Source organism: Sceloporus occidentalis, unplaced genomic scaffold (assembly GCF_023333645.1).
Source record: "Sceloporus occidentalis isolate IW3139 unplaced genomic scaffold, rSceOcc1.0.p SCAF_3, whole genome shotgun sequence".
In the NCBI taxonomy this organism is placed as follows: domain Eukaryota; kingdom Metazoa; phylum Chordata; class Lepidosauria; order Squamata; family Phrynosomatidae; genus Sceloporus; species Sceloporus occidentalis.
Genome location: NW_028316983.1, coordinates 46,447,497 through 46,519,585, shown reverse-complemented (window position 1 = coordinate 46,519,585; position 72,089 = coordinate 46,447,497). Strand labels below are relative to the sequence as shown.

The 72,089-nt window shown below is 40.0% G+C and overlaps 1 protein-coding gene across 2 annotated transcripts; it reads right to left on the bottom strand.

Annotated features, from left to right (window-relative positions):
* Positions 1-38,980: 38,980 nt before the first annotated feature.
* Positions 38,981-68,809, bottom strand: TMEM9 (transmembrane protein 9). 2 transcript variants are annotated; one of them, XM_089514332.1, is made up of 6 exons: positions 68,618-68,809; positions 52,496-52,597; positions 49,546-49,637; positions 47,096-47,204; positions 46,355-46,486; positions 38,981-44,629 (listed from the first exon to the last, which is right to left on the bottom strand). In XM_089514332.1, the coding sequence occupies exons 2-6, from the start codon at positions 52,559-52,561 to the stop codon at positions 44,480-44,482; spliced, it is 549 nt and encodes a 182-aa protein (XP_089370458.1). In that variant the 5' UTR covers positions 52,562-52,597; positions 68,618-68,809; the 3' UTR covers positions 38,981-44,479. The 2 variants fall into 2 exon arrangements, with proteins under 2 accessions (XP_089370458.1, XP_089370459.1); XM_089514333.1 differs by lacking the exon at positions 68,618-68,809 and adding an exon at positions 61,932-62,029.
* Between the last annotated feature and the right edge of the window lie 3,280 nt (positions 68,810-72,089).

Below are 72,089 nucleotides of genomic sequence, written 5' to 3'. Positions count from 1 at the left end.
GCCTCATAGCAGTGGCCAAATGTTATCCCACTGATTGTAGATAATTTAGATTACATGTCACTTTGCTTTTTGAACCACAAAATAAATAAATAAATAAATAAATAAATAAATAAATAAATAAGTTTATTGAATAGCCTGAGGGCCATTTCAAAATACTCAAAACATAGTAATACAAGCAATGCCACACACACACACACACACACACACAAAATGTTATTATAGTGCACTAAGTGCAATAAACCACAATACAATATAGATACGTATGAATAGCTTGAACATGCACAGCTTATATACAGACTATACAAATCTAAAAATATTAGTATGTACTAAAAGATATACAAATACACAGGTAAGCATAAAATGTTTACACAATTGAACAGTTATGTGTAAGATAGTTACGATGGGAAGTAAAATAGAATTAAAATGGGAGATAGAAATAACATAAAACATCCGTCATCATATGTCAAATCTCTTCATCACCCTTACAGTTAACACTAATCATCCCCACATATCTAGATCTCAGTAGTGATGCTTTATGAAGGAACCGAGCTGTGGCAATAGATATTTTTGAATCTTGTCCACTCATAAAGTATGATATTCTGATGTGAGTATCCCAGAATATTGTTTGTTTAATATAGGGATCAAGGTATTGGTCCCAAAATAGAGACGGTAGGGACATGTCAGACAAATTTTTATTTTTTGTAGAATATGGGTTTTTTGCGCTTTAAATTAACTGTTTTAATCACCCTTGGGTTAGTTATCCAATGAACATTATATGTTTTCTAGCCTGGCTAGAAGAAGGAAATGCTCTCCATTATTTGTATTGTATTAAACAATTATGAAGTGAGTTATTAAATTTTTAGACCATTTGTTTCAACCATAAAACAGCTCAAGATGTATTTATTTCTGACCTTTCCTGGACATTGTGGCATTAGGTTTTATGTATTTAACAGAGGTTTTATGTATTTAAGATTAATGTATTGCAGGTCACCATAGCTGTTCTCTAAAACCTCCTAAACCTGACTATCCTAAAGGCATTTAATGTCACATTAGTTCATGATTGTCATTTATTAAAGGTGTGTCACATTGCTGACGTCTGGTAAGCATTACTAAAAGCTAATACTTACCGGTATCAGATTCTAAATATCTTTCCTCAGCATTCATTTTAGATATTTAAAATGTTTATTAAAATAAGAAAGGAAACTGTATATTTAATCTGTCATTTTCCACTAATTTTCAAGCAGTTAATACTAAACATAGCATTGTGTCTATACATGAAATTTTCACATCATAAATTTCCCATGGCAGCTATTGGGAAATGTCACCAAAAGTATTTATTTATCTGACTTTTTCCATATATAATTACCTGAGGTGTGCAAAAAATGCTTTTATAAGAGCAGTAGCCTGGACATAAATTACATCTGCTTTGCTGGAACATGCTTGAGCCTATGCCTCTAACCTATTAAAATGGCTTTCAACTGATCTTTCATTTCCATTGAAATAAGTGTGTGGTGCAATCCTATAAAGAAGCAAAAGCCATTGACTTCACATGGATGTACTTCCAGGTAAGTGAATGGAGGACTGCAGCCTCAGTTAACCCGTTGGCTTCTGTAGTTCATTTAATACAATTATTATTATTATTATTATTATTAACCTTTATTTATAACGCGCTGTAAATTTACACAGCACTGTACACACAGTCTTTTTAATATACTTTAAATATACTTATATTTGTAAAGTCATAGGTTTTTTCTCACTCCTAGCCAATTAATCACAAAGAAAATGTTAATCAACAATCTTCATCTTTAATTGAATGATATGTGAAAATCTGTGTCATTAATTAAAGAAACACTTGGAAATTAAGTACAAAGCAATTTTGCTCCAGCTGGGAGGGAAATAGGTAAAAGACAGATTTCAAAAAACTCTGCTTTGGTCTACTTAAGCATTATCTACAGTTGGTATTGACCACTCTAGCATGGGGTATGCAGCTTACTTCCCAGGGTTGGAAGTGAATCTAGGGGCAGTTCTACAGTGTTTCAGATACTGTAGTTTTTCCTTCCAGGTTCCACACTTCAACTGGAGATTGATGGTGTCTTTCTAATCTTATCCACAAATAGAAACTCAGGGACTATTGGAAGCAAATTATTGCTGTTGTGTACGTTGAAGTCATTTTTGACTTATGATGACCCTAAGGTGAACTGATGATAGGATTTCTGGGGTTGAGAGAGTGTGACTTGCCCAAGGTCACCCAGTGGGTTTCCGTGGCTGAGCAGAGATTTGACCCTCATCTCCCAGTGTCCTAGTCCAACACTTAAACCACTACACCCATGATGACTCTTGTTAGCCTCCTTAAACCTGGCACCAAATCCACTGATTCTGAATCAGAGTCCCACCATGGATCTCTGGGGATCTGTGAGCTGCTTCTGTCAGCTGAACTCACAAGTCTTTGTATCTAGATGTTGTGTCCAAATTCAAAAATTACTTGCTCCTTTCTGAATTCCCTGCTCTACGGGGCAGTGGTTGAAGCTTCCAGTCCTATGTATCTCATCTCTGCCATTTGGAGCAGTCATGATCTTTCTTTGATGAAATATCAACCTATTAGCAAACAACCCACTTCATAAAATATGGTCCCCAAAATATGCAAGAAATTGTTTGGGGAATCAAAGTGGTCTAATTTACAAATGAAGTTTGTATTTGATTTTATAAGTAAAGTAACTAAGATACATCACACAATGTAATATGAGTCTCAATAAAAAGGCAATTCTCAATAAACATACGGTATGCTTCATTTTTTTCATCCCTGAAATTTATAATGTTATTCTCTTTAGTAAAAATTAGTCTTGAAGTTAAATCTCCATGCTTGAAATGCATGGATCTACTGGATATTATCTCAGTCTTATAAAAATCTGGTTCTTGTTAAAATTTTGAATGATGTGATTAACTAGCTAAAATGTCAGAATATGTTAATGTCAGGTTAACCTTGGAGTCAGCCACATTCCACTTCCTCAAAAGGAGGAAGGCCAAGTATTTTGGACATAATTTTCACAGATACTCCCAGGCCATCCAAGCCAAGATATTGCTCTCTGTTTTTTCTATATTTTAAATGTGGCTTGTTATACATATTTTTCCCATTGGACTAAGTCCATCCTGCCTGCTCTTAGTTGTGTACAGAACTATTTGTGAAACTCCACAGCACCAAAGGACAATGGGCTACATTAACTGAAAGCAGCTCCTTCAGTACTCCTACAGCACAACATTTCTGTTATGTATTTTACATTGTAACTAACCAGAATTTCCCTCCTTTTCTTCTGATGTCTGGCCCTCTTGGGATAATTCTCTAGAGTCTAGAATAATGTATCTCAGGATATCTAATGTGGAACACTGCCAGAATTCCCCCCCAATGGGCTAGGCATCGTATTTATGACTGTTGACTTCTGATGTTTCTTTCATTCCTGGAAACTTTTCAGGGGAATTCTTCAAAGGCCAATGGCTGCAGGGACCACCATTTTGCATAGCACTGTTCTAGAATATGCTTGAGTATTTCAGGAAAAAAAAAATCAAAACCTACTGAGTTAGATTTTGACTTACTTAGAATAGGCCAGTCTTCCCAAGCCTTGGTTTTAGTGCCAACAAGGCATCTTAGCTCATGGCAGCCCTATGAATAATATATCCTGTTATTAACAGCCCTTCTCAGGTCTTGCAGGCCACAGCTACTTTAGTCAATCCATCTATACTACAGCCTTCCTCTTTTCCTACTGCCTTCATCTTTTCTCAGCTTTCTTCTAATGAATCATGTCTACTTTTATGATATGTGCAATGTATGATGGGACTTAGGTTAATCATTACTAACTTAAATTCCATTTATTTCAATGGGTTAATTCTAGGCATTACTACAGTTGGGTCCAACCCCAGTTAAATGCTTGTATTTGGATTTTACATCTTACAACTGATTGCCATGTCTTTAACTGTAATAGGCCAGTTGTTGAGCATTGAAAGGTTTGTAAAGTGGGAAGGCACATACCTACTTGATTATAAAATTATTTTTAAATGATACTGCTTCTAAACTGATTTGGAACCAAAGTATGTAGTTAATGTTTGAGAAACCCAGAGCAAAATTTTACGCATGTATGTAAATTACAAGTGAGTTGTTTTTCTTCTTGTAACTGAAGTTGATGGTCTGGATCGGAAGCAATCCCTCTATAAATGGAGAACAGATGCTCTCCCATGGTGGGTCAGTTTTCTAAGAGTGGGATTCAGGAGCTTAGATGGTAGATGTTAGAGACAGCTTGGCACAAGGAGCTGATGGTGATGATATGGCAGTTTTCTGCAACAGATACCCACTAGCAGGCTTAAGTAGAAAAACAATTTCTTTAAAGCTGAAAGCTTAACAGTTTACACCAACATTCCATTCTATAATTATTTCCCAGAAATGGATTTAAAAAAATTAAAGGTTCTTTCCCACTAAAATTCTTGGTCCCTGCCTGGAATTTTATTTGGACAGTATTTGCACAGCATGGTAGAAGCTTTCAAGACAACGTTTTAATCAGTTCATCTCAGAAGGTTCATCATTCTTTGAATAGTTTGTCTTTAACTTAATAATGGCAGACAGGAAGTCATCTCATATCCATGCTTTGAGTCATGCATTTTGCCATTTGTTTATGCAGTCATAAAAAGAAAATAATAGCATGGCTTTCTTTGTTAAAATAAGAATGAAGGATTAAAGTAAGAATCCTTAAACTAACCAGTAGTTTTTGTGTTCTGAATGTCTCTTGTCACACCTTTGTTAACTATGAACCCTGAAGTTTGGGGTTCACTCCAAATATATGTCAAAGTTTTGCAAGTGTTTTACAGTGAAAACCCACATTGTGTAGTGCCCCTCAAAATGAGTAATAGCAACTTTAAATCAGGATCTTAAATTCAACTTTGCCAATTTACACCAAACTTGCACTATTTAAAAACTTGTTTTACAAACAAGGTAGGCATTAGATTCAGGCAACATCAGTTGGGGTAGGCACTTTGAGAGCCAGCGTGGTGTAGTGGTTTGAGTGTTGGACTATGATGCTGCAGACTAGGGTTTGAATCCGGGCTCAGCCATGGAAACCCATTGGGTGACCTTAGGCAAGTCACGCTCTCTCACCCTCAGAGGATGGCCATGGCAAACCCCCTCTGAAGAAACTTACCCCCCCCCCAAAAAAAAACCCCACACCGTGATATCCCTTAGGTTGGCCATAAGTTGGAAATGACTTGAAGGCACACAGCAACAGAGGCTCTCTCTAGACCAGGGTTTCTCAACCAGGTTTCCCTAAGATCTTAGGGTTGCTTGGCAAGTTGCTAGGGATTCCAGAAGAGATCATGATTATTTAGAAAATGAACATTTTTGAGCTATAGATATAATTTTATGCAGGGGATACCTAAGACTTGTAAATGTAGGGGTTCCCTAAGACCAGGGTAAAAGGTTAAGAAAAGATGTTCTAGACTTTCCCAGCACAGATTCTTCTCATCCTTGGGACTACTACTAGATCACTTACCATGTCCAAGTAAGTAAGCCATGAGAGAAAGAGGACTATCCTGCAGGTACTTTGCCTTTTCCTAATGCAACATAGCATGGATTGTGCTGAGAGTAAGGGAACAGCAAACAGCAGGAAGAAGGAGAAAGAGAACACACTCAAGAAAGTGGAGAGCACTAGAACTGAGCTTCGTGCCAAAATATAGAACTCTTACTGTTGCTGCCATTTTGTCCCATTTAGCCTATTGTCCTAACTAATTTGAATTTACTACAGCACAAGGTATTTTATTTAGTGGTATGATATGGTAGCTCAGTGACTAAGATGCTGACGCTGTTGATTGCAAGATTGGCAGGTTGGCAGTTCAAGGCATAAGTGCTGCATGATGGGATGAGTCCCATCACTAGTCCAGTCCATTGGTCTGCCTGCAAGCTGCAGAGGAGGAGGAGGCTCCTGGGATTCTGGCTGGACTGGAGGCCTTGAAACATCTGCTTTTGCCTCCCCCACCCACCCATTCCATCAGTTTAGTTGCGAGCTAAGAAGGACGAGGAGGCATTGTACACCTGCTTCTGTCTTTCCCTCCACCCACCAATCTGTACCTTCATAGAAGTCCACTGCAAGACAGGCGGCCGTGGAAAGTGTGTTTGGCCTTCTATAAACTTTGAACTGCTATAACTGTCCCCTTTTTATTGTAATTATGACAAAATGTGTTTTATTATGTCTGATAAGTTATTTGGATTATGGTTCTTTGATATATTGTGTTTGGTATATTTTTTCTTCTTCCTTTTTCTTCTTTCAGGTACTATGTTATGTTGATATTTAACTTGTTAATATTGTTTTGATTTGAACCTGTGTTGAGGGACTGGGAAAGGGATTATTTATGAACTTCATTGATTTGTAATGCTTTTATATTTTCATTTGATTGCTATTGTATTTATATTGTTTATTGATTTTGTTTTGTTTAAGTATTGGTCAGGGGATTGGGAAGGGATTATTTGTATCTTACTGTATTTTCTGTATTGCATTTTCTTACTGCTGTTAGCTGCCCGGATTCCCTGTGATTGGGTGGGATACAAATAAATCTATATTATATTATATTATATTATATTATATTATATTATATTATATTATATTATATTATTAGTCCCAGCTTCCTCCAACCTGGCAGTGCAAGGCACTGTAGATAAATATGTACCACTTTGGTGGGGAAGTAAACAGTGGTCTGTGCAGTTATGCTAGCCACATGACCACAGAGTTGTCTTTGACAACGCTGACTCTTCAGATTAGTAACAGAGATGAGCACTGCCCCCTACAGGCTTTTCTGTATTGATCTTCTTGGATCATGTGCATGCATCACATTTCAGCTTTCCCAGAATGGTTTTGTGGTGCACTCTTAATACACAACTTGACAACCTTGTCAAAAAAAGAATACCTTTACCTTTACTGATGCTCTAGATTTCAACCAAACTGAATCCTATTTGCTTTTTCTAGTTAATAGCTTCCCTTCCTTACAATTAAATGGCCCAGATGATTCCCTCTGTAAATCGCATGTGTCTGTGGGAAATTTTTTAAGCATTCACATTTTTGGATTAAGTTATTGGCAATGAAAATGTGTGAGATTAGTTTTTAAAGAGATGATTTGCTAGATCAAACTAAAGTACTTTACAAGTGCTCCTGAGTCCAATTAATGCAATACTTGTTTATAACAGGCATATTATGATTCTATAGCATAGGGAATTCCTTCCCCTCAGTCCAACTATGCAATTTTGCATAGAAAAATATGAAAAATGAATGTGCCAGAAATGCTCATTAGAAACCATAAGTTTCTTTGTGTTGTACAGCCTTTCAACAATAGGCTGAATTGTACTCTGATTAGCATGTGTACCAGAATTGTAATCACCAATGATCACTAGTGTTTCCTTTCTCAGTGGAAAATCTGGGGAATTAGCTGAATTTATGGAATGTTGCATATTTTGGTTTACATACTGAACCTGAGCTAGTCTCAGTGGGGTGCTATCTGAAAACCTTTCATCTAATTGAGAGTGTAGTAGAGGAAAACACTGGGTGGTGCAACTTCTGAGTTTTTTCAGACTAGGAGCAGCAATGATATCATTTTCTCTGTTGCCAGAATAACAGACTGATTCTCCCTCCTCTGGGAAGTTTCATATTGTTGAATGTCTTTCCCAGATTAAAAGAAAGGAGAAAAGCAGGGGCTGGATTGTACTTCTTTCCTTTTTGATGGGGTTCCTACTTCATCCTTAGATGAAATAGAAAGGATCAGAAGCAAGTTCAATGGATTTAATTACAACCATATATGGGAGAATTGTAGTCATGCCCTGTAAACTAACTATCAGAAGTTTGTTTCTTTTGGGTGCCCATGATTTATAACAAATCTTTAACCAATACAAGGTTTTATGATCATAAATTAAATAATAGACAAGGTGTGTATGTACATATACTTTATCTTTTCCAAATGTACATTGACATGGTTTAAAATAATTTCCCCTTGAATTGTACAATATGTGTTTTGTATGTTTAAAATACTTAAATTGTTTCAAATTCTATATTGTATTACACTACTTAAACTGATTTTACCTGCCTTGACAATGCAAGATAAAGGATGGGATCTAAGTATTTTAAATAATTAATGAATGAATATATACAGTGCAATATATATGTGTCCGTGTGTTTGTATAGATTTTCCAGGGAACAAATGGAACATGGGAGGGCTGTCACTATTAAGATTGTAGTGATGATTTCCTCCACAATTTTCCAATATAGTCCTGTTGATTATTAGTAGTGAGTGGTTCCTTTTTTCAAAATAATTCAAAGGCTCATAGACTCCTGCAGCACTTGCACCTATAGCTACCCAGAGAATGCAAACATGATTGATGGGAAAGCTTTTTGAAAGCATTTTTGTTTGGGGGCTGATCTCAAACAAAATTATTCAGCCTGCTATTAAGTGGGAACTGCATGCTTGTTAAAGGTCAAGAAAGCTTCCTGCCTCTTTCCTTCATGAATGGAAACCACTCTCTTTTTCACTTTCACTTTCAATGTGTGCATTGTTTGGTCTATGATGGCCCGGGCAAAACAATCTTTTAATGAGATTTCGTGGACTCAAGATATTTTATCTGCCTAGTGTCATCTTATGGTGATCTTTTCAAGCAGCTCTTTCGTGATCATTCTACATAGATGTAGAACTCCACCCAGTGGCGTCACTAGGGTTGGCATCACCCAGTACAGTAGTTCATGGTGTCACCCCCCCCCCCCCCATTGGCTTCCTCCAATACCACACCACACCACACCAAAGCCGTAGTAATACTTTTGTACTAATGCTACTGATACATTGTAATTCCAATTATATGCCATTGTTTATGTGTAATAAACAACTAGCAAAGTTAACAGTATACCTTTAAATTACAGCATCATACACACAGCCTCAGTATATTTACATGTACATTGTTTCATGTGGTTAAAGTGGAAATTTACTAAAAAGATTTTTAAAGGAAAATTAAAAAAAGAATAAAATTATAATTTAATTAAAATACATTTAAAATTTTAAAATTAATTTTAAAATGTAATTTTAAAAACCTGTGGCCTCTCCCTCTTCATCCCACTGAGTCTCACCCCACTCATACAATCGCCTCAAGATTTTAAAGGCGTGCAGGTGAACATCAAAACCCATTTCTGCTAAAATGCAGATCTTTGGGGAGCAGTGGTGTCACACACACCCTTTAGGGTGTCATCTAGTGCGGTCTCAACCCTCGCACCCCTGACTTCATCTGGACTTATAACTATACCTATACCAATGATATCTGATTCAGTTATGTCACTGGATTTCAAAACTATTCCTTTTTTCTTTTAGCTTTTTCCTGTTATGCTGAATGGCCTAAAATGTTTGAAGTTCATATTTTGAAATGGTTGTTTGTAATTTACTATGTCTTTTAAAAAAAAAAACCTCATTCAAATACCAGTGTTTAGGTTTTTGAAAGTCTTTTTTTAACAATGTGTACAATTTCAAATGAGTTTGTTCCTTTGTTCCTGTTTGGTTTTTTTAGCTTTCTGGGCACTGTGGACATGCTTTAATAATTTTGAATACTATTCTTCCTCCCAAATCCCAAACAGATTTATGCATTTCACGCTTTTCTGTATTTATCTTCTTGGATCATGTGCATACCTCATATTTCAGCTTTCCCAGAATGGTTTTGTGGTGCACTTTTAATACTTTGTTTTGAAGGAACAATGTACATAGCTCCTGTTTTCTCCCTTGGATTTCATGTGTATAAATAAATAAACAAAAACATGAGGGCTGTACACTTACCCAAAATGGTGGGGGGACTTGGGATCCACACCAACAATGAGAGTGTCTCCTTGATATTTTGGGGAAATTATTAGCTCAACTGGAGGCTTGAAAGAAGTTGGGTAACTTTGGGGATCTTTCCAGCTATGTATACTAGTACTAATTACTAAGACTCCTGCTTTGAATGAATAAAAGAGTTCTATTCAGAAATGTGCAAACATGCACTCAAACACACAAAACCAAGGCAACCTTTATTTTAAATATTTAAATATTTAAATCTGATTTCTTAAGTATGCAGTGTAAGAAAGACTTGATAGTCTTTCTAAGGAATCAGTAATAGATTTTGGAATGACTGACAGTTTTAACGTTGGAGTAATAAAATATTGACAAGATTTGAGTTACCCCCTGAATGGTTGGATAAGAAAGGTGAATAAAGACACAGTCTAGGTTAAGAAGGGACATATAGTCTTTAACTGCTCTGTAATGGAACTCACGTAGTCCCTACAGCAAGAGGATATGAAGAAAGCTGGTGGGAATAAAGTAATCAGGAAACCCACTTAACTGTTATTTATTGTTATCTACAGATGCCTTTGGGCCAATGTGTCTTTTCCATGTGAAAACTTCCTAGTGTTTCAAGGGTCATCATAACTTCTCAAAACATGCCTGATCTTAGATATGAAAGCATGAACACCATATTCCAGTGAAAGAGGGTAGAGGGTATACTAACAGTACTTTACTTGGAAATAGCCTAATGGTTCTAGTGTATTCCAATACTGATAATTGCCTATCTTACATTGAAGTTATTCTAAGGCTTCTTGCTATCTTTACTTTCTTGCCTTACTCACCTACCTTATTGTCAATCACATCCCTCACCCAGAACCCTCCATCTGTTTTTGTTGTCCCTCCCCCAGTATTAGATTTAGGGCCCTGGAATCGGGGAGCAGGGGGTTCCGAAGTCCCCAAGATTAAACTGGGGGGGCTAAACTCCCCTGAAATGACATGACAAAATTGGACCATCAAGATTCTTATATAGTTAAATCTCTGCAGGAGTCATCAATGTGAACTGTTTATCAATGAAATGATAAAGCACCAAGAAATATTAATATGACTATTATATCATCAACCTTTTCCTTCCACCAGAATACTTTGCCATTGTGAACATGCCTCTTTTTCCCCATTTTAAACAAACAAACAAACAAACAAACACTTTATTTGCCTTTTTCTGTCTTCTTCATTTTGCTTCCAAACCACTGTACTGTCTTGATTTTTTTTCTTTTTTCAAAATTCCACTCTTGACCCTCTGGCTACTATTCTCTGCTTTCCACTGCAATTGTATTCATTCTTCTTAACATTTTTGCTGCCTTTGGCACATCTGATCATTCTCTTCTGCCTATTTCTTAGGTTTCTGTCTGTTATATCACATGTTCAAAGTTTCCATTTGAAGTCCCCCCCCCCCACCTCCTTTGCATTGGAATCTGAAGAGTTCTGTACTAAGAGTTCTGCTCCCCTTTGGCAATCTTTTCAAATGTCATAGCATTCAATATAGCATGCCATATACCTGCTGATGATTCCTACCTGTAGTATCTCCCAGAAGTATTGCTCTCCAGTGGAAGGGCACTTGGATTTCACATTATGTTCCAAGCTCAAGATATCCAGTACAGAGATACCATTCTTTCATTCTAAGGGCTTCCACGCCTAAATTCTGCATATCAATCACCATTCAACCTTTTGAATAGGTGTAGTTTAATTTAATCCCTGATCCTTTTTCTCCTTTGCTTCCTACACTTAAGTCATGCTGCCTCTTCTTTAACAACAATGAAAAATCTATATGCACTTCTCAATCCTATCTGGTAAAACTGGTATATATTCTAGTCATCTCCTACTTTGAAGATTACAGCCTTCTTTCTGAGTTTCCTCTTTCACAGTTCCATTATCTCACTTTTCTCCAAAACTCTCTACTATACATCCCTACAATCACTCTGATGTCCCTCCTTCTAGTTTTTTGCTGGCTTTCTTTCTCATTATATACCCTAGCAACTTACCCTCAAATAACTGAATGGAAAGATCAAAGGTTGACCGTAAGATCAAAGTACAATAGAGCCATGGTAAAGGAACAGTATTCTGAATCAAGAAAAAATGGAATTATTAATTTCTTAGGAATCTTGGATTAAGTATTGCCATTTTGATCCTATCATTGATTTACTATCAATCCGAAATGTAAGGAAATGGTTCAGTTTGCATTGTTTTTATGATGTGCTTGCTTGGTCATTTTTCATAATGACTTAATGACTGCTGTTTCATGATTGCCTAATATGTCTTCAGTATCCTCCTATAAATTACTGTATGTTGTTGTATGATGTTGCCATAAACAACAGGCTATACATTAGCATATTGCAGATGGTGTTAGATTGCTCACACTGACTGTTGACATCTGGACTGACACTGTTTCATTAAATAAACTGCTTTCATCAAGTCAGTATGTTTCCATTCTTGAACCCCAAACTAGGTAAGTTTCCTTTCATAACAAAACTCTACTGCTTTGATGAATGGTTGTAACCATTTCCCCTTACTTTCCTTAAGTACAGAACTCTTAATATATGGTGCCACATCTCTCCCTTCCTTCAGTACTCATAGGAGGCTACAGTCAGAGCTGCTGGGCTACAAAAGATAGAGTGCATTAATATAAACCGTAGCCCTTGGCCACATTAGCCAAATCAATGTTATCAAAAAGCCATATTTTGCTGTCAGAAATGTAGAATCATAGAATCATAGAATCATAGAGTTGGAAGAGACCACACGGGCCATCCAGTCCAACCCCCTGCCATGCAGGAAATCCAAATCAAGCATCCCCAGCAGATGGCAATCTAGCCTCTGCTTAAAGACCTCCAAGGAAGGAGACTCCACTACACTCCGAGGGAGTTTGTTCCACTGTCAAGCAGCGCTTACTGTCAGAGAGTTCCTCCTAATTTTGAGGTGGAATCTCTTTTCCTGTAGCTTGTATCCATTGTTCCGGGCCCTGTTTTCTGGAGCAGCAGAAAACAAGCTTGCTCCCTCCTCAATATGACATCCTTTCAAATATTTAAACAGGGCTATCATATCACCTCTTAACCTTCTCTTCTCCAGGCTAAACATCCCCAGCTCCTTGAGTCGTTCCTCATAGGGCAAGGTTTCCAGACCTTTCACCATTTTAGTCGCCCTCCTCTGGACACGCTCCAGTTTCTCAATGTCCTTTTTGAATTGTGGCACCCAGAACTGGACACAATATTCCAGGTGGGGCCTGACCAGAGCAGAATACAGTGGCACTATTACTTCTCTTGTAATGTAAAATGATTTTATAGTATCAATCAAGACTCTAAATGTATACTATATCTAAAATCAAAATGTTTATGATTAAAATGTCAAGAATTTGCAATCTTCACATACAAAGTCAACTTGTAGATCATATGCTTTACCTGCAAAAGGTTCTGGAGTCATTGTCTGAGAGATTTGGGACAGACAAAAGGAAGTATTTTAAAGCATTGGAAAAGTTCAGCATTGGAATTTACTACACAAGATGTTTTAAGAAGAATTAGACTAAATTTAGCAATAATTCATTCATTCATTCGTTCATTCATTCATTCATTTAATTTAAACAGCACTATCACTGGCTACTAATCACAATGGGTTTTATGCTCTTTCTAGTACTGGAGGCCATATGCTTCTGTATATCAGATGCTGAGCAGCATAACCAAAAGAATGCTGTTTCATTCATATCCTGCTGCCAGGCTTCCCACTGGCAACCGACTGGGCACCAACACAATGCTGGACTAGATGGGACTTTGATCCAATCCAGCATGTTTTCTTTTTTATGTTTATAACTTCTCCATGAAGGGCTGGCATCTGAAAGTCTAGAGACTGACAGCCAGCTAGGAACAACAAAACCAATCTATATGGTCTTATGGTCTGACTTGGTATAAGGCTTCCTGTCTTCCTATGTATCCTTACATGAACTGTACTGTTTTGAACTATGGAGCTCTATAGGACAGCAACATGGTAGAGCTCACATATCAAAAACTGATGATGATAGTTTAAAGTAGTATGAAGCAAAGTAGATGTGGCTTGTGGCAGACCACATTTAATCTGCTAGGATTATAGGCAGAATAACTGCTGGACGAAAAGTAATTCTATTACTGCTGACGGGACTGCAGAGTCAAAGATTCAGAAATAAATTGACCCCATAGAATGAGAAATAGGTGATGAAAGCTCTTACCATCTGGAATTCATTCATACATCATATTCTCATACAAAGTGAGGAGCGACATAATGGCAACTACATTAGGCAGTGTGGTTTGTAAAAGTACTGGCTAAACAGAGCTTTGAAAACATTTGATAATTCTGCCATTTAAAAAACCTGAAAGACATAAACTATTTAATTCAGTGTTCTCTACATACAAGAGTATCGCATAAAAGTACAGACCCAAGTTTTTTGTTATAACTATTATGATAAATTATGTACTGTATGTTGCAGATGCTTTCAGCAAGATATAATGGTGGTATCTCTATTCTTGCACAACTTTTCAGTACTGCAGGTAGGACAACTACCTATTGAAATATTCAGTTTGGCTTTTATTTGCTTTATTTTTATTCATGTTTTCAAAAGTGATTCAGATCAGAGTTGGGTGGATCAAAGACTAGCATCTTCTTAATCAGCTCAGGCTGACTTTTGTGGCAAGACAAATGTCCCACCTCTTTTGATACAAAAGTCTTCCAAGGGGAGATGTCTTCTCTATCCCAAATTTTCCCTGTCTTCTGCCATCCAACCAAATCACATTCCTCCTCATCTTTTCTCATCTTCATTCTGTTTTTTTAAATCCCTTGGTGGTGGAGGAGGAAATGGGGTTCTTCTCACATCCAATGTGCTCTCTTACAAAATTCTAATCCCTTTCTCCAATATTTCATAGCTTCACCTGATCCTCAGCTCTCTTTCCACAGAAAAAGTCATAAGCTACATCCCCATGATTCCTAACTCTCATGGGAAGGTCATAACTTCTACACTCCTCTCTCATCCATTCCCATATCTTTATAAGAGGCTTCTTTAATCTGTGTGAGTGGCGAATAACTATGTTAGAGGTGCAGGGCAATTTTTCCTTCATGACCCCACCACAGAGATTACCAGCACTTCCTGACACACTGTAAATTTGGAAGTTGGATATATAGCTCATCCTTCTGGAAGTGAGGGGAAGATAAACTGCTGCATGTACACATGGTTTCAGGCCTTTTGGTGTGGTTTGTGAACAAAAATCACTTAAAAATGTGTCAATTGTTTTTAAAAAATTAAGGTGGCTTAAGGGCCACAAAAGTGAGCTGGCTACATGTGGTCCACTGGCTATATTTCCCCCACTTGATCTTTTTGTAAAGCTGAAAATAGAAAAGCTTGTGGTTTGCATCCACATGTGCTCATAAAATACATCTTGCTTTCTCTCTGAAAAGTGTGACATACATTGTCCTTCGTCCCAAGTTGTTCTCACAGCCCCATGTGTCAGTTTAGTGGATGAGCCCAGGTCTCCCCATGCTGAGTGAAGAATTGAACCTGAGTCTCCATAAGACCTAGTTCAATAATGATTTTGGTGGCTCATCAGCTTAGGAGGACTACTGTATATACTTGACTATGATGTTTATCACACTATACTCTTAAAGTGCTACTATTCCACTTTGACTCCTCTAGCTGCCTCCTGTTGCATTCTGGGATTGGCAGTTTTAAGGAGGGGTATTTATACCCCTCCTTAAAACTGCCAATCCCAGAATGCAACAGGAGGCAGCTAGAGGAGTCAAAGTGGAATAGTAGCACTTTAAGAGTATAGTGTGATAAACATCATTAAGACAACCTTATGTATAAGTCGAGGGAAAGTTATGGGGCCAAAATTATAGATTTTGATATGACCCATGGATAAGTTAGGGGCATATAACAAAGGATGTAAAGAATGAAGCTAAAAAAAAACCAATGCTAAAGACCTAACAAAATTCTGGGAAGCATAACTGTTTGTGTTTACCCTAAAAGCTGTATGGATGAGGAGGAAAGTACAGTAAATGGTGGCTATATAATGTGTGGGAGTGGCAATCAGGTACCAGCAGGGCTAATGTCAAAAAGGATGAAAGGCAAAGCAAAGAAAATGGCAGCTAAATTAGCAGTGGTTATAAACTTTAACTTTAATGTGATAATTTTTGCCTGATTTTAACCCAGAAAAGCTGACAAACATACACAGATGTCTTATTCATATCCTTCGAAGCCCAATTCGTCATTGCTGGAATATCATTGCTGGAATCTCTGTCTCTGAGTACAGTGGCAAAAAGCAAGAGCTTTGTCCATCCTAGGAGAACTTAAAAGAAGCAACAACTCCCTCTACTCTCTCACTGATCCTTTGAGGGGAAGTACCAAAGAGCTTCCACTGCCATCATTTTCCTGCCTAGCCATTCAAAAAGGCCAGAAGTGGCACTGTGAGAAAGAGAGTAGAGGCATTTGGTGCTTCTTTTATGTTCTGCTAGGATGAACTAATCTCTCAGCTTTCACCACTCACAGAAGAAATTGTTCCGTTTTTTTGTTAAGAGTTAAGGTATAGTACTTACATTGAATTGTGGATAAGCCAATCCAGGTATTTTGGGTCAATTTTTAAACTAAAATTTCTAGATTTATACATAAGTATATACAGTACATTTTGATTCAGCCTTGTGCTTTGGACGTACATAGTACTAACACACATAGATCTTTGTTGCCAATATTAAAACTAGGGTAGTTTAATAGATTTCTTTGATGTTATCCAGATATCCCTTCCACATTCATCTTCTAGGCTTCATCCACATTCTTTTAAGGTTAGCTGTACCTGTGACTCATTCTTTAGCTATTCATTATGTTTACTATCATAATTTTTTTCCTTCTTAGAAATGAATCACATACTATGATTTTTCCAGAAGTGGGATTACCTCTGCAAGAAATTTGCATAATTGGATGCATGGAGTCTTTTGCAAATGACTCAAGACCTTCATTTTTAGAATCAAATGACCACTGATACATTCATTGCTCATGTATTTTGTAGCTAAAAGCCTCCAAAGGAGTCAGGACTGTCTAGACATTTTAATGTATAAATTTGGTGCTGGTGAGCCCTAAAAGGTCCTTCTCTACACTTTCAAAGCTTCTGGTTTGCAGTTTCATGTCCGATCATCATAAGTGCTCTTTGTGGAAAATATCTTCCATTTTGTGAAAATTTACAGGATTGGGTCTATGATTAAGAAGAGTGTGGTAACCACTTCAGGTAGCAGATGTTATTAGCTAGCTACGGCAGCCATTTTACTGTTCTTTTTGAATCCGTCACCTGTACTACCTACTCCCTTTAGCCAACTGCCCTCAAGCATGGTTGAAAAATATATCCTGTGGGCATTATTTAAGTAAGAGGCAGCTGACAGGCCAATCAGCTTTTGAATATGGGAAGGGAGAACAGTTTTGCTTTATGCTTTTGGGATAGTGGACAATTGCCAAGGGTGGCTTCTTGCAAAACCTTTCCTTTAGCATCTCCTCAGAATGTAAAGCAAAACACAATACCCCCCCCCCCCACCCTCAAGTTTCTCGCCACACAAGTTTCTCTCACTTTTTCTATAGGCAATTTTAGACCCAGGGGGCATTAATTTGCAGAGGAAGTGAACTGGAAGATCACTTCCAGTTTTCTTTCTTGTTAATTTTAGGTGTTCTCTTGGACCTAAAATCAGCTAAAAGTATCAATTGCCATGGTGATTTGTGGGCTGAAGCCCCACAAAAACATCCGTGGGAGCAAAATGCCATATTTTCTGCACACATGGCCTCAGGCTACAAAATACTGTTGGCTGCCACTGGTTTTTCAAGACAAACAATGGCTGGTGTTTATTTTCATTGCTATGACTTCTCCTTGTGTGTGGACTCTTGGATCCCTGCCACATGTTTAAAGGCTTTTGGATTAATCTTCAAGAGATTGTTTTGCAGATGAGATCATGTCTTACTTAGAAGTAAATAATTTCAGTAAGGCTTATTTCCATGTACTTTTGACTGGGGTGAAGAGGATAAATAACTGTTATTACATGTCTCCAGATTTACTTTGACTTATGGCAACCTATAATAGGGTTTTCTTGGTGAGATTTATTCAGTGGAATTTTGCAATTGCCTTCCTCCTAGGAAGACTGAGAGAGTGTAACATGCCCACAGTCACCCAGTGGGTTTCCATGGCTGAGTGGGTATTAAAACCCTGGTCTCCTACAGCCCTAGTCCAGTACCACTACACCATGGTGGCTCTCAGCATTACAGCCACCCATGGTATTGATGCCATCCTATTCCCTCTGAACTCAGTGAGCCTTACTTCTGAGTAGATATGAGTAGGATTCTACCACAATTGAAATATACAAAATATACAAGAATAATAGCATTAACAGCAATGTCCCGAACTCCAGACTAAATTGTTCCATTCTCTTTTTCTCCCAGTGACAAGAGGTAATATGAAATCTTTCAAGGACATTATTCCACATGGACAAACCATGCTACAGCAAAATGTAAGGTTTGCCAGTTATTTGTTTAGAAGAATGTATATTCAGATTCAGATAACATTGACATATTTTTCTAAGCACGTGAGCTTCCGTCTTGCAAACCATATGGAGACATCCATTCCTGGTTTGATTGACTGGGCACTGAACTGTTACAATCTTACATTAACACACACTTGAAAACTAAACACTCCAAGGTATGTAACTTGTCCTGTTGGACACAAAAATAGGCTGCTGATTTGCAATAATCCTCCACATGTAAACAGTACATTCAGTCAGTTTACCAAAATAGAAAAATCCTAACCTAGCATCTGGCCTGGGAACCTTAAAAGGTTCTCGAGTGGAAACAAATCTGTTTGATCTGAGTAGCACTAGCAATTTAGTAAGTGTGATTATACCTGCAGTCATTCAAATATATAGTCAGCCAACTGTATCTACAATTGTTTTTTATCCACAGATTCCAGCATCCACGGCTTGAAAATATTAAAAATATACAAATTCCAAAAAGGCAAACTTTGATTTTGCAATGTTATATAAAGGATTTATTTTACTATGCCATTACATTTAATAGAACTTGAGCATCCACAGATTTTGCTATCCGGGGTGGGGGGTGGGGGTCCTGGAACAAAATCCCAGTGGATACCAAGGGTCCACCGTATATATACAGCTTACATATAATAAGTAAATTGAGTTCAGTGGGGATTGCCCCCAAGTAAAATATGCCTAAGTTTGCAGGAATAATTAAACCATTCAAACAAACTGCAAATCATCTATCTAAGCTTGTGTTGTGACTACATTGCTTGAGTTTACTGACTCAAGTAATTCATACCATTTTTTTTGTTTTTAAAAAATTACTACCAAAATTCACAAAAGCCTTCATTTTCAATTTTTTTTCTTCACGCCTTGTCTTTGGTACACCATGTAGACATGCTATGCCAAAGAGCCATGGGAGAGCCACGACAGTGGCGGCTATGGTCCCCTTTCTGCGGCGCAAATAGAAGCTTCCTAACCCAGTGCTTCCAGGGACAGCACAGAGCCCCCTCTTAGCACTAAGTGTTTGCACTCAAGGATAGAGATACAAATCAGTATTAGAGATACAGATTAGAGACAATTTCAGCTAAGAACTTCAAATGCATGAGGGGTGACACCTTGCAAATTATAATCAGGAATCCACAGCAGAAACTGGTGACAGGTCTCAAGATGCTCCAAAAATGGCTGCTTTATTAATTAAAAAAAGAGCCATTAGATGCTCACATGGGCCCGTTACAAATGGGCAGGAAAGTACGCGCAGAGCGCGTACTAGGGTTAGAAAGGGGCAGTGCTTCTGCACCCCCTAACCCTAGTGTGCGCTCTGCACGCACAAAATGGTGGCGGCCGTTCCACATGGCCGCCGCCATGAGGACATCATGACCGCGCCGCCTCTATATGGGGCGGCGTGGATGTGATGTCCTCGCTCCGCGCCAGGGCGCTTAGTGCGCCCTTAGCACGGATCAGGAAGGAGCTCCTCCCTGCCGCCGCAGGGTGTCCTTGGGGCTTGAAGCCCCAAGGACACCCCTTTCCAGGCTGCAGGGAAGGGGACTTTTGCTGCTTCCCCGCAGCCTGGAAAGCAGCAGATCGGGGCCTCAGCGGCTGCCAGTCTAACCGCTGAGGCCCCGATACCCCGGGGAAAGGGGTGGGTGCAGTCCGCCCCAAACAGGCTGTCTGTAACCCACCATAGTTTCTGCTTCTTTTACATTATAGTGAGGAACTTTTTTCTCTTGACTGGCTCCAAACATCTTTCCACAGAATTCCGGAACACAGTAGATACTTGCAGGTCTTACAGTGATGCTTGGAAAAATAACACATAAAAGCCAACATGGGTACACTTTGCAGTATCGTGCATCATTTTGGATGCTTTGAAAAGCACCAGCAATTTGAATTGATATTAAAAACATCCCTACAGTTATTGAGAGATAATTTGAACATGGTGATCATTTTTTGTTGTTTGCGCAGTGTCTCACTGTAGAGAATCTGGCTGTACTGATCTACTCTTTCATTCTCAGAGATATATGGAGCTATATGAAAAAGTATATGAGACCATAGAGCATTTTCTAATAGTTGCGCCACTGTGGGACTCAGAGAAATACATATTTACAGTGAAGAGCAAACATATAAAGTCTTGCACCTGCTCTTTTGGTACAGTAAAAAGGAAGCATCAGAGCTTTTTGAACACATATTTGCACTTTGAGTGACCTTTATTTGGCCAGCCAGGTTTGGGGTTCAAAATATGCTCAGCCTTTAACTCAAACTATCTGCTCCAGAAATGGAAGCAAGTCTGACTGCATAGTCCTGCTATCTGTTACAAATGTAGCTGTTTTCTGTTTCTAGTGCTGGAAGACTACATCTAAGAAACCTGGCCAGAACCAAGCAATAAAAGGATTTTTGGATCAGCTGCATATTGAATGTTTCTGTTAATCTCCTGTGTTGTCAGCTAGTTGAGTGCTGAATCAGTTCCACCATATTCACAACATTAGGCACAGCTTTTTATTCAATAAAGGATACAGTGAGCTCCAAATCTGCGCATTTAGTATCTAAATAGTTACAGGCATTGTTGGTGCCTGTGCTTTGATTTTCCTTTAATTTGTTCTATCTTTCTGCTATTCAGCTGAAACTTCTGAGATGAACCAAATGTTAATAGTATTTTGCTTTTAAAAAAATCTCACAGAATTTGGCTGCAATGCTTTGCTGAGTTGGTACATGTACTTTTCCATTTTACCATATTAGGACAAAGATAAAGGAATGATAACTAAATTGCATGGCCCAGTTTTTTTCTTGCTCGTAAGTCATGCATCATGTAGAATATTCCCTGTGGGGATAAATGTTCTTACTTCAATTTGGGGGATTCTGAACAAGCTTTTCGAAGTGCATTTTCATTCAGCTCAGTCTGTTCATTGAAATAGTCTAGTATCTCACTAAGAAAGCACTGAATACTTCTGAATATTACAGAATACTGAATACTACAGAAGATATAAACTTACTTTTTATCTGAGCCAGTTGTGATGTAGAGAAATGTATTTAATGTATACTGTTTTAAACATGTATTTAAAAAGTGGCTCCAAATTATCACCCACAGCATTTTCAGACTTTTATTCATTGACGGGAGTGGAAGGAACAGAATAAATGGCAAGGTTTTAGTTTAGAGTGAACCATTTTTTTAAAAGGTGGTGTGGAGGCTCTGGCAGGTTTTGAAAGATAAAACAGAGCTGAGGTGCCTACTTTTAGCATAAGTGATGTGAAACATGTGGTCATATTCCTCTATTTTTACTGTCATTATGGAGAAAACAAATTGATTATTTTGTTGCCTTTGTAGATTTCTGTTTCTTGGTCCCTTGGACAGAAGTAGGTATAACAAACCATTCTCATTTTTAAATTGCACATTTTATTTCTTTCACACATGGATAATGTCTCTTTCACTCTGAGCCAGAAATGCATTCGTATCTTTGTTCCTGGATCTGCTGAGGCAGGGGCTAGACTTGAAGTCACCCATGCCTTGATAAAATAAGCAATGCACCAACACCTTATAGCTGGGGAGAAGGAAAATATATATATCTTGTGATCAAGGAACTATTGGGAACCAAGGCTGCAAGCATAAACCACCTCAGTTCTGCCTTCGAATCCCTGCGTGGCTTACAGCCAACCAACACATTATGCTGAATGTGTAGCATGCAGTTATGTCTTTGGCTTCTCTTTAATCTGGGACAGGCATGGTAGGGCAAGGAGAATGTTTATTACTTAAACCTACAGCATGTGTGAAGGGAAACGTGATCCCTTCTTTTAACCCACTTTTCCTCCAGGGAGTTCCAGGCAATGTACCTGGCTCTCCCTCTCCCAATTTATGTACTTCTTTATCCCACTGGGGGAGCAATGCACTATTTGAGAACCTGAGAGATAGTCTTCTCAGCCGTGGAATGGCCTCCTTTTGGAGTTCTAATTGGCACCAATGGTATCATTTTAATGCCAAGTCAAAATTTGGCCCTAAGGATTTGGCTTAATGTTATTGTTGTTGTTGTTGATGATGATGTTAACTGCCTTTGAGTTGACTTCGACTCATGGTGACCCTGTGAATGAAACATCTGCAAGTCGCCCATCCTCATCCATTTTGCTTAGGTCCTGCAAATCCAGGCTTGTGTCTCCCTGACTGAGTCTAACCATCTGGCATGTGGTCTTCCTCTCTTTCTACAGCCTTCCACCTTTCCTAGCATCACTGACTTCTTCTAATTATTCATGTTCTCTTGGGATGTTGCCAAATTATGACAGCTTCAATTTAGTCATCCTGGCTTCTGGGGGAATTAGGGCTTAATCTTTGTGGAACCTATTTGTTTTTCTTCTTGGCCATCCATGATATTCTCAGTACTTTCCCCCAAAACCAAATCTCAAATGAGTTTATTTTCTTCCTCTCTGCTTTTTTCATTGTCCAGCTCTCACATCATACATGGTGATGGAGAATACAATGGACTATTCTCACTTTAGTGTTCGCAATTATGTCTTTACATCTTATGATTTTTTTCACCAGTTCTTCCATAGCTGCCCTTCCCTATCCTAGTCTTCTGATTTTTTGACTGTAATTTCCATTCTGATCAATATTTGATCCAAGGTATGGAAATTCTTTGACTACTTCACTTTTTCCATTGTCTAGAATGAAATCTTGTAGACCTTCTGTAGTCATTTTTAAATGTTCAGCATTAATCCAAACTCGGCATTTTCCTTTGACCTTCTTCAGTAATTACTCCAGGTCTTTGTTTCTGTTAGTAGTATGTCATCCGGGTATCTTAGATTGTTAATGTTCCTTTCTCCTATCTTCTCCTGCCTCTCAATCCAAGCCCACATTGCATATAATATTTGGTGAATATAGGTTGAATAAATAGGGTGATAGTATGCAGTTTTGCCTGACTCTTTGGTAGATTGGGAACCATTCTGTTTCTCTGTATTCTGTTCTGAAAGTAACCTCTTGTCCTGAGCACAGGACAATCAGATGTTGTGGCACTTCTATTCATCTAAGTGCAAGCTATAGCGTTTCGTGCTCTATGTAAGTATGTACAGGTATTAGATGTCTATGGGCCAAAACAGACCGGCAAAAAACTGCCAGCTTTGGGGTGACATGAGGGCATGGTGTACACACGATGCATGCCCCAGTGCCATCACCAAGACGGTATCGTGCCACCTCACTGACCACACAGTGGGCGGTATCATAGTCTTTCTGCAGTACAGTGTTTACATGCACCATGCCACAGAAATGTCAAAAAGCCATGATGGTGGCGGCAATGGCACTTTTTCCTCCAATGCAAAAGAGAGTGGCTTTCTGCCACTTTTTTGTGCTGGGAAAATGTCAGGCTGGGGGCGTGGCATGTGGTTGCCACGGCCCCTACCCAGTGATCAAAGGGGAGGCCTTTACGGCAATCTGTTTTGGCCCTATGTCTATGAATGTATTCTTTACATCTATACATATATAAAAACATCTATACATATACACACTTACGTATTAATACTAGCAGTGAACCAATTTTCAATTCAAATACTATAGATCCATCAATAATATTTCTTCCTTCTGACTTCAATCTAAATTCTTTCTTCTAGTTCCCATTATCAAACCTTCTTTTCATTTTTCATCTCTTTTCCCCCTTAACCTTATCATTCTCACCATGTGACCTTACCCTTTTCTTTTCATTTATAAAATCAATTATGCTCGTCTTCCTTCTCTTCTTTTTCTATCTGATCCTTCAATGTCACTTACTTCATGCTTACTTACTTAAAACATTCTTCCAAACTTCCTCCCTGTCCATCAACCCAATTTTAGTTATTTTGATGTCTTTCTTACAATACACAAATTCTTGATACCCAATCTATATTCCTTTCTGTCTTCCCATTAGCCAATTTTTTACTTCAACAGATACAACAGTATATGTCCTATTTCCCCCCTGAATCTGCTAACCAAAATTAGACTGAGTTCCTATGAAATGGTTTCTGAAGTAATTGTAGTGGTCTAGGGGGGCGTTTCCACTTGCGATTTAAAATTATTTTAAATATAGCGATTTGTTTTAAAATGACTCAAAATACAGCAAGTGTTATCCCGCTTTTCAAATCGCTTTATTTGTATCATTTCCATTTATGTAACGTTTTATTTTGTTTCGCTGTAATTGACACAGTATCGTTCCCATTCATGGATGAATCGATGTATATCTAAACCGGTTTTGTTACTTTTTCGTTCACATTCACTTGTTTCGGCTATGAATGTCATGTCAATCAAAGCAATGTCATTATGACGTCACAATACTTCAGAGTAACTTGCATCGATGTAGCCTGTACCTGCGTTCCCACTACGGGGACGTTTTTAATTCATATTCAATTTTGCAGTTTTTTTTTTAAAGAGCCAATGAGGAGGCGCTTAAGCTCTTTATAGTCTAAGCGCCTAAGCTCTTAAGCGCCTAAGCTCTTAAGAGTCCTATAATTTCCGGTCTCACTTACTTTTGTTATTAGCGCTGATCGTATCTGGAAGCATGGACCCTCGCCAGCAGGTCGGCAAGGGAGGGAAAAATGGCGGCGGCAACAACGGATGGGGACAAAGAAAGGGCGACTCCCCTGAGCCAGCCCATCGCGCTCCACTCCCCCCATCCTGTGGAACCCGAATCAGACGCTGAAACGTTCCCATTTAAATACAGAGATTCTTATATCAGCACAAGGGATAACCCGGGGTAAAACCTACTATTTTTTTGCGCCGGTTTATAGGCTTCTGATCTGGTTTAAATGTTTGGATTCGAATCAAATTCGAATCACTGTGGGAACGATAGAGGGTAAATCTAGAACTGTTCTAGAGTTCATTCGGGATTGAGTGAGAACGATACACCCTGGATTCGCTTTGTAAACCAGTGTATAAGCGAGTGGGAACGCCCCCACTGTTTGTCTGGCTTGTTTATTTTAATAACAGCTTTTTACATATTACAGCAAAGCATGTTGTAACCAGTTTTTACAACCTGATTTTACACCTCCAAGGGTTCTGTCTGCATCTTCATCTCTTTATATGAAAGGAAAGTCAAGAATGTAAAGAGAGGGAATGGCCTTTTGAATAGCTGGTGTTTTAATGTGTGATAATGTGATTTTCTAAATGAGTCATTTGGCAGAAATAAGAGCTATTGCCCACAATATGAATTATATTAAAGAGTATGGAAATGGGATGGGTGGAATTTATAGCTTTTTTAAATGTAGGACAAAACACTCTTGCAGAACAAATGAAAGCAGGAATATTTTTTGCATATACGTTTATGAAAAAATGCAAAATATATCCTGATTAAAAAACAGTTAAAAATAAAACTAAATGGGGGGAGGGTGGGGGAAAAGGTGCTTAGAGACTATAAAAATAAAATGTTCATTCCAAAAAGAAAGAAAGAAAGAAAGTGAAAATAAAAAAGACTACATTTTTGTTGTAAAATATATGTGATATAAAATACGTTGTAATACATGAACGCTGGAATTCATTTGGGGACTTACATCTTTGTGAGCAGACTTATATCTGCAGGAAATAGAATTAAAAAGTTTTGCAATGTCCATGTTCTGAAGCAAGGGAAAGCTGTTACATTACTAGGTGGGGAAGCCAGCAAAGCTACCATTGACCTTTGAGACCTGAGGTACAGCAGGACCCAATGCACAATGGGTTCAAATGCACAACGTTACTGAAGCACAATGGTACCTGATGTACAGCAGAACATTCACTAGGCAGTTTTGATGCACATCAGTAAAGCCTGATGCACATACAGATACTCTTGTTAGTGACCTGTTATACATCTTTACAATTCACTAACAGGGGTTGCTAGCATCTCTGATACATAGCTAAGTACTGTATGCCTAAAATTACTCTGGCTGAAGTCATTGTTGTGTGACAACATATTGTTATGGTGAAGTGATATACTGTAATCTCTTTGAACATAGTTCAATTCTGTTGAATTTTTGTTTTTTTGACAGGTAGCAAATCATGAGATAAAAACATTGTATGGTCTGAAATGTTTGTCTTTTTAGCAAATTTATTCGTGAGATTACAAGAGACTAGACAGGTCTTGCATTTTTAGTTAGAAACCAGCAGGTGGCATTAAAATTCATTTTAAATTTAGTAAAATAAGTTTTTGCACAGGACAAATCAGTTGAGTAATTTATTTCTGCCAATCTAACCATCTCATGTATTATGAATTTTCAAGTGGGGGAATAGAAAATGGAGAAAATGTAAATTAAGAAAGCTTTTGAAAACCAATATACAGTTGTCCCTCCATATTCATGGTTTTGGCATTCATGGTTTTGATCACTCACAAGGTCAAAGCCGCCATGTGCACATGCACTCCCCCTCTTCTCCATCATCTCCCTGCTGCCCTGTAACTAGCCCAGCTGAGCTGGTTACAGTGCGACAGGGAGAGGAAAGAGAGGCAGGTGTGTGCGCTTCTCTCTAACCCGTCCCTGCTGCTCTGTAACTGGCCTAGTTGAACAAGCAATAGGGCAACAGGGAAAGGAAACAGAGGCAAGCACATGCACTCCTCTCCAACTCTTCCCTGCTGCTCTGTAACTGGCCCAGTTAAGCCAGCTACAGGGTGACAAGGAGAGGAAAGAGAGGCAAGCATGCATGCTTCGCTCCAACCCCTCCCTACCACTCTGTAACTCAGAGAAGGGGTTATTCATGAAATTTTCACATTCACAAGGATCCTTCGCCCCTAACCCCCACAAATACGGAGGGATGACTGAATAGAAATTTAGGTAAAGATAAAGGTATTCCCTGTTGACAAGGTTGTCAAGTCGTGTCCGACCATAGGGGGCAGTGCTTATCTCTATTACTAAGCTGAAGAGCCAGTGTTGTCAGAGACTACTCTGTGATCATGTGGCCAGCATGATTGCACAGAATTACCTTCCCACTGGAGTGGTACCTATTTATTTCCTTGCATTTGCATACTTTCGAACTGCTAGGTTGGCAGAAGCTGGGACTAATGATGGGAGCTCACCCCATCATGCGGCACCCAGGCCTCAAACTGCCAACCTGCTGATCTTGCAATCGACAGAGTCAGTGTCTTAACCACTTGAACCACCACATCCCATTGAAATTTAGGATCCACATTTAATTCTGCAAATTAAAGTTATTCACATTTCATTCATTTTAATTATTTATAGCCCACTTTTGAAGTAGACATATAATAACAATGGGGACATAAGAATTAAGAAGAATGAAGCTGGATCAAAGCATTAGCATCCCTAGAGTTGGTGTCACCCGGTGCGGTAACCCCATGGTGTCACCCTTCTTTGACCTCCTCCCATTTCACACACTATGCAGAATCCTTAGTAATGCTTTTTTGCACTGACGTTACTCATAAATCGTAACTGCCATATACTGAATGTCATGCTAATAGTTGTGACATAAACAACTAGCAACATTAAAATTATACCTTCAAATTACAATATCATACGCACAACCTAAGTGTATTTATGGTTAAATAAATATGGTTAAAATATGGTGTTTTTTTAAAAAAAAAAATTATTTTTAAAATTAAAATTTTGAAATTTGAAATTTTAATTTTCAGAATTTCTGGGGCTTCTTCCTTCTCCTCCCACTAAGCTTCACCCCATTCCCACCATCTCTTAAAGCATTCTATAAGCAGGTGAATGTCACCACAGCCTGTTTCTGCCAAAAGATAGGTGTTTGAGAAGAAGTGGTGTCACCCCGCCTTAGGGTATCACCTGGGGTGGTCCACACTCCGCAACCCTCTAGTGACACCACTGGATCAAAGGTGCATCTAGTTCAGCATTCTGGCAGATTATAAATTTGCTTTGCCCTAAGCTGTTCCTTCTAATTTTGATACCATATGATTGCCCCTATTCTCTCTCTATAATCAAAAATCACAATCATTGGGAGACTATAGATGCTATAAGCAAATCTCCCTCTGGGGAGAAGTCCCCAATGCATGGACAGTGTGAAGGCATTCTGGCAGAGTATACAACAACCAGAATGGGGGACATCAGGTATGATCCTGTCCTCTCTCCACACCATCTTAAACATGTACAGAGGAAAAAAAATCAGAAGAATCAACAGTATCATTTGGCTTAAAAAAATTAATGCACTCCTGGTCTGTCCAGATCAAAGGAAGTAATAGTACCAATCTACTTTGCTTTGGTCAGACCTCACCTGAAATATTTTGTCCAGTTCTGGGCACCAGAGTTTAAGAAGAGCATTCACAAGCTGGAACAGTGGAGAATGGACAAAACAGTAAAATAACAATCTGAACAGCAGAAGCTAAGAACAAAAGTTTGGTACATTTAACTTGGAGAAGAGAACATTGAGAGGTGATATAATAACCATCTTTAAATGGCTGATGAACTATCATGTGGGAGGTGGAGCAAGCATGTTTTGGGCTTCTCTAAAGGACAGGACCTGAACAAATTATAAAGCTGAACAAAAATGAATAAAACCAATAAACAGGGAGAAATGTAAGGTACTACACTTGGGCAGTAAAAAATGAAATTCACAGATATAGAAGGGGTGACACTTGGCTTGACAGCAGTGCATGTAAATGCAATCTATGAGTTTTCATGGACCACAAGCTGAACATGAATCAGCAGTATGATGCAGCAGCTAGAAAAGCAAATGCTATTCATATGTGCATCAATAGGAGTATAATGCCTAGATTGAGGAAAGTAAAAGTTATTCTGCCTTGGACAGATGTTTCCTGCAATACTGGGCATCACAATTCAAGAAGGATATTGATAAACTGGAGTGTGACCAGAGGAGGGCATGCTGTAGTATTTTGTCAATTATCTTTTCATTTTTTTCCCAAATGAAAACCAAAATATCTGAGAACTTTCCAAGTGAAGATAACACACAAGTTGTAAGCTTGGAACAGGTTTACTGTGACCTGGTTAAAATGACCACACTACTGGTACGGGCAAATTTCAAGAACATCTCAAGACATTTTGCCATTTGAAGGAAAGAACAAGATTGCACCTTTCCTATTTCATCTGCAAAAGCTGACATGGCTGGCAGATTTACTTATGTTTTTATGATTTTTGGGTGTGGCGGCGGCAATGAGACAACTTTAATGGCTACTGGTGTTGGCTTTGTGGGATGATAAGATGTTTCCTTTTCTTGAATTCTCCTATTCCAGTGTTGACTCTGTCATTAGGCAGAGTGAGGCCTCTGTTTGGGGCACCAAACACTCTGTGTGTGCACACATGCGTGTGTGTGTGGATCTGAAGCAAGGTGTTTGAGGGCTATGTGTGTCATGTGGCTTGCCTGTTGCCCACAATTACAGTAACAGATGTTGTCCCATTGCCAGGCTTGAAGTTCGGTTCAACTGCCAATTCAGTTGGCTTCTGGACAGGGAAATGGGAAGGGAACTCCATCTTGGCTTTTACCTCAGTCAGCAGTATGTCTTGGGCCAGCCCTGCCTCCTTTGAACTGCAAACCATTCACTTTTCTGTTCAGGTTGACTGGCTTGTTACTACATATTTTAAAGATGAAACCATGTATTTGTTTCCAAATCTTCCTTGTGTTTGTTTTCTGATCTTCTGTGGATTATCTGAGCTCGTGTGTATGATATTCAGACAGGGATTTCAGCTTTGTTGGATCACTGTACAATATATATATTTCAACAGTGCTGTCCAACAGTCAGTTAATTTCTTAGATATTACTTGCTGCATAAAATGAAGAGAAATATTGTGAGCTTTTCCTTCTTTCTGGCTTACCAGCTATAGGAAAGTGCCCAGGAAACTGCAGAATCTAACTTGCCACATCATTTATGAAGGGTGAGAGGGTAAGACACAAGGTGAGTAAGATTCATTTTATCACTGCTACCATATTTTTGAACTTGACTGGTTATTTGGACTGTGCTGTCACACAATCTAAATCTCTTCTGTAATATAAGAACAAACTCATCTTTGTGGTTATGCCATGGGTGAAACTGCCTGTAGTTGCAAAACAGAAAGCAATATTAAAGGCGACAACAGGAATCTTTCTAGACTAGTTTTGTTCTGCTTCAATTTTACCATCCACATAGAACCCACTGAATGATTTCATTTTGCCCATTGTCTTCTAATTGTTGGAACTAATTTGTTCAAATTAAATTGCACTACAAGCATTGAACAGTAAGCATTAATCTTCTAACACTGCAAGCTTTATCAGCAGCCATAAAATTACCCCCAAAGAGTCTCAACAGGGAGGGGAAAAAGCTTGTCAAGTCTTGCTATTAAGGATTGATGTCAGGGCTTGATGAAAAATGAAGTGATTGTATTTAGGGGGAGAGTAAGTTACTGGTTCATTATTTATTCTTTGTCCATCATTAGACACATTATCCCAGCATAATTTGATTTTTTTTATTTTCACTTCTATCACAATGTCCTTTTTGTGCTGTTAGTAAAGCCAGACATGGAAGAGTATGGGCAAAAAATGTCCACATATAATTTTTTGTTATTAAAGATACTTCAGCAATCTAATATTTTGCTGGGGCCATGCTATGTTGCCTGCATATTTTAGTAATTTAAATCTGTATCAAACTGAGAATATAATATAAGGCACCTCTTTAATTCTACAGGCAAACCTCTATGCCCCTAAGTGATTTTCTATTCCATGTAGTCTTCAGCAATATGGTTGAATGTGTGAAGACATGTACATCCAATGTATATCCAACTTGTCCCTGTGTATATGTTCTTTTGATTGTTATTTTGGCTGGAATGTTCTTCCTCCCTCTGCAACAACCATAGTCCTACTGGTACTCATAGTTTAACTGCTACAGCTCTCACTCAGATTCCTGCCCCCACCTCTCCACCAGTTACTGAATTACCTTGGAGTAGTGGTTGCAGCAACTAAACAATGAAACCTGGAAGGTGAGGTGAGAGAGGAGCCATAGCATAGTTGCACCTGTGGACTGTTTGCACTATCCTTCATGCATGATACAGGATCCTGGCCATTTGTTCTTAAATTTTTCATGACTCACTTAAGCTGCTTTTGATATGTCTGCTCTAAATGTGACAAAGTTTATTTTTAAGCAATTACATCATAAAAAGTTATCTGAGTCCTAAATGGTCATGTCAACAATTAGCTGAGGGCTAAAGGAGATAAATCTTGGTCTAATCCAGTTGGGCTGTTCTTAGATTCACAATGCCAGTGAAATGTATTCCGATTTGAGGGTGAGCCAAGATAGTTGGCAAAGTGATGTAAATGAATAAACATGCCTAGAATTCCTAGTGTTAAGATAACACATTATCTGCCAAGGCTTTTTTTTCATGAAAGTGTAATGGTGTGAGCACATTATACCTCAGCTGGCTTGTTGAATGGTTTTCTTCACATGCTTCACATTCACATGCTTATTGACTTGCAAAAAAAATTGTAATCTTGTGAATGGATGTGATCGTTTTTCTGCAGGAAGAATACAATGTTGTTAGATGTGCCTAAAGCAATACAGAACAGTAGCAGACAAATTAATTTGCACAGTTAACAATTTAAATACAAATCTGATTCTGGCCTGTCTTGTACTGCCTCTGTATTCTTTGGACTGCATTATCTTGAATAAGTTGTTTGAGCATTGGACTATGACTCTGGAGACCAAGTTTGAATCCATGTTCAACTCACACTGTCCAAGCCTCAGACGAAGGTCAAGACAAAGCCCCTCTGAATAAAGCTTGCCAAGAAAGCTCCTTGATAGGTCGGAAATGACTTGAAGCCACAGAACAACAACAACAACAACAACAACAACAACTCAGCAAACTACGCTTAATCCAAAATAGAATCAGGAGCTTCCAGTCTTCTCCTCATCATCATGCTCAGAGAAAAAGACATTCTTCAGACTCAATGTAGGATGCTCTTGTAACAGCACACCATGAACAAGGCTTGTAATATCCAGGTGCCCTCCCTGGCATCCATTGTAAAAGATTTGTTGACACAAAACAGAGCTTTGTAGGGATATTTGTGCAATTGTTGAATTTTCTTGTGTGTTAAAAGTAGCTTATTTTAAAAAGAATATCCATAGGGAAAATAGTTATTGACTATAACCTGGCAATTAGCTTACAATGCCAAAGAGAAATCACTCTTTGTGGTGGTAGCCCGAAACAGCTAGAATTTATTTCATGGAACAAATCTAGATTCTGGCATTCGGCTACTAAGTTTAAGGTCCTCATAAATTGGGAAAGACTTGAAGGCACACAGCCACACTATCCTGGATATACCAGATAAATTCACTTGACAATTTGAGATGTTTGAGGATGCCACTGAATACATTCAGGGAGAGTTTGTGCACACTGGGTGCATTAGTACACAATAATTCAATGTAAATTCTTGCCAACTACATTGTCAACTTGTTACATCTTAGATTAATCTATTTCTAAAATCATACTTCTTATGAAGATAAAATAGTGAAGATGGATTATATAATAGGGAAAATGGATTAAAATGGACAATGGCTGGTATTGTATTTAGTATTGTAGTTACAGCTTTGTAACTGAGAATTACAGATCTGTAACTGCTTGTGTTCATGAACACTATGTAATTTTACTGGAAACCTACATAAATGCCATCCCAGTCTACTTAAACAGCCAGCTGGTGGGTCAGGCAAAGTAGGTCCATTCAGCTTCAATTAGGGCACAAGGAGGAAGATATTTCTACCCTCCTCCCTTCAGCCAGTGAACATCTGACAATTAGAGGAAGGACTCCTCTCATTTTTGTTGCAATTTCTCTTGCTGGTGGGAGGGGGATGAAACACTGTCCTGGTGCCTGCATCAGAAGCAGAACAGACCTCCTGTGGCTTTTAAGGTGGAAGTCAGGTGCATGGGCCAGGAGATGTTATCTAGTTGACCAGATGTAATTAAGTAGGCTATCTATAGGGTGAAGCAGAAAGGGCAAAAGGAGCAGCCAGCGCCCACTCTGGCTCCAATCGCTCCCGGACTGCAGTGACCGGAGACTGTGGTGTGCTCGTTTTGGGGCTGGCTTCAGGCTGCCTTAGGTGTTCTCAGAACAACTTCTGGGCAGTTTGGGGCTCTGCGTCATTTGAACACCACACCCCCTAAGTGCTTGGAAGGCTCTTTATTTGTCCCATGTGTTTTGGGCCTAATGATTCTGGTGAATTCTGCTGTCCATCCCACAGTCACAGCATCTTTATTGCCCCCATTTTCACTTGCACGTCTTAGGCTGTAGCAATGACTTCTACTTTGTGCACATGAATATATTTACTTGCAAGGGAGAATATCTTTTTTGTGCACATTTAAGCATTACTTCCTCATGTGAGTATTTCTATTATGGAGAGATTAAGAAATATGCTACTCTTGCATATTCCTTAGATTGTATTTTTCTGGAATATACTGTGGTTGCAAAGGTGTGTTAGAGAGACAAAAAAGATTGGAACCAACTGCAGAAATGCTGTTCTGTAAGGATCAACTGGTTTGGCCTACAGTGTCTTACAATATTTAACTTGCCTCTTTTGGCCGTTCCCCATTTTGTTGTTTTACAACCTGAAACTGAAACTTTAATTGGCACTGCTAGCAGATACTGTACGCAAAATGCACAACATTATGAAGCTACAAATATTTTATTAAGGCACAAATGTTCAGTAAACAAAAATGAACTGGTGCTTGTTAGCATATAAAGAAATTTTGTAGTATCTTTGAGAAAGAAGTTGGCAGCATGAACTTTCATACACTTGTCTATGAAAGCTCATGCTGCCAACTTCTTTCTTTTAGTTAATTTCAAAGGTGCTACAAGCTTGCTCTATGTACTGGTTTTACAGAGTCAGGCTCTATAGAGACCGACACTTTGTGCCAGCCTATTGGCAGAGTTAGGGCACAGCATCGGCATGCTGGATGACCTAACCCCACCCCCAGGGCACCAAGGTGTTATAAAGCCATGCTGCAGCGGCTATGGTGCCCCTTGGAGAGTGCAAAAAGGAGCTACTTTTTGTGGCTCCTTTTTGCAATCTCCAGAGGCTGGATTGGGGCCACAGTGTGAGGATGCCATGGCCCCGATCTGGCCAGTAAAGGGGCAGCTGCAGACTTCTCCTTTGGGGCAGTTTGTATAGCCCTTAACACAGCTATATCTTTGAATTCTGCTTGTTGGTCTCTCTCTCTCTCAAAACATGCTTCTTGTTGAGACATGACTAAACAAGTTCGGATGAAACCTAGTACCTTCAGAAGTCATATAAGTAGTTGAATAGAATCTACCTGTTGAGTTCCAGTGCTAGATGAGCTCAGGTTATAGTGTATCTAGAAGGCCTCTGAGTTTGCTATAAACAGATAGCACTGTGAAGAACAAGGAGCTATCCAAACAAGTCTGAGATAAGTCTTTGATTTTGAGTTCCTGCATTTCAGGGGGTTGGACTGGATGGCCCTTGTAGTCTCTTCCAACTCTATGTTTCTATGATTCTAAGGTTGAACAGAAGAAGTACAATTCAGTTGGCAGATGTATGTGTGTATAGGTGATGATAAGACAAACCTACAGTATTTCTCCTTCCAGGAGTTAATCACTCATATATATGTATAATGTTTATGTGTGTGTGTGATTAATAAACAGAGTTGAAAAATATAAAATGAGAAAAATATTTTGACTTCTGCCTTCTTAATTTGCTATTGATGAAACTGAGCTGCATCCAAAGTGGCAGTTTAGAATAATGTGTTTTCAAATGCTTCAGTGGATGATGATATTATTCTCCAAGAGAGGCTGGGATGTTCCTTGTTGAAATGCCTGGCCACTGGATGTTCCAGCTTCCTGGTCAGGATTGAAAAGTTATGTTTCCTGAAATGTGTACTCAGATCTGTGGTTATTTTATCTGTGGACTATCTTGGGTCCTTTTCTAGGAGAAAGGCGGCATAGTAAAAAAAAAACCTGACATAGAGGATATCATTTACAGTAGGTGGGGGAAACAACCACAGGTCTTGGTACATGTTTCAAGAACCACATGGTTGTCCACCTTGGATATGGTCAGACATATAAATAATCAGCCCAGGAGTACTTTGTGAGGTATTCCAACTTTCCCTGAACAAAGGAAAGTTTTCACATCAGGCTTACCATCCGTTTTCTTTTAAGCAAAAGACCACCAGACACCTCTGATGCTTTTACAATAAATGCTTATTTACAAGTGTGCAGCTAGAGTTGGGGGATCAGGCTAACACACACACATGTTCTGCTACTCTTATACTAAGAAAGCTTTCCCTAAAAGATCTGCTCTTACAGCACCAATGGCTGGTTGTTGTTTTTTTTGTTTTTTTTGCACCAACCTTTTGTCTTTGGCTAGATTCATTATGGAAAACACTTTCTTCCCCATCCCTTGCCATCTTTCATTTAGTCACCATGCTGTCATGCCAGTAGTCTTAGTTAGGCATTATTGTCTGAACCTGTGGAGCAAGGAGAGAGTCTGAGCTGTTGAGACTTACATATTCAGAGTAACTTGATTTACTGAACAGAACATGGACAGAATTTGGCTCTGCAGGTGTTGCTGGACTGCAACTCCCATTTTCCCTTTTTGGCTGTATGAGCTAAAGTGGATGCGAGTTATAGTCGGTCTCCATCTGGAGAACCACAGGTTGTCTGCTTATGTTTTAGAGATATCACTTGACTTTTAGTGTTCATTAAGGAGGTCTCTTTAGTTATTTCTTAATTTGGCACAACACAACAGCATAGTTTTATTAACACAGAGAAGTTAAACAGAGGCACTTACCTTGACACTGGGCTGTTAATGATTGGCAGGCAAGCACTCCTGTAATGATGCAAAAACCTCAAACTCTGAATTATTTCACCACTTCTAAATTGAAACCTGATGCAAAGTTGATCATAACTAAGTAAACGCTTAGGAACTTATCCCATTTGTTATCCCATTTGTTAATGGGATAAGCTCCTTAGAGTAGCACAAATAGTAAGTCAGTATTTTTTGAAATCAGGGAGTTTCCAACTTCAAAAATTGGCTGAGTGAGGCTTCAACTCGGGGTGAATCTGGGCGTTGGCATCCTGGCTAGATAGGTGGCGATTTAGGTGTGATAACATCTGGGGGCATCCCAGATCCTGAATTCAAGCTGGAAGAGGTAAGCCAGTTTGTTTGTTAATGGGATAAGCTCCTTAGAGTAGCACAAATAGTAAGTAAGTATTTAAAATAATAGATGGATGCAACAGTACACTTCACACCTCATTTACTGTAATAGGGCTGTACAACTGCAGACATTCTTGGATTCGGTTCCTAGGTAGACAGTCTAACATTTCTTAAGGGAAAAATATAACAGAAACCTAGAAGAGCAGAATGCACTCTTCTATCCCATCTTTAAATCTGTCACATCAGCAGTGAACTCTCTTCTTTCTTTAAATTTATCACTGTACATTTCTTTCAAGTCTCCATTTCAGTATTTAATGAGTAATGTTCAATGAGGAAAAGAAGAAAAAAAAACACAATAAATTATTTAAAAAAAACATTTTTGGAAATTATTTGAACTCTGGGAAAATCCCTCAGCCTTGGAAAGATCTTTTGACAACTGCAATAATAAATGTGTGGTTTCCTTTACATAAAACATAGTTAGGTGTATCCAAAACTTCTTGTGCTCGTTAGCATCACATCCACACCTTCCAACAGTCGTTAAAAAGAATGTAAGGTGTCAGCCTGGACCTTGCTTCTTTATTGACAAATCCTGACAAATTCATGAGTTTCCCCAAAGGCAGTGATATGAACCAGAAGCTTTGAGAAGTAAAATATAATATAAATTTGGACAGTATTGCCTTAGGATGCATCTGCACTGTAGAAATAATGCAGTTTGACATACTTTAAGTGCAGTAGCTCCATGCTATGGAATACTGAGATTTGTAGTTTTTTTTAATTCTCAGTTTTATTGAGACATTAAAAGACATTACAGACTAAATATATACATTTCTGTAAGAAAGCAATATAAAGTTTCTTTTTTAAAAAAAAGACATTACATGAGCAACAATAGACAATTATCATCATCAGCAACAACAACAATTTCTTTCCTACTTCAAACCTCTAACCTCTGACAAGCTAACAACACTAAATTAAAAGCTTGACTTCCTTGACTTGTCCCTCTTAATCAAATATGTTCTATCCATATACATGCACTTTCTAATTTTATATATATATAGCCTTCTCTATCAAAGAGTGTTGGTCACTCACAAAACTACAAATCCCAGGATTCTCTGGAGGGGAGTCAGTTAAAATGGTGTCAAACTGCAGTACCTCTATGACAAAGAATATATATCCTTAGGTATGAATGGAAACCTCTGGCTCATAACATGTCGATAAGCTTTTTCATTAGTTATCTCCAGTCAGTGACTGCAGAGAAGAAGAAAAAATAAAATTTAAGTACCCTGCATTGAACCAAACTGAGTTTTGCAGGCACGAAAGCTCTTGTATGGGTCTGAGCTGAGTTTTGGAAGCAGGAAATTTGTAGCACTGGGGCTTACTTCTGTACAGATATGCCCAGTTTTTATTTATATTGTGTGTACTTGGTAGGAAAAAGTTAAAATGCTCCTGGAATGAGGTCCCTAAGAATCTTCCCAATTTGGAGTTTGACTCCATGGCCAAAAAAGGCTTCCCAACCCTACTTTAGATGAGCTTCCTTCCAATGTTACCCTATATTTTAAAAACATACTTTCTGTTTTGCAAATCAAGAATTTAGCTTTGTGCATACATTTCAGAAATACATTACACAAACTGACCCAGAAGTAGCCATATTGATGGTATAGAGAAGTTACATAGGGTCACTGTTGGTCTTACATGAGCTTCAGTCTTTTTATACACTCCAACCTTGTATCAGCCATGGAAATATAAATAATTTGAAGAGTGCCTGGTACTATGTAGCTATGTAGAATGGAGGGAGACACCGTCTTGTCCTTTGACTAAGGCAGCAAAATGTATTCAGTTGACCTTGGAACTATATTTGACATGCCTATTATCTAACTGAATTGCAATATATATATAACTTGGTTCCACATGGGAGCTTTTAAGACACATTATAAGCAAAACAGTGCCAGAGTTATCTTACAAACATATGTGGTGGGGAGAGCTTTCTATAGGATTTTTCAAAGCTTCAGAACTGAATGATTTCACTTGTATAAAGCATTAGGACAGAATCCCATTACGGCTCAAAGAGAAGCTCCAGGAACATGTGCCAAGACACACTTGAAGAACAACATCTGGAAACTTTCAGGGGCAGAAGTGAGTACTGTTAGGATCACTACTCTTTTATAATTTCATTATCCTTGATCCCTTCCACATCATAAGATGCCTAATTAAGCCTTTCACCATCCAATAGGGTGATCATTATTTATTGTGAAATGTGTATGTGTAGGGGTAGACTTCAAACACCAAGAAGAATTGGGCCTGCTCAAGCAACCTGAACAGTTTAGTCCTTTGAAACAGATGTGAGTTTTGAAAAGCTTCATGTTTTACAAATGGTGGGATTTTTTTATATGTATGTTGAGAAGGGCAGAGGTTGAGAAAAAAGAGAGAGAAGTGGGGGAGGGAGAGGGAAATCATGCAGATACTGGTATCAGTTTTCAAGAAGAGCTCTTATTCCTTTCCTCCTCTCTTCCAACTATCCTTAAAACTAGGACAGTCCATAAGTGGGAATGCCAAAAAAAACAAACAAACAAACAAACAAACAAACAAAAAAACCTGGAGGAAATATAAATTTTAGGGCATTTTATTCAGAAAATTATGTGGTGCTACATGGAATTAGTATTAATGCTTGTGTTGGTTATAATGGGTAGCATCTTATTTTTGTGACTAATTTTCTGTCTCTATAGGATAAAGGATAACTAGAATTGTATAGTGGTTTGAGTGTTGGACTAGCATTCTGGGCCTGGGGTTTGAATTCCTGCTCAGCCATGGAAATGCATTGGGTGACCCTGAGCAAGGTTCTTTTTCAGCAGCACTATTCTGTTGTAGTGCCATTATTCCACTTGTACTGCTATGGCTGCTTCCCATGGCATTCTGGGATTTGTACTTTAGTGAGGCTTAAGAGCTAATGCCCCTCTTTATACTGCAGATGCCAAGATTCCACAAGAGGTAGCCATAGAAATTAAATTAGAATATTAACACTGTAACAGTGCAGTTCAGTATTTCCTTAGAAGAAAGTCTAGAAAATGCTACAAGACCCCTTTGCATACTGACTTGCCACATTAACATAGCTATGAAGATTATCAGATTGGGGGAGGGGGGAGCCAGGAGTAAAAGACATACTCTTGGCAATGTCACGTGATCACATTGAAGATTTTCAGACACATCATGCTTATCCAGAACTTGTTACTTAACCCATGAAGATCCAGGAATCCTCCAGCAACAAAATATTCATGGGGAAGTCCCAGGAATGGGGAGCATTCCTGGATCTTCATGGATTAAGACCTGGATAAGCACAACACGATCATGCAACTTTGCCAGGAGTATGCCTTTTTCTTCTCCAATTTCCCCCTACCCCATCTGATAATTTTCCCTGTCTTTGAATTCTATCACCATGGAAAACCTTAGATGACATTAAAACTTGCTAAGAAAGGCCTGTGATAGGGTTGCCGTAAGCCAGAGTTGGCTTGAAGGTACATAACAACAACACAGGATAAAAAGAACAAAAACTTTGATTTCCAAAGGTTTAATTGTAAATTCCTGTGTTGGGAGCCTATGATATTTCTGTAATTCTCTGGGGTTCTCTGGACTTATATCAGAAGCTTCTTTAGGGAGCACTAAACTTTGAGTTTCGCCCTGTTTGTTTAATAAAGAAGTCAATGCATGGCTTTTAAAATAGAGAAGTGGGAGAAATTAACAGCTACCGTTGCACTTTCTAATGGATGTAGCCTGCCAAATTGGTAGTTTTCTGTGTACAAAATGCTCTTTACCTTTTTGTTTTTTTTAAACACCCATAAACTTTTAAATTCTTGGTAGAAAGTTTAATTTTCAGTTATATTTCCCCATTCTGGAGTGATGAAGCTTCATAAATTGTAAAGTTTTGGGTTTTTATTTTTGGCATGCGAAAGGTTTGAAATCAAAGATTTTTTTAAAAAAGATTTGCCTAATGTTATCTTTGTGTGTGTGGACAGTTTGTATGAACTCATAGAGGTATCCTAGTTAAGGAAGCAGAATTTCAGGATTTGTGTAGGGCTTTTCAAATGCTTGTGTGTGTGTATCTTTACAGAGGGGTGGGGTTTTTGGTTACGTTATTTCTTCCTCCCACCCCACCATTTTTTTTTGTTCATTTTATATATGATAGCATACATCATAGATATAAGAAAGAAACCTCAAAAATCATGCTGCTCCTATCTCTGCTGTTGTATGGAAGAGGGATGCATCATTTTGTGGTAAAACTCTATCTGGGTCTCTGTCCTCCCAAACTTCTTTTGAAGCTTTGGAAAGACAAATTCAGTCCAGACTGATTCAGAGCATTACTTCAGACAAATGCTGAATCTCTCCCAACTGGTGTGATTCTGTTTGGAACTCAATGAGGTGAATTCATATCCTTCCCATGTTCTAACTGTACTGTTACTTGTCCAGATGAAGCAACTAAGACAAGCAGCATGACCTTGTGTAAATGGAAAGGTGTTGCATTTTCAGGTATGATCTATAACCACTGAACATCACTTTGATTTGCCAGAGATTTAATTTACACAAGCAAATGGATTGGCTTAAAAGATGGAAATGCCTTCCTGGCTATGGGAAACCATTATTTCTGCAAATTTAAAACAGAATCCACATGGGGGAGCTGCTGAATCAGCTCAATGTAACGTAGCTGCGGACAGCCATCCCAATAAAATAGGCAGAACATAATCTATAGGAAGATCTTCATTTCATCTTCATTTGTTTTCCTTGAGGGCAGAAGATGCGAGAAAGATTACTTGAATTATGGGTGAAATGGATACATTCAAATATCTAGATCCAACTTTTCCCTCTCAAATTCTCTTAGACCCTTTCAATCACTTTAGTTAGAATGTAAAAACTTCTATAGTATTATTTTTGCAGTTATTGTTTTATTTATTTAATATCCCACCTTTCTCCCAACATGGGCTCCATGTTTTTTCTTCATATACCACTTTGAATATATTAATAAAAGAGTGACTTTTATCCAAATGAATGAAATGCACCACATTGCCTTGCCCTTCCATTTAAAATGTGACAATGGTTTCCTTATATATCAGTGTTTAGCAACAACTTGGCTAGAAGACTATATATATTTTAGAATACATTCATATTTCTTTCTAGCCTTCCTTTGCCATATTTTCCAAAAGTTTTTGAAAAAGTTTTGTTACTTTTTGGACTGAAGAGTATCTAGAGATGAAAAGACATTACCAAGAGCTAACACACCAGTTTCATTGTTTAATGAAAAGATACTGCATAGTAACAAGGACTGGCCTAATCTGCCAGAGATCCCTTTAGGAAAATAAATAATGAGAGATCATTTAATACATAAATATTTTCTCATGCAGGAGGAATACAGGCCATCCTTAAAGAACTTTTGCTATTGACTTGTTTGTTGGATAAACCATTACTAGATTACATTTCAGAAATGCACTGCTCCTTTACCTAGGGTTGCCAGGTTGAATACAAAATGGGATTCTTGTAACTTTAACTGACTGAGTAATTAGATCCAGGGCATTATCACACCAGCTCCTTTCCTGCCACAATCTTGCACATTAAAATAAAATGGCAAAACACTGGTTTTGGAGCAGCCACCACCACACTTCTTCAATTCATGCAACTGGGGTTGCTGCCAGCATTGCACTCCCTGACCTGCATCCCTTATGTCTTACCCAGCATTCCTTTAGGTTTTTTTCTGTTTTTTCCCAATGTTTTTGCACAATTACAGAGCTCTGCAGTCCCAATTCAAGCTTTTTAAAGTTTTTTTTTTTTTAATTTTGAAGCTTCAGAGCTCCAAAATTATGTGAAAAACACATTTAAAAAAAAGTCAGGAGGGGGAAAAGGGGGGAGGAAGTGACCGTGACACCACATGACTCCAGTTGTGCGAATGTCCCAGGAATTACCTTTCACACCAATGGCATTGTGCAATTGGCAATTCATTCATGGGTTTCCCCCATGAATGAAAAGAGACACCTAGGGGACAGGGCAGCTACAGGAGGGAAATGGTGTCATGCAATCAGCATCACTGATGTCACTTCCTTTCCGTGGGAATTGTGGTTTAAAAGCCATGTGTGATAAAGCCCTCAGAAGAAAGATGAGATACAGCCACATTCTGTCAAGATGGAGAAAGCTTCCCTTGCCTTTCCAAACTTCCCTTACCTTTCAAACTTGAACTCTCAGCTGCAGTTGTTTTCTCACAACAAGATTCTTGCCTCTCTGGTGGAGAGCAGATGTGGGGCAGAGAAGCATCAAGTTCTGTTCGTGTTGCTGGTGCCACCACATTCTCTCCTGCCCTGGCACTGCTCTCCATTGGGGAAGCAAAAGCTGTGTTGAGAGTGAATGGCTACAATTGAAAGTCTGAGTTTGAAAGAGAAGGAAAGATAGCTGCTTTTGTTCTGCTTCTCAATCTATTCAGGATGAAAATTACAAGAGCATATCCTCTATTCTGCCTGGTAACCCTATCTTTACCAGTGGCACAAAGTAGCTGGGCAAACCACACTGGGTTTGAGAAAAACAAACAGGTATGCCTGTGATCGGGAATGTGATTCTGTACAGATGTCCCAATCATCCTAATGAGCATGGGATTCCAATTGTGTGATGTGGCCAGAGATAGGCAGTTGCTTTTGGATAACTTCAAAGCCTTTTTCCACCAAGCATGGCCACTGAGACAACTTATTGCCCAGTCAAATTAAAATAATGAAAGCTAGCTGCCCAATCAAAATAGCTTGACAGTCAACTTGAGCCACGCTATTCAACTTAAACATTAGAAATTCCACCTAAATATTAGAAAGAAGTCATTTTATTGTAAGAACTATCTGACAGTGGAATAGATTGCCTTGAAATATGGTAGACTCTCTCCATCTTTGGAGGTGTTTAAACAGTAGTTGGATGGGCAACTTTCAGGGTTGCTTTAGTTGTATATTACTGCCTGGCAGGGCTTTGCATTAGATGGCCCTTGTGGTCCCTTCCAACTTGAAGATTCTATCATTCTATGACTATAAATAATATAGCTACTGCAGATTTGATTATCTCTGTGAAGGAATATCCAGATTTGTACTGGCATCACAAAAGACAAATTAAAAATGTACATTTATAATTATTTTCCTTTTTAAAAAGAGGCCTTTTATAACCAGAGATCAGTTTTTAAAAAAAGAAATAGTGAACCAGAGCTACATGTGCAAACTGACCATTTTTCTTGCACAGTATGGTCATGCGAGCAGCTGTCAGACAGAATAATATCATGTTAAGTCTAACATTACACCTGAACCAGGGGACTCACTTCTTTGCATTTCTTTGGTGCACAGTTAGCTAACCTGAAAAAATCCCTGAAGAAATTACTTATGAGGGCTTATGAGAATGACCTGTGCTGGATTCCCAAATCAGACTTTTCCATGTGAGAACAGACCACTTCTTTCTAAGTTTTTTGAATTGACCATTGTTACAGGAATGAAGGTTCACACAGGAGGCTTAATGCAAAGTGACTCCACAGGAATGTCTATTGCCAATTCCAGATGCATAAATAATACAACTCCAGCTAGAGGAAAATCAACAGTTATAAAGCAAAAGCAACAAAACCTTAGGTGTTCTGGTTTTCACTGTTAAAATTAGGGGTGTGCCTGGCAGATTATAGGACTGAGCAAAATTTGCTGCTACTTATAAGATCTGGATTCAAACAGGTATATTGCAGCTAAAAGTTAGTCTTTCCAGCTTCCACAGATCACAAATAAATCAAGCAGCAGTTTCAGACTGTGCAGCAAATACTGGGGGATTCACATTCACAGTTTTAGACTGTGGAGCAAATATTGGGGGACAGGAATGTTTCTGTGTTAAAAGTTCAAACTGTTTGAAAATCGCAGCCAGCAACTTGCTTCAATGTCATGTGTGCTCCTGAGCTGGGGAGACATAAGGGACATAAAACAAGAAACAAAGAATGGGTGCAAAATATTAAAACTACAGGTGTTGGGGTTTGTATTGGCTAAGAGAAATCATCTGTCTAGCTAACCAGCAGCTGCTGCTCAAATCCTGCAAATTCTCCATGAGATCTAGCTCAGCATCTTGTGGCGATCGAATACAGTCTTCCGCTGCTCCTGCACCTGGCGCTTCCATCGCTCTTGGGCTCCTTCCACTCTCTCCAACACAGTATTTGCCCTGTTGCTGACTGAAGGGCGTACAGCTGCCAAGGAATGCGTGTCCTGAAACACCAAAAGAAAAAAGCTCAAATGTTTCACCTACATGGCAGTAACACTTCACATTAGAACACAATGAAATATGAAAGGATGCTTGAAACAGAATACATGTGCAAATAAATGAACAAGCAACTTGCAGATATTAAAAGTAAATAATGTAAAAGTAAATAATGTCTTACAATGTGAATATATAACTTTTTAAAAATGACTGTGAAAGTCTTTTGGTAGTATTTTCCCCCTCAGTGATAATAACATTCACATAATTTACCATAAGCCAAATGAATGTCTATCACTCCATCAATATCTTCTAAAGCAATGGTTCCCAAACTTGGGTATCAAAGTCTTATTATTCACTCTGTGTGTGTGTGTGTGTTTGGGTTTTGTTCATAGTGGAGTTAAGTATACAAACCATGTTGTCAGTGAGTTTCTGGTTCTGCATTGACAGGGAACTGCATTTACCACCTGAGATAAAAACAGGGCACCTCTGTCCCACTGACCTATCACAATGCCTTTTAATGGAACAGAATTGGTATGCCTCATCCTTCATTTCCCCACAATCAGTTCATTGTCAAGAGGAACACACCTTTTTAAAAATTACATCTTCTATGCATAACATAAAACTTCCCAAGTAATAAATTAATAAACCTTTCACAGCAGGACAGGATCAGAATGGAGAATACAGGGGCTATACAGACCACCCCAAAGGGGCAGTCTGCAGCCGCTCCTTTACTGGATGGATCAGGGCCACGGCAACCTCATGCTGTGGCCCCGATTCAGCAGATCCTTTTTGCACCCTCTAAGTGGCGCCATACCCATGGCGGGACAGCTTTATGATGCCCCTTCAGTGCTGCATCATGTGGATGCAGCACCGGAGGAGCATCATGATGCTGCATGCTGTGCAGACTGATGCGCGCCAAAATGGCACCCTGGAGCAGGGTTAGGGCATCCAGCATGCGGACACTGCACCCTAACTGTCTGTATAGGGACTACAATTAAGAAATCAGAAGAAGACTAGGACAGCTATGAAAGAAATGGACAAGATAATACAGTGGTAAAGACATAATTCTGAACACTAAAGTGAGGATCGTCCAAGCCATTGAGAGCTGGACAGTGAAAAAAGCCAATAGGAAGAAAATAAACTCATTTGAGATGTGGTACTAGAGAAAAGCACTGGGAATCCCATGGATGTCCAAGAAGACAAATAAATGGGTTCTAGAGCAGATCAGGCCTGAACTTTCTCTGGAAGCCAAGATGACTAAAGTAAGGCTGTTGTACTCTGGCCACATCATAAGAAAAAATGAATTATTACAAAAAATATTAGGAAAGGTGAAAGACAGTAGAAAGAGAAAGACCACACATTAGATTATTAGACTCAGTCAGAGAGACCACAGGCCTGAGCCTGCAGTACCGGAACAGAAAAGCAGAGAACAGAGGGTCTTGGAGATGTCTCATCCACAGGGTTGCTATTAGTCAAAGTCAAATTGAAGGTAGTTACTAACAACAACAGCAGGAGAGAGATATAAATCCAACAGTGAACTCAGAGAGAAAGAAATTATTCAGTAATAACATCACTCCATTGAGATGTGCTCTGGGAGGAGACACTATGCTGATGATGTGATTAGCGTAGTCTACAAATGGGAACCAAATATTGCAGAATCCAGATTCTGTTTTTATGTGTCATCATGTATGATTAAAAAAAGAGGAACCAATCTTATGGAACATTAGACTTACCTCACTCTCTTCTTCATTGTGCAGTGGTTGGGCATAAGCACTAGGCTTGCGGATGAGAGGGTCAACCACCATTAGAAAGACCATATAGAGCAGGAGGGCTCCAATGACTGAGAGGTAAATTATGATGATGAACTGCATGATGAAAGAAGCAAAAGGTGATCCATCATTTCCAGCAGAATCACCACCACATAAAAACTATGTGAGTGTGTGGTGTTGTGATTTGTGTTAATCTGAAACTTAAGAGATCCAGGTTCTAGTCCTTATGAATCCCTGAAATTGATGTAGTGATCATGGACTCTCTTATCCTGATCTATGCCATAGGGATGTTGTGAGGGAAAAGTGCTTAAACTTGTTTCAAAATGTTCAACTGAAATTTTACATTATTGAAATGCTAGAAACTTGGGAAGTGAAGGAAAATTTCATTTGGGGCAGAATTGTTATTTTGGAAGGGTAATGCCCTCATTTTGCTCCTCTCTCTATAGCTACAATCCTGCACTTCTCTCTAGCTCAGAGTAAAGTTGTTCTCAGAAAAACTTTTAGAATCACTTAGGCAAGCTGGATAGGGAATTCTGGGAATAACAGTTCAAAAAGTAAATTTGTCATGATAGGTTAGCTACAACTATGTGAGAAACATGAAACTAGACCCTCTGATATGCAAAATAGTCTGTTTGTACTGTTTCTGTCATGGACTTGTCTTGCACGTTGATGGGTACAAAATATAGGGGTGGGTTTATCTGGTACCTTGATTGTAGTGGTGCTTCGCTCTTCATACTTGCACTCACACAGCAGGCAGTATGCCTCAACATCATGACCTGGCACTGGCATAGGTTCCACCACATGAAGGCAGTTGCTGCAATGGAAAGAAGCAAGTATAAATAGTGGACATGACCAAAGAACATCTATACTATATATTATATGGTTGCCTTCTTCAACTGGATGACTTTGAGATATGTTAGATTAAAAACATTATCATCCCCAGCCAGCATCACCATATTGGCTCGATATGATGAGAGTTCTGGTCTAACATATAGAGAAGGTACTCAGATGGGGGAAATTGGTATAAGGTATCTACTCCAGAGGATGTGGAGCATATTGTATAATGTTCAGCTGGACCCACTGACTGCAACCATCAATCATACATGGTCTTAATAAGCCAAGCCTATTAAGAAAGAAATAAGATGAGCCCTTTTTCCCATTCAGACACCCCCTTTTCGACATCCTTCACAAGCTTCAGAAAGTAGACCTGGAAGTGACACCTCTGATGAAAACCCCTTTGGAAGAACCCTAATATAAATCCAAGAAATCACTACCAACAGCTCTGGTGGCAACAATCAGGAAAACTCTAGGACCCCATGCTTTTTTAGACCAATATGGAAGAGTCAAACGTTTCCTAGAGTCAAAACAAACTCTTAACCAAGGTTTGGAGCTGATTTAATGTTTCACATGAAAGATGGGATTATGGCTAGAAATTCCTGGGTTTAACTGCTGTGTGCCACAAATGACAGGAGGGGAGAAAAAAATGAGATGTGCAAAAGGCTCAAATATATTTTAGTTTATTAAGCTAAGACTTTACCATCTAAGCTTGACCATGCAGAGCTTACAAAGTACCTGGATAATATATTTTATTTTTAAAAGCTTTATTTGTTTATTTATTTTGCCAATTACATTGGCAAACATACTTTTTAAAAAAATGATGAAAGATTGCAAAATAAAGAAACAAGGCAAAGCAATAGAAATATAAACATGAATACTGTTTTTTTTCAATTTTCCTAACTATATATTAGCAATATAATAGAGCTTGTCCATACACCTCAATTTTTTGTCATGTGGGGAAGAGAGGATATCTGTATCAGCTGCATGTGCAGCAAGAGAAATGAGATATTTGATTAATGTAAAAACCAAATTCAAGAATGGCATTGGCTAAAATTCTTACACAGAGTGTTTGATTGATCCAGTAGTTGCATATGGGGCAGATTAGACCATTTATGAAGAACTGATGATTACATCCTAAATCATTTACTGCCAAAGCACATTAGAAGAACACTCTCCTATGTATGCCCCCTCCCAACAATGGAATGTAACTGCAGATATTCCACAAAATACTAAATGGAAATAGACACTTGGCCATCTCTTGAGAAAAGCTATGTACAGAAGGCACACAAAATGAACAAATACATCATAAAAGAACATTTTAAAATGGAAGCCCCCCAGTCCAGAAACCATCTAGTCGTGTATTCCACTGACTATGCCCTCCCTACATTTCTCTCTGGCATTTTATAACTGGCTGAGGAAGATTGTGGTCTTAGTTAAGGATTGCTCTGAAGCACAGGCACAATGCTGAGCCATTTTTAAAATTAGAAGGGATAGAAGACAGTATCTCTAACAAGTACTTTACAGCTGGATCAGAATTACAGTGAGGTTTTCCTTTTTATTAGACCTTAGTATAGCTTACTAATGGATTGCTTACTTTCTGTCCAATGCTGATGTTTATTAATATGAAAAACAAAATGTTTTTATGTCTCCTGCAAAGTTACTGTAGAGATCTGCTGGCGCAGTGGTAAAATGCCTCTACTGCAGCCACTTACTCACAAACTGTAAGGTTGTGAGTTCAAGACTAGCCAAGGGCTCAGGCTCGACTCAGGCCTGCATTCTTCTGAGGTCACTAAAATGAGTACCCAGCTTGTTGGAGGAAATTAGCTTACAATTGTAAACTTCTTAGAGACTGCTTAGGCAGTATGAAGAAGTATATAAATGAAGCTGCTATAATATATACTCAGTCTCAACACATAAATGACAAAGTTCATTTTGTCTGCTATTTTTGTGATATTTTACATGATGACATTGGCATTTCAGTGGTTTTAAGTTCTTTCCCCCAACAAGCCATAATTTCACCTCCAGAATCAGGAGGGTAGAGCCAAAATGCCTGGCTTTCTAGAATGGTGTAGATACAAACATGGTTCCAAGAAAGGTTGCAATATGGAACTAGGGTTGCAGAAGAGATGGGAAATTTCTGGCCCTCCAGGTGCTGTTGTACTACAACTCTCATTATCCCTTATCCTGCTTCAAGAACTTAGTGGAAGTTTGAGTTCAACAACATCTGGAGGGCCACAGATTTTTCATTTATGGTTTATGGTTTGCAAAAGTGCTTGCTGTGAGCTTAAAGGTTGTAAAACGACAGACAGTCAACTCACCAGTCTTTCTGAGACACATTCTTTTTGTAAATCTGCCCACTGATATTCCTGTATGGGGGGCAGACACACTTGCAGCGGATGTCCTCAAAGGCCTAGAGAAAAAAAAATAGAATACAAATGGAATAAAGACAATTCAGTAAATTGTTGTTCCCATCACCATCAATTGGATCAATTAGCACACTTTCTCCCCTTTTAATTGCTCTTTATATAATAATGTTAACCAATCTAATAGCCAGCTAGGAGGTATTTCCAATCAAGGAAAATTATGGCAAAATGATGCTCTTTGCTGTTATCCAGAATACCAAATAGTGCATAAGCAAGAAAAAAATGTATCTTACCACTTGATCCTCTATACATATCAGCTCAGAAATGAGTGCCATTGAACTCTCAGTGTGGCTTACTCCCAAGTAAGTGTACAGCCTTACTTATACATAGGCAGTAATCTAGCTAACATATAAAATGGGCAAGGCAACATCTCATGTTACATTGATTAACATAGGTGTAAGCTTTCAAATGGCAGGGCACCTTTATAGCAGAGAGAATAGCTCCTTTATAATCCACCATATACCTATCAACTCCTAACTTTAAATAGCAAAGGCACAATCCACCTGAAAAGGTGAAGCATGCTTTTGTCCCATATTTAAATAAAGGTGCTGAGCTACTGAAGACCATTCAAAAGCATTAACTTTGTCTGGTCACAAAGCCAGCAGACATGTCACTAAGGAGGTGCGGGCCACACTGGGTGACACCCTACTTTTCAAATGTCTGCCTTTAGGCAGAAATGGGCTATGGTGCTCGCCTGCTTCCCTTTAAAACTCTGGAACTCAGAGGAAGAGAAGACATTGTGGGTGGAGAAAGGAGAAGCCTCAGGGCTTATTTTTTAAATTATTCATTTAAAATTTTCTTTAAAAAACATCACATTTTATTAAACTTTCACTTTACCCACATGAAACTATGCAACTGTAAATACATTTGGACCATGTATATGATAATGACATGGCAGGGAGTTGGACTGGATGGCCCTTGTGGTCTCTTCCAACTAGGATTTTATTATTCTATGATATTGTAATTAAAATGTATAGTTTTGTTTTGCTAGTTGTTTGTATCACAACTATTGACATTGAATTCAGTGATATAAAGGAATTATGATTATAAGTAACATCAGTACAAAAACATTACTAAGGATTCTGTACGGTGTATGGGAGGAGGTCAATATGAGGTGACACCATGAGTTACTGCACTGGGTTATGGCAACCCTAGTAACACTACTGAGAGACAGTTTTCTTTCTCATGTGTACTGAACTGGTTTGCAAGCAGTGGTAAACCATGGTGTAGCAGAGGGCTAGGCAAAATGCAGCCCTGGGATGTCATGTAGTCCCCAATGGTGTTTCTATAACCCTCAACTGCTCCTCCAAGGGAAATGGCTAGAAGCAGCAGCTCATCTTTTAAAAAGGGTAAAGGCCTCTCCCCTGCATGCACACACTTTTCAAATCCACAAGTGGATTTCCAGCCATTTCTGATTTTGGTTTTGGTTCACTGTGCAGCTCCTGGAGTGTTGCAGGCACAGAAAACTGGCCCCTGGTGACACTGAAGTAGTTCATTCATCATTTTGCATGTTCCATTTTCTTCTTACATGGCCTGGTGGAGTTTAGGCTTCAGATTTTTTTTTAAACAATCCTATCTCATTACATTGTGTGAAATGGAGCTCCCAGTTTAAACCAGGGGTAGCTAGTCACTGAAGCTGCTCCAAATTCAACCCATTACGACCACATGTACTGATGCAAAAGTGATCTGGTACCATCTTTCTATCCACATCTTGCTCCATGCTGTGCCTTCCCCTTCTCCACAGGTTGCTGCCTCCACCACTGTTGTCCCAGCCAAGCACCTCTTCAGATCCCCATTGTTGACAAGTCGCTTGCCCTGGTGTCAGATCGATCAACTCCATACTCATTGCTGATGCCAGGCAAGTGACACATTGACAGCACTGTGTGTGTGTGCTTGCAACAGTGGTGGTAGCACAGGACCTAAGCAGAAATGAACTTTTTTTTGGCAAAAAAATGGCTGGGCTTAGAGCAGGTCGCAAGTACTTATCAGACCTTATTTCTTCTCACCTTCCCACCAGGGCCCTCCGTTCTGGTAGTCAAGGTCTGCTGTCCCAGCCCAGGATTTCCTCTGCCCCATCTTGGATTCGCCCCTTTTCACTCGCTGCCCCTCACTCCTGGAACCTTCTTCCCCCACAAGCAAGAGCCATCTCTTCTTTAACCAGCTTCAAAACGGAGCTGAAGACCATCTTGTTCAGAGAAGCGTTCCCAGGCATTGCATAATTGTCACTTGCTTTTTGTTGTTCTTTTGTTGTCTGTTTTATTGAATCATTTCCTGTATTGCTATGTATTTTATATGTATTATCCTACTAGAGAGGCCCCTTCCCCACCACCTTTCCCTTCTCCTTTTGTGTCGTGTCTTTTTAGATTTTAAGCCTGAGGGCAGGGAACCGTCCAATTAAAAAGATTGTATGTACAGCACTGTGTAAATTTACAGCACTTTATAAATAAAGGTTAATAATAATAATAATAAGTAGCATTGATGCTTTAAAAAAACTGTGACAGTTGCCACTACCCTGAATCCAGTCCAATCCAAATGACCACACATCTGAAACTCTAGATAGTCCAGTTAAATCAGGAACAACCTTCAACTTTATTAAATCTGGTTTAAAGCCTCAAAGCAGTGGTTTCACTGTGGAAAGAGTTGTATGTCTTGTGACCAGACTGGGGTGGCTACATGGTAGGTTCAGAGTTTTGGCGAGTGTAGATAAGCCTGTGGTTTAATGTAGGAGAGGGACTTGCAAGACTGGATTTTGCTCAGGCTCACTCCAACACCTGCAAATTGTGCTCACTCAAGGTTTAGCACTGAGTATATTTTCTCCTTCCACTCCCTTTTCTTCCTTCCTCACCTTGCTGGATTCAGATGGTGGTAACAGGACACACCAAACAATGGCTGCAAGGGACAAGAATTTCATGGTTTTTCAGATGCACTGCACGAACATCACAAAAGTCTGGAAGAAAGGAAAAAAATGAATCAACAAATGCTTTGTAGAATTTGATTCAGCATTCTTAAATATAAGTGACTCTGTAATATGAACCTCTGTTTCCTCATAGCAGCAAAATATTCTTTACTTCATGGTAATGGTTTACTAAGCCAGGGTGGTACAGTGATTTGAGCCATGGAAACACACTGGGTAACCCTGGTTGAGTCACTCTTTCTTAGCCTCAAAGGAAAACAAAGGCAAATCCACTCTGAACAAATCTTGCCAAGAAAACCCCATGACAGGTTCACCTTAGGGTTGCCATAAATTAGAAATGACTTGAATTCACACAAAAACAATATGGCTTACCATAGAGATCTCTCCATGTTTTAGCTTCATCGACCCAAGTATTTACAGAAAACTATAGAGCCAAAATCAAACACTACAAATCATCCAGTGGACATATTAAGAGAGTGTGTTGGATGCTTCAGCCAGGACTAGGAATCATCCCCTTTCCTATTCCACTGACAAAGGTTGTTCTGTCAACAAGGATGTATGTAAATGTATCGTTAATTATCCTGAGAGAAGGGGAGAGGGAGTTGAACCTGTACTAACTTTATTAAATAATAACAACAGGGACGTAGCCAGGATTTTGGGAAGGGGGGGTCCAGACTAAGTGCCACCATTTTGAGAGGCTAAGAGCCCCCCAAGACACAAAAAGGGGGTCGAGCGTTTACATTAGAATGGCACCACTTGAACTTCTGTTACGGCTCCGTGCTGCTATGGAATCTTGGGATTTGTAGTTTTGAGGAGCTGTTTGGCCATCTCTGTCAGGTGCAGCAACAAACTACAAGTCCCAGCATTCCACAATATGGAGCCAAGGCAGCTAAAGTGGCATCAAACTGGATTATTTTTTTCAGTGCAGATGCAAACTGAGTCCTTCCTCTGAAGGCGTTTACATCAGATAAATTCAGCTCGATAAAGCAAAGCGCAGCTGTTCAAGCAATGAGCAGCAGCCACTCTGTTCATGCTCAGAAGCACTGTGTTCATGCTTTGAGACACTGCATTCCAACTTCTGAGCTGAGCTAAGAACCCAGGCTGCAGCCACACAACATTTCATTCCCACTTCCAAGAGGGATTTTTAATTCCAACACACACACACACACACACTACATACACACATGCACACAATTTTTAATTCCAAGACTCGTCTGTCTGTCTGTCTATCTATCTATCTATCTATCTATCTATCTATCTATCTATCTATCTATCTATCATCTGTCTGTCTGTCTGTCTGTCTGTCTATCAGCTATCTATCTGTCATAATTTTAAATTCCAAGACATTATACCTTCCTTTCTTTTTATAAAAAACAAACCCCTTTAAGAGAATTCTATTTTGGGAGAAAGGCAGGATATAAAATCAATAAATACAAAATTATTGTGCAATAGTCCATCAGTGCATGGCTTGCATTATAAGACTTTATAACTTTAAAACGTTATACATTTAAAAACAATTAAAATCACAGTAGGCTCAGAGTGCTATAGAATCATGGAATCATAGAGTTGGAAAAGACCCCAAGGGCCATCCAGTCCAACCCCATTCTGCCATGCAGGAAATCTCATCAAAGCATCCCCAAACAAATTATGTAATGGGGGTGTCCATCTACATTGTAGAAAGATATACTATAGATTAATGCTATGGAAAATCACCACCTTGAGTCTGTATATTGGGAAAAAGGCGGGATATAAGAAAATAACAACAACAACAACAACAACAAGAACAATATCTGGGTATTGTAGTTTTGTGAGATATTTAGCCTTCTTTGTCAGAGAGCTGTGGTGCCACAACATACTACAAATCCCAGGATTTTCCATAGCATTAAAGTGGTGTTGAACTGGATTATTTCTGCAGTGTGCAGCCTTATTAGACTGCAGTTCCCAGCAGTCTGTGGTGCTGCTGGATGATGGGGCCTGCCATAGGACTCCACAGCCCCAATTCATCCTCTGGCAGAATTTGGGGGAAACTCCTTTAAAAAGGCAAAAATAAGGAAAATAAAAACTCCTTGCAAAGTAAAACTCAGAGGTCTGCCAATGGACTTTGCTTTCAAGGCAGGAGGGCAGAGAGGCCCAGACCTTTAGATTGATTCCTTAGGTTAATTAATTAATTCTAGAATCCTAGAGTTGGAAGAGACCCCAAGAATGGCCATCCAGTCCAACCCCATTCTGCCATGCAGGAACTCTCAATCAAAGCATCCCCATTGATATGCTGAAAAGGGGCCAGCTAAGTGTATTTTATTTTATTTTATTTTTCTTTTAAAAATGAGAAAAAACAAGGCTGGAAGGACATACTCTAACTCCCAGAATTCCATAGCCAAGAGCCACAAAAGAGTTAAATCGCTGCCAAACCTGGTTATTTCTTGAGTGTGGATGCAGCCTGATGCAGCCTCCTGACCCTCCCTCCCTCTCCTCCAGGGCTTTTTGGCTCCTCCCCCTCAGGCCCCTCAAAAGGTTTAGGGGCGGCACTTGTGCTCCTCCTGGCTTTGCCAGGGCCGGGAGGAGAGGAAAGGTGCTTGCTGGAGCGCGCGTGTGCATGAGCGCAGCCCCAAACAAACGCCAGTTTTAAAATGACTCCCTTCCAAAATGTATTTCAGCTACACTTTTGGACATAGGTACGGCGAAGAATATTCTTAGCATTTCTTTCTGCTGGACAATATTTCTCAGTCAAGCATCCTCTTTAACCCACTTTACTCATTTGCCATTAGAGCAAGGGGGCTTTAGACAGTAAAGGTTTCCTGCATGCCACTACCCTATACATGCTGTCTCTAGAACTTTCCGCATTTGCTAAGTCACTCATTCTGGGGATGTATCTAAGCAACCACACCATCTGACCAGAGAACCTTCAAGGTGTGTTTGCATTGCAAGCACCTAAAAAATTAAAAGATCTAAAAGCCAGTGTGGTGTAGTGGTTTGAACATTGGACTATGACTCTGGAGAGCTGGGTTCGAATTCTGGCTTAGCCATGGAAACCTACTGGGTGATCTTAGGCAAGACACACTCTCTCAGCCTCAGGGGGTGGCAATGGCAAACCACATCTGAAGAAACTTGCCAAGAAAATGCATGATAGGTTTGCCTTAGGATCACTACAAGTTGGAAATGACTTGAAGGTACACAACAACAGACTCCTCCCTCTCCTCCTTTCTCTCTCTCTCTCTCCCTCTACCTTCAAGATAGTGAGTGCAGGCTCTGCTGAGCTGCTCTTCTTCTTGAAAATTTCCTGTAGTTAGGCATTATTTAGGCACTGCTTGTATATATGTTTGCATGTACCTTTAAATGTAATCAGTCAGGTGTGTAGCTATGAAACTTTCAGACTGCCTGTTTGTCTTACTTTGCTCAAACTACTCTTTGAGAGACCCAAGGGATTCAACACTTCCACTTGTGAACTCTACTAAAGGAGGCTGAATCTAATTGAACCAGTCTTCATTTTTTTCCAGAAAAGGGGCTATCCCCCCTCCAGGAATCTCCCTCTAATCCAGTGCTTCTCAATTATTTTCTGTCATGCCCCCCTAGGAAGAAGAAAACATTTCACGCCCCCCGCGCGACTGTAAATAGTATCATTTGTCTATAAAAATGTTATAAGTACACCTCTGCATAACAGAGCCTCGCGCCCCCCTTTACGGAGCCTTGCGCCCCCCCCCGGGGGGCCCGCCCCACTATTTGAGAAAGGCTGCTCTAATCCAACACTTTCAAAACACCCTGCAGGCTGCAAACAACTGTCCCAGGTGTCTCTTAGTACAGTATCTTCATTGAATGCATTGGGGCATATATACAACAAACAATAAAGTAAATGGATACAGAAGAGAAGAATGCCAGTTTTCTAATAGGAAACCACAGTTTTACCAGGTAGTGGAAACTATCCAGTTTAACTAATAGACAATTATTATTGTATAATTCAGTTGAGAGCCAGCATGGTGTAGTGGTTTAAGCACTGGACTATGCCAAGATCAGGGTTCAAATCCATGCTTGGCTATGAAAACCCACTGGATGACCTTGGCACTCTCAGACTCAGAGAAAAACAAAGGCAAAACCTGCTCTGAACAAAGCTAAAAGACTATGATGTCTCCTTTATTCAAGGCCATCTGCTGCCTCATTTACCACCAATAACGTTTATACTATAGCAGTGATGAATATTAAGTTTGCGTACAAAATGAAGTCTTGAGGAGGACTGGCATTGCAGGTCATTCCAGGTAAGAATGCATGAGCTGTTATTATAGTGCACCTAGGGGTCGTTCCCACTTGACTTTTACATCGAGATTAAATACACCGATTTCGATAAATCTGGTGTAAAATACCACGCTATTTACCCCGCGTTCCGATTCATTTTTTTTCTTCGTTCCCATTTATCCATTTGTTCCGATTTTAATGTTCCGGATCGTTCCCATTTAAGAAATAGATCGATGTATATAGAAGTCGAAGTAGCATATAAACCAGTTCTGTGGCTGTCAATCAAATGACGTAGTATTAACCCGGAGTAACATAACCCGGTGTATGTTTGATCTTCGTTCCCATTTATCCGACCGTTATCAATTCCTCTTTTGTTTGGCGCCTTTTTTTTAATGGACCAATAAGGCGGCGCTTAAGCTGTGAAACGTCATGAGCGCTTCTGCCTTTAAAAGCCCCCCCCCCCCGCAGCAGTTCTCCTACCTCTTGTGCTACTCCTTCCTTTAATGCCTACAGCCATGGATCCTCGAGGCGACCTTCAACATATTTTTGCTGTGATTAGCATGCTGATACATAACTTGATGGAGCAATGCACAATAGTGATGTGTCTGTTTGACAATGGTGAGCATGACGCAGAAATGAGTGCATATCTGGAAGATCTTAATGGCATGCTTCGTTTCTACTCGCAAGATTCCCAGTTGAGCATGCAGCCGATGTCTAGAAGGTGGTGGATATACCCCAAAACTGATGTTCACTGGAACGTTTATGCCTGAACTGTCTGGTCTGATGCGATGTGGAAACGACATTTCAGAATGCCTCGCGCGATTTTTAATATGCTTGTGAAGGAGCTGCCTCCTCATCTTACCCGGAGAGACAAAAGGCTGCGTAAGGCAGTCCCTGTGGAAAAGCAAATAGCCATGGCCATCATGTACCTGGCCCATAAAGGCTCGTATGCTACAGTTGCTACTTTTTTTGGAGTTGGCAAGTCAATTGCGTACAAGGCGATTATTCAAGTGTTCCTTTGCATGGAGATGGTTCTACTCCGTAGAGCTGTCTACCTTGGAGACTACAGACAGGTTGGTTACCTTTATTGCATTTTTCGGAGTATGCAATATATATTGATGAATAATTAAGTATTTTCTGTAGTTTATCAAATTCCACTATTGTTAAGTTTACATTAATGTTGACAAAGTGAATACTATATATGGAATTCTTTCAATTAATTTTATTAGCTTGCAATATTGCACTATTTCACTACTATTACAATCATGGTAATATATATGTATATATACACACATTTATCTGGATCTATTGCACAATATTTTCGTTGACTGGACAAATTGTACTCTGCTTATAATTGCATGAATGATCCAAATGTTAAATGTACTGCTCTTGTATGTATGTATGTATACATATACACACACACACAAACTCTTTTTGGACGTTGCGGGTAAAAGTGGAAGCCAGTCCATGGTCCCGCGTTATATATTGTATAAATAATATATATTATAATATAAATAGATAGATAGATAGATGTGTGAAAAAAACCCTTGTGGGGGACTTGGCGGGGTCGCTTCAGCCATAGGGAGTTGTGAGGAATGGGTGAGAGAGAGAGAGAGAGAGAATTGGAGGGACAGAGGAGGGAAAGAAGCCCTCCTGCCTGCCTCCAAAGCAGTCTTTGGAGAGAAAAGAGCTAGGGGTCCATGTGGGGGGCCGGAGGAAGACAAGCTTGTTTGAGAGAGAATAAAAGCGGGAGGACAAGTGTTGGGTTTTGTTGCTGCTGGTGCCAAAGCAGCCTTCTTCACATTTGGCTTTGGGGCCCCTTGCAGGGAATATATCTAATAATATATCTAGGAATCTATCCATGTATTTATCTATTTTGTAATTGTTTAACGATCATTGACACAATATTTTCTAATGTTTCAAACCTAGGTAATGGCTGGTTTTGAGGAGCTAGGATTTCCACAGGTAGTTGGAGCAATAGATGGCTGCCACATTTCAATAATTGCACCTGCTCATGAGGGAACGCAGTACATCAATCAGAAACAACAGCACTCCATGATTCTGCAGGCGACATGTGACCATAAAGGAAAATTTTTAGATTTATATACGGGGTTCTCTGGAGCTAATCACGACACGTTCGTGCTTAAAGACTCCCCCATTTTCCACGCACTTAAGGCTGGAATTTATGTACCCGGGTGTCCGACTGTGACAATTGCGGAAAAACAAGTTGGCCCAATTCTGCTGGGAGACGGTGGTTACCCGATTAAACCTTTTTTGCTTATCCCTTTCCAGGCGGGACATAACAGAAGGGAGGGGGTGTACAACAGAAGGCTGTCAAAAGCGCGTTGTGTAGTGGAGAGGAGCTTTGGGAGATTGAAATCAAGATTTCGCGCCCTCCAGTGTGGGCTCGATCTCTCTGTGGAAAACATCCCGTCAGCAATTCTTGCAGGTTGCATTCTGCACAACATTATCGAAACCAATGGAGAGGTTCTAAATGGAAGGAACACCTCTCCAAAAACATTTATCATTGACCCATGACGTTACCTCAGTGATGATGATGAGAAGAAATTGGGGGAGGAGATAAGGGATGCCTTTGTGGCATATTTTAATTCCTAAATTTTTCACGACCTGATAATTTTTTTATAATTAGGTGACTATAAAATGATACCATGACTTCAAAAGTAGTATTCATTTATGTATGCATCCAGAATATGTTTTAATAAAATGTTTCTCAAACAGCAGAAGTATCGTTTTTCTATATATCAGATAAATTGATTTATCATTACTTTTAAATTTTTGATTTACCTTTCATTGTTAATCAAAACTTTACAATACAACTGCTACTTTACCTGTGGCTATAGGCTGCATCAACACAGCAGAGAAATAATCAAGTTTGGCACCACTTTAAATGCCATGCCTCCTTGCCATGGAATTCTGGAAACTGTAGTTTTAGAAATGCTACTTTACCTGTGGCTATAGGTTGCATCAACACAGCAGAGAAATAATCAAGTTTGGCACCACTTTAAATGACATGCTTCCTTGCCATGGAATTCTGGAAACTGTAGTTTTGTGAGTGAAACATTCCTTTCAACAAGCTCTGGTGCTACAACAAACTACAAATCCCAGTAATCCATAGGATGGATCCATGGCACTGATCTCGAAAGTGTGAATTTCATTTATCAGTGACTGGTTCTTTCTGGTACATAGCTTCAAACAGTGATTTTTACATAACTGCTACTTTTCCAGCAAGCTATCTTTCAAGGATGCTAGGATCTATGCTAGGATCAGCCTCTTACATTGCACAGGCGGCAGTTTTAAAAACGAACTTCCCCTATCTTGAAAGACCATCTCTGAACAATTTCATTACTGGCGCTCTTGTGATTTGAGCGCTTTTTGTTTTCATTTGGCGCCATCTCTAACTCTTATGGATGTGTGTATATGCATGCAAACATATATACATAGGTGAGGTTTGCAAAACAACCCCATCTCCTATGGATGACCTTCCTAGCAACATTGTTTGTAACATTGTCATTAACCTGTGTAAAGGAGTACTTATATACATAGGTGGGGTTCCCCTAAACAACTATTAAGTTCCCTATTGATGATATAAACATCCAGCTCTTAGGTATGCAGTGTATGGGAAAATTTTTTTAGTCCCTAAAGAACTGTCATGGAGGCATCCCAACCAACTCATTTCCCAAGATTTCCCTAGATATCTACTGCCTGGAAAAGCCCTTTTCAGGAAATGCAGACATGTATACAAAGATGGCTTCAAACTTCTGTCTGTTGTACCAGGGCTGGAAATCATGCAGCCCACCAGGAGTTGTTGAGCCTTAGCTAGCACAGTCAGTGGTGAGAAATACTAGGAGTTGCAGCCCAATATCAGGAACAACTTGAAGGCACACAACAACATGCATATTAAAATAATAATAATAACAATAGAGGCCTGTATAGCCCCCAGCACTTTACAGATGAAAACTGAGACATGTGTGGCCAACCAACATCAGAGTGTGGTCAAGATGGCAAATGTTATTAATAAGGAAGGACACACAAGCTAGAATAGGCTGTAACACTTTGCTTCTGCCTCAGCCTGTTGGGAAGGGCAAGACTCTGCCCCATCCTCTCCTTTTCTTCTTGTTGTCTGAACTGAGTGCAAACTACTTTTTCACTTTGAATTCAGTCTGTAGCAACTGAAGTGAGCTCAGGACCAAGTAGGAAAGTGGGAGAAGAGGAAATTGGGACACTTTAAGAGCAGCTTTAAAAATGGGACAACAGAGGAGTAATTGGACTGTCCCTGCCAAATCAAGACATTTGGAGGATATGAGTCCTGCTGAATGTTCCCATAGCCTAAGAGGCTGCACTGGTGCACTAGACAGGGTCTTTGTTGTTGTTGTAGTAGTACCTGGGGGGTGTTCCCACTTGGCAGATAAAATGGATTATATTGGTGTGATTCTGATTATGTTCCGGGAATAATTCGAATTTTTTCCATCGTTTCCATTACGAAAAGGGGCAAATTACCTTGATTCATTCGTTTTCGTTCCCATTTATTTTAAATCACTTTATTTTAAAGTGGATTAATTTGCTCCCCTTTCCCATTTGTGTTTGCAAGCTGTCAATCAAACACCTAGGCTTCAGACGTCACAAGTCCTGGGTTTTTTTGGGGGGGGGTGGGGCAGCCAATGAAAATCAGCTGCATCCGAGGCTCTTCTGTTGTGTCTCCCCAGACTAGAAGGAGCCTCTATTCGTCCTAAGCCCCTTGCTCTTCTGTGTCTGCCCATATTAACTGCCATAACTCACTGCTAGGGAATCCTGGGAATGGTAGTTTATTATGGCACCAGCACTCTCTGGCAGAGGAGGATAAATGTCTCACAAACACAACAGTGCCCATAATTCCTTAGTACTGAGCCAAGGCAGATTAAAGGGTCTCAAACTGTATTATTTCTACAGTGGGTTTTGAACTACAGATGAGGTTTTTTTTCATAAATTAAAAAAGTTGTTACTTTATAATTTACTTTAGAAATACACACACACACACACACAAATATAAAACCTACTGTTTCAGTGGAGAGAGACTCTGCATCCAAAGCCCAGAGTTGGAATACACACACACACACACACACACACACACACACACACAACCTACTGTTTCAGTGGAGAGAGACTCTGCATTCAAAGCCCAGGCTTGGCAAATTGGATCAAGGGGGAAAGGCAGCTGGCTTCAGTGGGGAGAGACTCTTTGGGGAAAAGAGAAGAGAAGGCTTGATCCCCCCCCCTCCCCCGCCGCTCAGATCCCTGGGTGTCCAGGCTCTCCTGTGTCTTCCCATAGTTCTTCTGGGAAAGAGAGAAGTAGCCTCCATTCCTCCAAATCCCTTTGCCTGCCCCATTGCTCCTTGGGCTGTCTGAGGGGCGATCAAGCAGGCGTGTCCTGCAAAGCTAGGGTTGCCATAAGCCGGCTGGGGGCGGGACAATCCCGGGTTTTGACCACTAGGGGGTGTCCCTGCACGGTTTCCTCCTTGTCCCGGGTGGATGAGGTTGCCTTTGCTGGCCCTTGCAGAGCTGCGCGCAGGGCTAATGAGGAGGACTTCCTCCTTCTGAGGCTGGGTTCTCCAGGCCTCAGCCTGTGAGGGCTGGCAGGAGGCGGGGCTGTTCCAGCCCCAGTCTGCCCCCATTGGCCAGCCAGACTCAGGAGGAGGAGTTCCTCCTCTGTTGGGCTGGGCTGCAGCCAGAGGGGAAAGGAAAGGGCCATTTCCTTTGCCCTTTTTTGGTGCCAGGGAGGAGGAGGAGGAGGAGGAGGATGAAGAGGAAGACAAGGAGAAGGAGAAGGAGGAAGTACTGTATGTGTTTTTTAAACTGTATTTTTAAAGTGCATTTTAAGCTGTATTTTTTAAACTGTATTTTAAAGTGCATTTTAAAGCTGTATTTTTAAAGTGCATTTTAAGCTGTATTTTTAAAGTGCATTTTAAGCTGTATTTTTTAAACTGTATTTTAAAGTGCATTTTAAGCTGTATTTTTAAAGTGCATTTTAAGCTGTATTTTTAAAGTGCATTTTAAGCTGTATTTTTTAAACTGTATTTTAAAGTGCATTTTAAGCTGTATTTTTAAAGTGCATTTTAAGCTGTATTTTTAAACTGTATTTTTAAAGTGCATTTTAAGCTGTATTTTTAAACTGTATTTTTAAAGTGCATTTTAAGCTGTATTTTTTAAACTGTATTTTAAAGTGCATTTTAAAGCTGTATTTTTAAAGTGCATTTTTAAGGTGTATTTTTAAACTGTATTTTTAAAGTGCATTTTTAAGCTGTATTTTTAAACTGTATTTTTAAAGTGCATTTTAAAGTGTCTTTTCTGTGTATTTTTGATGCTTTTAATGCTAACAATTGTCCCTTGCTTCGACAATGATAGTGTGGTGATGATGTGATTTGAGTCAGCTTCTGAAGTTGAGAGAGTGTCACCTTCCAAAGTGTGGTTTTGGTGTATTTTTTGTGCTTTTAATGCTAACAAGTCTCCCTTGTTGTGACAATGATGGTGATGATGATGATGATGGTGATATTGATATCAGCAAGCCTCTCAGGCATGGCCAATGTTAGCTGCTCTGATTTTTACAAACTCATGTGCAGTGAAAAAAAATCAAAGTCCCTTGACTAAGTACACACTTCTGAGAAGTAGAGTTGGTGCAAGAAACCTGAAACGGCAAATCCACTTCTTGTGAAACCACCTTGACATGTTCAATATGCATAGCCATGTTAAACCATGCTAAGTGTTAAACTCAAGGGGTTTGATTATGGAATAAGCCTCTGAACTATGCAAGAGGCCATGTTAAGTAAAGCCACGGGAAGTGCCCAAATGTGCTGTTGTGTGTGTTTTGGAATGGAGGGGGGTGGTTTGGGCAGAAAAGGAAGTCCATTTCTGCCATCTGAGTAGGAATAATGCCCAAATGTCCTCCATTTTGATCATGCCTAAGAAACATGCATTTATATTAACATTTTTAAAAAGCATCAATTTTTTCTGCATGTCCTCCATTTTTATAAAATGTGCCCTACATTTGAAAAGGTTGTCCTACATTTGCCCTACATTTGTCCCGGTTTGGAGGTCCTGACTTATGGCAACCCTATGCAAAGCCCATCTGCTGCTCAGGGGCTCAGGCAGAGGCAAAAAAAGAAAAAAAATTATAGTTTAAAATCATGTTCAATGGCTTTCTTCACACATCGGTCTATGAATGTGGAGCAGAGGGGAGGTTGCAATCCACCGGGGTAAAGGCTATGCGAATGGAAGAAAATGGTGCTGGCGATGCAGAAAGAGAACAAAGAGGATGACACCCCCAGGCCAGCCCCTTGAGCGCTGCTCCTCCCATCTCCAGGTTCCCGAATCAGACACTCTTGTCGTTCCCATTTGGATACCGTGAATCGGACCCTGGGAGCAAAAATAATCCGCTTTAAAACCTACTGTTTTTTTAAAGTGGTTTATAGCCATATAATCCTGATTATACAATAAAACCTGAATCAGATTTGAAACTGAATGGGAACGATTCCGGGGCAATGGGGATCAGATTCGGGGTTAAATGAGAATGATGCCACCTTAATTCACATCCTAATCCATGTTTTAGGCCAGTGGGAACGCCACCCTGGATTGTAAAACTACACCCCAAAGTAAATGACTCTGGCTCCATCCCAATCCAGCTTCTAGTGGCTGCCCAAGACTGTATTGTTCTGCATGGCCTTTGGTCATGAAAGGCTGGCTTTTGGCACTGTTCCAATCTGTTCTTGAAAACACGGTTGTTTGTTTTAATTTGTTTTTAAAGAATGTTTTAATCTGTTATGCATCACCTTGGAAACCAAGCAACTGAGGTGCAATAAATACACTACTTTTAACATAAATACATAAATAAATAAGATTTTAAAAAAGAACACAACTTCTGAAGAAGCACACAACTCTTTTCATCATGAATGCTTTGGGCCTGCATCTGATCAAGAGGCAGAAATTCTGCACAGCATCCAGACAATATTCTGATGTTAATATTCCCCATGGCAACTAATAATTGCTTCTTAGCAATTCTACAGATCTGTGATTCACTCATCCATTTCTCACTCATTACTTAAAACTTTGCAATGCTGCATGTGGTTCTCATTTTAATTTGAAAAAAACTTCTATAAGCAACCAGCTCAGACCTAATTTGGCAACTTGCAAAAATAAAATGGAAATGTTAAAAAAACAAAAACAGAAGTGGATGGCAGCTGTTAATAGGGGAGAAATCACTTCACAGGACCTGAAGGTACAAGCAAGCCAAAGCTAGAAACTTTACCACAGACTGTCTGGGAGAAGGCAATATCTGACTTTTTTAAAAAATTCTTTAGAAAAGAAGCCAGTGATGGAAATGGTGCAATCAGGAAATTCAGAGGAAGTACAGCGGAACTGTGGCATTTCACAAACCGTTTCACAGACCACTGCTCAAGCAGGAAAACCCCCCAGCACTGTGCCAGTCCTCATTGGAATGGCTGGTGACACTCAAAGCCAGAAAAGTCACTGTAAAACATGTCTTTGAAAAAATGACAAGAGGATTTGTGAATCTGGAAATATGAGTCCTAGCAACCTGTCTTGTCTCAAAACCACATTCAAGAAAGCTGCATACAGTTTTGGCCAGCTAATCAAAAGTGAACAATGGAGAATTGTCGAAGACACAAAGCAGGCAGCTGAAACAATGGAGATGTTGCCCTGGTGGCACAGTGGTTAAATGCCTGTACTGCAGCCATTCACTCGAAACCACAAGGTTGCGAGTTCAAGACCAGCAAAAGGGCCCAAGCTCGACTCAGGCTTGCATCCTTCCGAGGTCGCTAAAATGAGTACCCAGACTGTTGGGGGCAAATTAGCTTACTTGCTAATTAGCTTACTTGCTGTTCACCGCTATGATCTTTGGAATAGCGGTATATAAATAAAACAAATTATTATTATTATTATATTCTCTCAGGAGAAAAAAAATGAGGAATTCATTACATCTAAAGCTGAGATATTAAAGATAAAAGATACATGGCATTATGAACAAGACAAAAAAATAAGAAATTATTAAGAAATTATTCTATCCCTATCAAAGTACTGCATCTGAAGAAGTGAGCTGATATCCATGAAATCTCATGCTAAAATAATGATCAGTGTTAAAGGTGATCCTTTAACATTCCTTTTTTTGCGTCACTTCCCTTCTTCCATTTTAAAGTGGAGAAGGGTCATCTAGGGAGTTTAGAAAGCAAAATGAAGTCCTTTACACAATGGGCCAGTTTCTCCAGAGAAGGAAACCTCAAACCTTCCTTTTATGGTTTGTTACAGAACAAACTAACCAGAGATGAAGCTTCACCTGTGTCTGGAGGACACACACAATACGTTCTGGCTCATATTCTGATGACACACTGAGCAAACCACTCTGAGTGGGAGAAAGTATTCATCATGCACCCGTTTACTACTTGTAACTGAAAAGACAGGATTCTCATTGTCATCCAAACTGGCCAGTAAATCCATTCAAATATAATCCCAAGCAAGATTTTGATAAGTCCTGCCTTTCCAGGATCATGGTATGAAATGAAAGCATGAAGCAATGATTCTCAATATTTGATCCTTCCGATAGCAGGGGTGCAGACAGGCAGGAAAAACCAGCTTCAAGCAGCCTTTTCTGAAGCTGGATTGAGTCCTGCCGAACACACTGCTGCTAGCCCTGAAGCCAGCCCCAATGCAGATGAACCATCCACACCAGGCAGATAAAATGCAGCTTCGAGCTGCAGTGCTCACTCCGTTAAATTTTTTTCGCTTCCATTCTGTGCCTGCACATAATCGCAGAGACACAGGAAAGACCATGTTCCCACCCACATCCCTATGATCCTACATATTGTTGCAGTGACGCCATTCACATCAGTACCATGAGCTCAGTAACATCATGGATGCCATGTCAGCTGTGTGGCCTGCACTGGGACTAACCCTGCAATTTATAGGCAAAGCGGTCAGCACTACACTGCCCAACACAGAGAAATGCCAATGGTGCACAGAGTTAATGATGCACAGATGCACAAGAGCAAGGAGAAAATGGTGCTGAAATTTTAGGAGGAGTCCAGCTGGGAAGTGAAAGTCAAATTTATCACTTTCCATAGACGTAACATCTTGTAGGTGAACTTTCAGCTTTTATCCATACTGTGTATGCTCTTCCTCTCATTATATAGCCATACCTCTTAAAACACATCCCTGCGACAATTCATTCACACAGCTTAAGAAGCATCTTTCTGATTGGTGCATTCAGTCATACCTGCAAAGATGCTCATTTTCCAGAAGAAGCAGATAAAACCAGTTTCTTTTTAATCCCGCTTTCCTCTGTAAATCATGTTTTTTCTGGATTCAATCCCGTTTCAAGACATGTGTTGTCTAAATCCCCCGCCTCCAAGCAGGATTGAATCCATCTTATTTTGACTGTCTGTATCCCACCGTTGACTTCAATACCCCTAAATCACTGACTTTGGTCAACCTGGCTGGGAATTCTGGGAGTTTAAGCCCCCAGCCACTGAAGGACCAAAGACTGAGAAACACTGACTAGCATCAAATGCACATCTGTAATTCAGGCGCAATGGCAAACTGGTTTGAGACAAAGTAAGATATCATTCATTACAAACTGAACTCCCTTGTTTGGAATTTTTGCTGCAAAATCCAAAACTTTTTTCATGTATGTCTGAGATAGTGACACCTTTGGTTTTTGATGGCATACAAACTTTGTTTCATGCACAAAATTATTAAAAAATATTAAGTATAAAATTACCTTCAGGCTATGTGTATAAAGTGTATATGAAACAAATGAATTTCATGTTTAGATTGGGTCTCATCTGGAAGATACCTCATTACTTTTATGCAAATATTCCAAAAAACATCTGGTCCCAAGCATTTTAGGTAAGAGAAACTCAACCTATTCTAGGCATTTGCAAGAGGAGAAGGGAGGATGCAAATACACCATACAGGGGCATGGCACTGTGTGAAAAGATTCAGTGTGACACACTCTCAGGTAGAAGTCATTGCTACGGCATGCAAGGGGCTACTGATCCAAATGGCCTCAACAAGGAATTAGGTTAATTCACAGAGGGAGAGTGTTCAGCTGCCAGTAGCCATTCTTACCTATGATGGCTAAATCTAGGATTTATGGTAGTCTACCTAGGATTCTGAGGACAAATAAACAAAAGGAAACACAATGGTGCCTTATCTCCAAGATACCGAAATATTCCAAAATACTTCTGGTCCCAAGCATTTCGGATAAGAGAGGGTCAGCCTGTACATGGCAGGTGCAAGAGGAGAAAGGAAGATGCAAATACACCAAACGGGGCATGGCATTATGTAAAAAGATTCAGTGTGGCACACTCCCAAATAGAATTCATTGCTACGACGCAGGATGGGCTACGGATCCAAATGGCACCAAAAAGGAACGAGGTGATTTCATAGAGGGGTGTGTGTGCCAGGGGCCACTCTTACCTATGATGGCCAAATGGCTCCTCTGCATCTAGAGGCAGTCTACCTATGATGCTGGGGTTAAACAAACAAAAGGAAATGTATGACTACCCAATGGTGCCTTATCTCAAGATATCTCATTGCACATATCCACATACTCCAAAATACCTCTGCTCCCATTTTGGGTTGGAGACATTCAACCTGTACTGTGCAAGAGAAGGAAGGATGCAAATACACCATGATCCTGTTCAGTCCAGCAGTGTCAGCTCTGCCTGGATCCATTTTCTCTACTGTCGCAGAGGAGGAAAAGGCTCAGTTTTACAGAGATCTTGCTCCTCAGCATGAGAGGCAGCCTTCAGCCCCGAAACTCACCCGTTTGGGTCCCCAGATCAGGGACTGGGCTTCTTGCAGGAAAAGAGCCACAGCATAGCAGTGCCGGCTCCTCCGGCCAGAAGAAATCCAGGCTAATCCTCCCTGGGCTTTTCAGCTGACATCACTGCCCTAAACAGGGTTTGCCACCAATGGACTGCCTTTTTCTTGCAGACGGATTGAGGGATCGTGGAGGGTTTCCTAACCTTGGTTGAGCAAGAAAAATAAGGCACTAGGAGGGAAAAGGAGAGCTCTTGCAAACTAAACTCCAAAACACGCTGCAGAAACAATCCCCTTTGAGCCCTGGCCCAGTGCTAGGGGATCCTGGGAACTGTAGTTAATCGTGGCATCAGGGCTCTCAGAGCTGACAGAGGAGGCTCAATGGCTCACAAAACTACAGTTCCCAGGTTTCCCTAGCATTGAGCCAAGGCAGTTAAAGCGGTCTCAAACTGGATGGTTTCTGCAGTGTGAGTGCCAGCGTACTGGGCTACAGCTCTGGAGCAGAAAACTCCAATGGGTGACACTCTCTCAGCCTCAGAGGATGGCAAGGGCAAAGCCCCTCTGAAAAAACCTGGCCAAGAAAACCCTGCGATAGGGTTCGCCGTTAGCCAAAAATGACTGGACAGCAACTTGTAGAAACTGATCTCTGAAGGCAAGAGATGGGTGTCAGTGCATGAAGCAGAAGGTTTATGGAGCTTCCCTGGTAACTGCATCGGGGCAGGAAGAAGGAGCCAGGTGCAGCAGGGACACAATGGCTGAGGTTTCTTGAATGATCCCCTTCCCTTCTCTGGGGATGCTAGGATAGCCCTGAGCCAGGGCAGTTTAAGCGGCCTCCTCAAAATGGCTTCTTTCTGCAGGCCATCTCTCGAGCGCTGCACTGAAAGCGCTGAACTCAGAGGCTGCTGGGTTTCTCTGCACAAATCCCAAAGAAGCAGCTCAAGGGAAAAGAGCTGTGTCTGGACTCGAGATGTAATGCGGTTTGAGCCCGCGTTAAGGGCCATGGCAGAAGGCGGTGGAATTCTGGGAATGGCCGCTCTGGTGCCCCAACAAACGACCATTCCCAGAATTCCATCGCCTTCTGCCATGGCCCTAAACGCGGGCTCAAACCGCATGACATCTCCAGTGGGGATGCAGCTCTGGCACCTGCTCAAGGCAGGCAAAGCGTTAACCCGGAGCGGAAACGATGCCCCGGAGGAAGAGGAGGAGGAGGAGGGGAGGCGTTGGCGGCCATGGCGGGGCTGGGGGGCTCGGCCTTGACCCAGAAGGAGCAGCTGCTGGGCAGAGGCCCCGGGAGGAGGCCCTGCGGAGGGCGGCCGCCTTGCTGGCCAAGGTCTACGCGGGAGGAGCCCGGCAGGGGAGCACCGGTCCTCCTAGCTTCCCCAGGGTCCTCCAGTTTGAGCAGGACTAAGAACAGGGTGACCAAGGTCCTCCTTTCCCCCCAATTTCCACAAGATCCTCCATCCTGAGAAGGACGAAGAACAAGGTGACCTGAAGTCCTCCCTTTCCTCCCCCCCAGACCTGCTGTCCTCCATTTCAGCCTTCTGTCTGGGAGGCTTTTCCACAAGGCCCTCCATTTTGAGCAGGACTACTGAGCAGAGATTTATATTTATATCAGTGTTTTGAGCTTTGTGTTGTGTCCTGCCCTCCATTGTTTCTTGAAGGTCCTCCATTTTTCGGTGGCTTGGTCCTCCTTTGTGGTGAGGACCTCTGGCCGCCCTGGTGCTGCCATGAACTTGAGTTTGCCAGGGGTGACTTTGGCATAGACATGTGTAGAGGGCCAGTGTGGCATAGTCATTGGAATGTTGGACTACAACTCTGGAGACCAGGGTTTGATTCCCATGTTAAACCCATTGGGTGACCTTGGGCAAGTCACACTCACTCAGCCTCAAGGGAAGGCCATGGCAAACCCCCTTTGAAGAAACTTACCAAGAAAACCCCATGATAGGGTCACCATAAGTCGGAAACAACTTTAAGATACAGAACATCTCACCTTGAGGGCAGTTCACACACGTGCACACACACAACAAAACTCTATGAAATGCATGGGGTCACCATAAATTGATAGGCGATTTGAAGGCACACACATGAAGTTGCCTGTCTTAGGGAAGGAATATTTGGAAGTGTTTTGCCATAGCTTTCCTCTGAAGTGTAGCTTAAATTGCTGAGATTTCCTTGTAAATTAGGGGTAAGAAGGACAACTGCAAGTCTTGTAGAGAGATCTTGTAGCACCTTTGAGGCTAACTGAAAGACAGAAGTTGGCAACATGAGCTTTCCTAGACTTAAGTCTACTTCCTCAGATGCATTTGGTGGAGTGGAAAGCCAGGGACAGCCCTATATATGCCATTAGTGTGTGAGAATGTCCATTCAAATTTATGTCAATTCAGATTCAAGACTGCATGTCTTGTCAATCCTGAACCAAAACAACAAATGTATCACAACTGGAAATGAGACCACCCACCCCCCCCCCCTTTGTGTAACTTGGGTGTTTCTCTCCATGGATCATTGAGCTTCCTAATACAGTTGGCCCGCCATATCCGCAGATTCTTTATCCATGGATTCAACTAGTCACCACTTGAAACATATTTAAAAGATATATAATCTCCAAAAAGCAAACCAAAAAGAAAGATTTGAGGATTTTATATAAGGGACACCATTTTACTCTGCCATTGTAATTAATGGGGCTTGAGTATCCATGGGGGTGGTCCTGGAACCAAACCCCAGCAGATGCCAAGGGCCCACTGCAGCTGCAAAAAGTATAGAAACGACGGTCCAAAGCACCCAGCAGAAATAATCCAGTTGGAGACCATTTTAAATGCCTTGGCTCAGTACTAGGAAATCCTGGGAATTTATTGTGGTTTATTGTGGCACCAGGGCTCTCTGACAGAGATGTCTCACAAAATTACAGTTCCCAGAATTCCCTAGCATTGAGGCCGGGCAGTTAAAGCAGTCTCAATCTGGATTATTTCTGCAATGCGGATTGAAACGATTTAGACCTGGAACTGGAAGGCTGGATTATCAATGGTGCAGTTGGTAAAACTCATGGTTGAGAGGCTTCATGCTGATGCTGTGTGAACACACACACAGACACACACACACACACTTCTTGGAAGTGCAATGTTTTGGGGAACCATGCCTCTAGCTCTCTTTGTAGCATTGACTACCCATTTTGCCCTAATTTCCTGGCTATAGAGCATGAGGAAGTGAGTGGTTGCATTATGATTTCCATTGGTCAGGCCAGCTAGATTTCCCCCTGAGTTCCAAAGGTAGTGGGGAAGCATGGCATGGCTCTGGCTACAGGAAGGGATTCTTTTGGCTCAGCATCTCTGCCAACCCTGATAGGTTGTGACATAAAACTGGTTCCCCAATTTTGCACTTTGACCTTAGTCTGCAGCCCCTCACCCATTAGTGATTTTGCCAAAAAAAAGAGAAAAAAAGAGGGGGGGGGGCTTGTTTCTGGAAGTACTCCTTGGGTGTA

What these genes read in the sequence shown, in the direction of transcription:
- TMEM9 (XM_089514332.1), bottom strand. Translation starts at nt 52,561, where the DNA reads ATGAAATTCTTGTCCCTTGCAGCCATTGTTTGGTGTGTCCTGTTACCA. An exon ending in GAAGCACCACTACAATCAAG is followed by an intron (nt 46,487 to 47,095) that starts GTACCAGATAAA and finishes TTCATCATGCAG; the next exon opens with TTCATCATCATAATTTACCT. An exon ending in ACAATGAAGAAGAGAGTGAG is followed by an intron (nt 44,630 to 46,354) that starts GTAAGTCTAATG and finishes TTGGTGTTTCAG; the next exon opens with GACACGCATTCCTTGGCAGC.